Below are 71,701 nucleotides of genomic sequence, written 5' to 3' on the forward strand. Positions count from 1 at the left end.
TCCTCATCCTTATAGCTCACTATGTTAATTATTTACATAAAGTAAAATTAAAGGGAAAGTCACTCAGCCGTGTCCGACTCTTTGCAACCCCATGGACTGTAGCCCACCAGGCTCCTCTGTCCATGGGATTCTCCAGTCAAGAATACTGGAGTGGGTTGTCATTCCCTTCTCCAGGGGATCTTCCCGACCCAGTGATTGAACCTGGTCTCTGTCACTGCAGGCAAATTCTTTACCATCTGAGCCACCAGGGAAGCCCAATTATTTACACAGTGAGCTCTAAATTGTCATTAGGTGAATGGTAATACTCAACATTATGAATTTCTAGGCCAGCTGCTGAGGTTTCTGATGACCTTACCATTGAGAACTCAACTAGGACTCGGATTTGCATTCAAGTTAGATAAAAATGTATATTTTTCCTCCTACTCCTTTACCCATCCTTCATTCACTAATTCATTCGACACACTTTTATTAAGGGTCGATGCATCAACTGTATTCTAGGTGCTTGGATACACCAGTGCACACAACAGGCAAACCCACCTGCAAAACCTGTCTTATCTCTGTTTAGTGAGATGAAGGCTGACACCGAAGATGTCAGGCAGAGACACTTGACTCCTTTCAAGGACACCCGTTTCGTCTGGATTCTGGAAAACAAAACCTTTGACACCAAAGACATGAATGCCTCATGATAGATGGCTGTGGGTGGAGCTGATATTCTGGCATCAGAGAGCTCACTGCAAACATCCTTTGGTGTGACTGTATGGCAGGCTCGTGGACTTAGAAGGAAGCAGAACGCACCTTTCCTGATGGTAAGTCTAGGATCCAGACTCCTCTGGATTAGAGTACCAGTTGCCACCAAGAACTGAGTGCTGGTCAGCTTATGCAGGGGAGGCTTTGCTCTGTTTCGGCATGCCAACCAAAAAAGGGAGGCCAGAGTGGTGAGAGGGCTCTCGAAAGGTGTGTTGTGGGAAGTCAGTGGCACACGCCTTGCCTGAAAAACACTTGGCAGGAGGTGGCCAGACTTAACGGGAGAAATGTCCAATTACGTGAAAGATCTTCTCATTTGTGAGGAATGAGATATTGTTTCTGTTTCTTCAGAGGATCGGCAGAAGTTATCTCTAAATGCTTTCCTACTGCTGTCCAGAAAGGAAAAGTGATGACAAAAGATGGCACGTCTCTGCTCAAACTCTCAGGCAGAGACCAAGAATGACTTGACTTGTTACAGGACTGAAGGAAAGGAATTCTTTTCTAGATCAGGGACCCAGAGTGACCTCTGAAGGCCCAGAGTTTGGCTGTCAGTATTAAAAAGTCCAGATGCGGAGTCCGTGGTTCTAGAACCATTTGTCTGGCACTTGCCAGGGATGCTCAGCTGCCAACATGAAGCTTAAAAATGATCTGCTGGTGGCCTCAGAGTTTGTTTCCAGTGAGGGGTGCCTATGGCATGGGAGCACAATTTCATCTATTGCATCATTCACAGAGACCAAGCTGCCACACCATTAGGCTGCTTTCACGGATGGTCAGCAACAGAACCCAGAAATCCTGGTACCCAGGCAAATATTACATCCACTCAAGCAAGGCTCATAATATTATACTTAATGATGTGGACAGCTATTTGGAATAATCAGGTAGCGATGTGAAACCTAGCTACTGATTATTTACTAATTAAAGTGATAGATCCTAAACACAGCGACAGAGGCACACTCGGAAAGATCTCCTATCCTCCTCCCCTTCCACAGACCCGGACTAAATTAATGTACGCCCTGGATGGAATTCCTTCTCACGCAGCTGGTAGGCTGAGAAGGAAGGAGTCTGACTCAGAGGGTCACTTTGGTGATGCTGGTGGACATGACAACTAGTGCCCAATGACCAATGGGGGAATCCCACCTACTCCTGGTCAGGGAAGGGCTCCCCAAGTATAACATAAACTGATTTTGAGATGAAACAATACAGTTATTCAATAGAAAGCACAAAATTCAGTCCAAGAGCAGGATCCAAAACAAGCACAAACGAGAACATTAAGAAACCAAATGATTAAAATTAAAAACGGAGGCTCCTAAATTTCACACCGTGGTTGAAATGTCCAGCAATGGCACTGGCTGCCCCAGGGAGTTGGGGGCCCGACAAGGACTGTGGAACCAAGTTGGGGGTTTTGCGAAAGGGATTTCTCCAAATGCAGTGCTCCACCCTCTTCATCCGAACCACTCTGTGCTTGTTAAAGACGCAGGCTCCTGGGGTCCAGCCAGGATGATGGATTTGGAATGTCTAAAGCAGGGTCCGGGAATCTGCTGGTGATTCTTCACACACTGTTTGGGAACTGCTGGGTTAGTGCCTTGGGTCAGTAGCACGATTTCATGTCGGCTGATTTTCCATCCCGCCCTGACCATCTCTAACTCTTTTGAGATGATCCAGGATACAGCATTTCCGTCATCCTTTTTGACACGCTTATTTTTAAAAAGCCACATTTTTTGCATCCATGATTTCCCCAATTCAGCTTTCTCTGCATCTGACACCCACTGCAAAACCTGCACACAGATCGTATTTGATAAGCGTCTCTTTCAATAACACAGATCAGCAAAATGTGTTCCTTCTGACCCACATGTCCTGTCTCCGTCCTTGCTCATTAAGAAATAGGAGTGTGATGGGAGAGGAAGAGGGTCCTGGTCTCTGCACACACGTCTGTCTTCTGGTGTCAGAATGCGGATGGGGCACAAGAGGAGGGGGCAGAGGGTAGTGGGGTGGGGGGGCAGACTGTACCCCAGGAGGGCGGCAGCTTGGGTGGCTGCCTAGAGGTGCAGCTGATGCCACATGGCGATCTGCCGGCGCGGGTTCTTCAGCATCTCCTCCCAGTGGCTGCGCTCGGAGCCTGAGGCATGCAGGCCTAGGCTGCAGTGGCCGAGCACGCAGCTCTGCCCCTCAGCACCCAGGCCCAGCACGTCCAGCTCCACGCTGGAGGCCCGCAGCAGGTCATCCGGCAGCTCGAACATGATCATCTCATTCCACACAGGGTTGATCTTGTGCTTGGCTCGTTTCGTCTGCTTCTTCTTCAGCTTCCGAGCCTGGTGCTTTAAGGTCACCTTGACAGAGACATCTGGGGAGGGATGGAGGAAAGAGACAGAGAGAGGGGCCAGGAGTGAGCTTCTGGGGTCTGGGGCAGGGAGAGCTGGGGTGGTGCTGCCACTTGGGGATGGAGAGACAGGGTCTCTGCCTCTAGATGCTCACTGAGGCTTCTGCTCCACCATCCCTTTCCCCCTACCTCATGGGCCATGTATTTATTCAACAGTGATTCAATGCCCACCTTATGGCAGGCATCAGTCTGAACATAGGGATACAGCAAAAGCTCCTGCCTGGAGTATGGAAAGCAGATCAGAGCACAGTACCTACGGCTGGTCATTGGGTGGCCCATGATAGGGTCACGCTGAAGCACCACTAGGAAACTTTTCTCAAGAGCCCCTCTGAATGCCTTCATGTCCCATATCAAACCAGGCCCAGGATGATGGTTCAGACATCCTGCAGCTTGATTTTAAACTCAGACCAGGAACACTACGCTATCCCTACATCTTCATCCGCTTAGTTCTTCATCCAAGCATTTTCGTCTCTTCCTGAGATAGCAGGTCTCCTGCTGGTTGACTGAGCTTTTCTCTTCTGTTCTTTTGCAAGTTTTACTGGAGGATCCCACCCCACGTGGAGGGTGAGGGCAGCCTGCCTTGACCCCAATAGAGCTGCCTGGCTCTCAACCCCCACCCCAGAAATCAGGCAGCAGGTTACTAGACAAGCTTTCACATAGCATCTCGAGGCTCTGGACTGGGATCGTGTTTTCATCAGTCAGGATTTCCAAAGCTAATGTGAGAATAATTGTTACTCTATATTTATTGCTATAATTATCACCCCCAGGTGGTTACTTTGTTATTTCAACAGAGATATTTGAGTGATAAAGTGTTGAGCTGTAATTGTCCTGACAGGAGCTATAAAAATTAAAAAAAAAAAAAAAAAAGAGCAGGAGGCAAAGAATTGTCTAGAGGGGATGAGGCAAAGGCATTGAGTTCTGACCTCTGGCTCAGGGATCTGTCAGCCAGACCAACTCGGGTGATTTTTCATTCGTCAAAAATCTCTTGCCCAAAGGTCCTGACTGCAGAGGCAATTCTTTATTTGCTTCCTGCTATAAATATCGATGTATTTATATCCTGCTCTGAGCACTTGGCTCCCAGTCCGGGTGTCACACGGCTGACCAATGCTGCTTTCTTTCCTGCTCTGACCAGAGAGGCTGTTTGGTCCTTAAGCCTTGGGGCCTGTGCTGGAGGGAAAAGCCAAGGCTTCCGGGGCATTGAAGAGATGTTTATTTGGGTATATGGGGCAGAGACGCCTCCTCAGCCTGTGCGCCCACACGCCTTCTGCCGTCACTTACACCCAGCTGGTGTGGGAATGGCAGGTCGACAAAGGCTGGGAAGAGAGAGAAGTCTAGGGTGGGTGTGGGGAGCAGAGTGGTGACTAGCTGAGACTGGAGAAGGGAAATCCCACCACCTGCCCAGAAGATGTGCCCAGCCAGGTCTGGGTGACAAAGTGGGGCCAAGCTTCCTCTACAACCCAGATTCTCCACTCCCTCGCTACAGTCTGATCCTAGGCTTCCTGTGAACTGTGGATCAGGCTGTTCTTCTCACAATGGATCTGCAAGGTGGGAGCCCTAGGAAGCTGACACCTGGGCGCTAACGGGTAGGACTGGCCTGGGAGTTAATGGACATGACTTTAGGGAAGTGAGGGTGTCCTTTAGAACTGGTTTGTGAGCTTGGGGGTGGAGGACACAGCTGAGGCTGACTCTACAAAGGTACTCATGTTCCAGGGCCCTGCTCACCCGTCCCCATTGCCTCCCAGGCGCCACCTCCATCTGTGCACATCCCTAGAGGGGCCATGGCTCCCCTCTCACACCTCACTCACCCTTCCCCAGGAGCTCCTTGGACTGGTTAGAGTGGAGGTTCTTGGCCTTAATCAGCACGACTAGGAGGCGGTTGGCAGCCGGGAGGTAGCTGATGGAGAGAAGGACCTCTCCCGTCCCCGCAGACGGCTCCTGAAACAGAATCGGGGAGGCAGGAGGGCAGCCTCACTTAGGGATGCCCTCTGGCCCCGTCACTATCGCTGAGGCTGGGGTCACCCTGGAGTTGTATCCAGGAGGCATCCTGGAAATCACTTACCCATCAGGGCTGCAGAAGGGAGGAGGGCATAGAGAGATCCTATGCCAGCATGTGTTTCAATATGAGTTTGTTTCATTCGCCACAATTGTGATTTTCCAAACAGCTCGTATTCAAACCCAACGTACCAAACAGATCAAAGAGATGCCATTCAGGATGTGGGCAGGACAGAGGGCCAGGACTTCCTCTCAGTTTATCACCTGTGACCCCCTCAGGCATCTTTGCACAGAACCCTAGGGTTCTAGTTTGAAAACCACTGCATTGACTGATCAGGTTCCTGGAGCAGCGGGATGTTGCAAGGCATTACTCTGGAAAAGAATCCCTTCCAGCCCCTGCAGGGTTGAGAGATGTGATGAGATCACATCAATAATGTGATGCACTAATGCTGAGCAGGGCTTGGCTTGGTCTACAGAATGACCAACCATGTCAACAAAGGCCAGGCATACGGTGGGAGCTAACATACCACAGACACTCACAGGAACTGCGCTTTGCTGATGCCTCCAAGAAGCATCCAGCATGTCTAGCCGCCTGCCCCTCCCCCGCCCCCCACCGTCTGCAGCTTTACAGAGTCTCTCCATTGAGATTCCTGCAAGAGTTTGTTTGGAATTCCAACAAATCCACTGAGGGAAAAAAATGAGTGAGAGTCCCCACAGGAGGCAGGTCATAGTCTAAGGGTAGAGAGAAGCGTATGGACTCCAGAATCTGACCATCTGGGTCTCAAGTCGGATCTCACCATTTACTAGCCATGTGACCTTGGGCAAGTTATTTCACTTTCCCAAACCTTCATTTCCTCATTTGTAAGATGGGAACCATAATATCTCCACCCAATAGTGTGGTAAAAATTAAATGAGGAATTATTTAATGGCTTAGAACAGTGCCTGGTGCACACGACGGCATCTTTACCCTTGCTTTGATGATTATCATCAGTTATCAAGAAAGGATAGTCACCACTTCTTGAGAATATTAATTGGGAACAATGTTTCTGGGTGAAGGGGAGCCAGGGTCTGGGGAGTAAAACTGGATGGAGGAGCTGGCCAGCCCTCTGCTTGGGTCACACCTTCCATTCGGAAAACATGTCTTCAATATGACCGCAATAATTCAACTAGTCCTAAGTGGCTAGTCGTGTGATGGAATGTTTCTGGGAGTTGCCAGGAACTTCGGTAATGGCACTAAGGGTAGCAGCTAACACAACACACTCTGCTAGGTGAAGTTACAATACTTATCCATTGAGGCTGTCATCCGCACAAAGCTATTCCCAGCACCTGGTACACAGCTGACACATGATACGTATCGTGAGAAGGAAGGGTGAGGCATCCTGTTTAATCTTGACGACAAGAGTAAGAGGGATACTAACCTGGTTCCCATTTTAAGTCTGAGTCCCTGATGCTCAGAGAGTGAACTTCACCGCCTGAGCTCATGTAACCAGTGCGTGTGTGTGTGTGTGTGTGTGTTAGTCACTCAGTCGTGTCCGACTCTTTGTGACCCCATGGACTGTAGCCCGCCAGGTTCCTCTGTCCATGGAATTCTCCAGGCAAGAATACTGGAGTGGGTAGCCATTCCTTTCTCCAGGGGATCTTCCCGACCCACGGAATGAACCCAGGTCTCCTGCACTGCAGGCAGACTCTTAATGGTCTAAGCCACCAGGGAAGCCCCATGAAGCCAGTTAAGTAGTGAAACTAAGCCTCGAATTGGGGGTCTGGTCTGATGGCAAAGCCCAAGTCCTAAACCTGTGGTCCTCCAGCATCCTTGACGGACAGACCTCTCCTTTCACAGTGAAGGAGCTGAGCTCAGGCGCCTGTCCAGGCACCCGGCGGGGTGTTGCTGAGCTGGGATGAGCACCAGGCTTCTGTTTCAATGGCACTTCTTGGAGGTCCATCCACAGGTGTTGGCCTGGGCTTTGGCCACATGGTGCCCAAGTGAGAGGAGCCTGGACCCGGCAACCCGTGAAGGGCTCCGCAGCTCTGTGCAGGGTGCCCAAAGCCCCAGACGAGCCCAGGTGGCAACACCACAGCCGCCCGCCCCCTCGGCTCTGCTGTTAAAAGTACCTGCTGACAAAAAAGAACCCTCTTTCTTTTGCCATCCTCTCCCTGTCTTTTCCTGCTCCCCATCTTTCTCTAGGGCTCTCAGGGAATCACTCCAGCTGTCCTTGGGGTGGTCCACCCTGTGGTCCCCGGTGACGCACATGCCGCTTTTGGCTGACCATCTCCCGGTGAGAACTGGGGCACGGCCGGCACTTCCTTTAACCCATTCTGACCAAGAGAGGAAAAACACGTGGGCTATAGCAGCTGATGGCTCCACCCACTTTGTTCAAATCAGCCCGTAGGATCCGCTCTGGATGGTCAGGCAGAGGGGCTCCGTAGCCGGGCCTTGGGGCTCTCCCTTACCACTTACACCGAGAGCAGCGCCTCTGACCTCTGACTCCATGCTGCCCTCTGACATCATTCTTATCCGTGGCAAACAGGCCAGGGGTCCAAGCGGGTGCGGGAGTGTATTTGTGGAACAGTGACGGCTACAGTGAATGCGATGATCGGGATGAGTGAGTCACGAGGGCGGGTCTTTGTCCTCATCTCCTGAGCTCTCAGCCTCGGGCACACGGCCTGGCACGTGGTGGAAACCGGACGAGACCTTTGTGGAATGAATGGGTAAGTTTTCTTCTAGGGGAAAGGGGAGAGGCAGGCTAGGTGCCTGAGACTTCTACCTGTTGGACTGCCACCCTTTGCGGGCAGCACCAAGCACTCCAGAGGCCTGGAGGGGGAGGCCTCCGTCTCCCGAGGAAGCTGGGTTACCAGCTGAACAAACCCGCGTGTTGGGCGCCTCTTCCCAGGGGCCCCGGCTGTGATTCCACACAAGTCCCAAACCACACACTAATTAGAGAGTGTGCTGGGGAACAGCCTGGTTCTAGCTGAGAGTGGCTGTCAATGTTTATCAATTTTCTGAGCCTGGGAAAGAGGAAAATGAGGCAAAGAAGAGATCGCAGCAGATGGGGAGCAAAAGCGTACTCTCTCCCCCGGCGGTGTCCACCAGGAAAGGCGCCTGCTGGCCACGGCTCCTGTGCTACCGGGCACTTATATCCCACGGCGGCAGCAGGACAACGCGGGCTTTACCAGCAGACTGACCTGGCCTCAAGGTCAAGCATGCCAGGTCCCAGCTGGGCAACCCCACACCGGTTACTAAGCTTCTCTAAGCCACACTGCTCTTGCCTATCAACACATACTCCTGTAATCAGTCCTGCTTTGCTCATTAGGGGCAGAACTTAGGTAAAGTTCCAAGCATAGCAACTGATAGATGGTAAGTGCTCAAAAATTACTACTCTTCTTCCTATTTTTATTACTCATGGGAGTCGGCAAACTTTTTCTATAAAGGGCCAGATAGTAACTATTTTAGGCTTGGCAGGCTATATAGCCTCCAGAGAAGGCACTGACCAGCTGGTTGAGAGACTGGCCATCCAGAAGGGTCCCTCTAGGCACCATCATGGCGGGCCCTTGGATGAGGGTGTAAATAACCACACACTGCCCCGCAGCCCTGACCCTCCTTGACCTGCTCCCTGCCCTGGCCTGTGGGGATTGGTGGGTGGCTCTCCAAGGAACCTCTCTGGACAGCGCGACCTCTCAGCAGACGCTTGTTTTCCACTCACGGCTTCGGCAGCTGGGGAAGGGTGGGGAGACCCAACCTGGGTCCCTAGCCATGGTCACTCCTTCAAAGTTCAGCACAAATGCCACTGCACACCAGGCCTTCTAGAACTCTCTGTCCCAGAGCACTTCAGCTTGGCCCCTCTTAGATGTCCTATGTCAGATATCCTCAGTATCACAGCCACAGTCATCATCACCGTCTTCTGTGCCAGTTTCTCCCTCTGGCCTGTACTCTCTACGAATAGAGGTGCTCCTCTCCCCTGCAGTGCCTGGCATGCAGCGGATGCAACAGGGAGTGTGAATGGTTCTAGATGGGGATAAACATCGTCAGCACCAGAGTCAGGGCGCTCACAGTGAGATCTTTTCCATGATGGTGAAGCCAGGGGTAGGGGTGTCTGTGGCTGGCAAGCTAGAAGCAAGACTAGACCCCAGGAATCCCCAAATCCTGGGCTATCAGTTTCCTCTAACCACCCCCGCCCACCCTATTCAAGACTCCACCTCACTTTTACACCCCGCCTCCCTGCCCAGACTCCCATCCCCAGGCTGGGAAGGTCTCCAAGCTCGTTTCATGAGCACTTGGCCCAGTTCTGCCCTGCCACCCCAGGGAGAGGCGACCCTACCTTCACTGAAGTCTTCAGCTCGCCCCACTGGGCAGCTCCCAGGGGCACGGACACCCCATCCAGGCCGAGGCGCAGCTCCCCGACCACACTGTGGCGGGAGAAGCGGTCGCAGGTCCTCAGGGTCAGCGTCAAGGTCGCTGTGGGGAGCTCCTCCTCGGCCAGGGGGAGCACCAGGCCTTCCTCCCACGTGGTGCGCAGCTCCCGCTTCTTGAGGGCCGTCTGGGCCTCCACGGAGCCCATGCTGTTGGCCACGCTGCCCTGGACGTAGCAGTCACAGCCTCCATCGTGGTCGCTGGTCACAGCTGCAGCCAGGGAGAAACGGGCACAGACGCGGGAGGCTTGTCAGGGACAAGGGGAGGCGAGAAGCATTGCCCTGCTGTGAGCTGCAGGATCTGCCTTAGTGGCCATGACCTTGGGGGTCTGAAGGAGACCCCACTGGGGCTGGCTGACCGCACTGGCTTTGTGAGATAGCCTTTCGGGAAGCGTTCGGAAAGAGGAGATACTTCTCATTATTCCGAGACTTCCCCAAGGCGCCTGGGCCGACAAAATGCTGATGATTTTTATTAGGGTTGCCATGGATACCGTAACTCATTTGTTCTCGATTTTAAATATTTATCACATAACCACTTGTGATGTGAATTGCTGGGCCACAACCTCATGAGTGCTGTTTTATATTCTGAACCTTGGTGTTTTTAATGCTTTCCTAGTGGAGCTTTCCCGTTTGCACCTGGAGAGCTTTCATGACTGGTTCCTCAGTGACAATGTGTGAAGTGGTATCTACTGTTACCCAGAACGAGAAGATAAAGAACAGAGGCCAGTGTCCTAATAGAAAGAAACCTGAACTGAGCTTCAGGGAAACTGGTCTCGTCCTGACTCTGGCACCAAATAGCCAGAGTGATCTTAGACAAGTCACTTGATGTTGTTAGACTTTAGTTTTCAAAACTGTAAAATGGGACTATTGTTAAGACAAAACGTAGGAAAGTCTATGAAATGCAAAAAAAAAAAAAAATCATAAAAGAAAGCTAAAAGGAAAAATACTCCATCAAAAAAGCAAAATTAAATACAAAACTCCAGTTTTTCTTGTTCCCAGCTTCTAGTTTCCAGGCATCACAGAGTAGCCCATTTTTAGCCTCATGTCCTTTGCAAAGTCTTAGCTTTGTTTGCCGATGGTAAAATGAATTATCAGGGTAGGGAGACCAGGCACAATCTGATCCCATAGCAAAGACTGCTGGGTTCTAGGACTACAGAAGCTTTGCTGACCATTCAAAACACCCTCTGTGTCCAGCGCAAAGCCCTGTTCAATGTCAAAGGCATCTGTAACAGAGATGACTAGCTGTTTACCAAAATAAACAAACAAAAAAAAACCCATTCTTTTAAGTGGGAACCCAGTAAGCCACTTTTCCCAGCCTTCCTTACAGTCAGCCGTCCTGTGACTTGGTTTCAGCCAATGGGAAGTAAGCATACGTAGGATACAGTTTCTAAGGAACAGCTGCGCCCTCTCCCTGTTCTCCCCATCTTTCCACCTGCTGGGAATAGGCCACAAGGAGGCCTCAGAGAGAAAGAGTCTGGTCCCTGAATCACTGTTTGGAGGAAAGATGGCCGCCAACCGGGAATCCCCAGTTTGGACTGGTATACAAGAGAGAGGAAAAACCCCTGTATATCTGAGGATCGGAGGCCTCAGGGGCTTGTTTGTTGCAGAGTGCTCCTCTAGCCCCCAGTGCTCCCTCCAGCCACAGACGCTCAGGCAGACCACACAGAAGGCCGTGAAAGTTCGCTAAGAGCATACCTTCCAGACGAGTCACAAATAGTTCGGCCTTTTGCCTGTCATAGTCCAGGCAGTAGTGAAGTTTGGGAGCTTGGTTCCAACTGGCGGCCTTCTCTGGGTTCCAGGTCTCCATGACACAGACATCCTCCACCACACCTATCAAGAAGGTAAATCATTACTGATACCCACACTGGGATCCTGTTTTCCAGCCCATAATTTTCCATCTCTGCCAGCTAGGCCACAAACCCAAACCAAAAGTTCCTTAAGTGGGTGCAAAAGCATGGTGGCACCACCTGCGGTCCTGGGCATCAGCTTTCCAGGGACCATCACAGCCCAGTGGGCAAGACCTGGGCTTTGGTGTCAGACATGAGCTGCTACATAACAGTTATGCGATCCCGGACAAGTTACTTGACGTTGAACTTTGGTTTCCTCATCTTTAGAATGGGAGTGACAGCGGTTCCTTCTTCCTGGAATTACTGTGAGCATTAAATGAAATAAAGTGAGAAAAGCACTTAGCTCAGGGCCTGGCCCCTGGTGAGTTTTCAGCAGGGGAAACTGTCACAGCGTATGTGGCTCTAGTCAGCCCGTGTCAGGCAAACCCTTCCCCAGCCCATCTCCAGCTCCACCTCTCTGCAGAGTCCAGTCCATGCTCCCTAGGAGCTCATGGCTGGAAATAAATGTCAAACAATGAGTCAAGCTTAGGGAGAGTAGAGTGGACTTTAGTTCACTCTAAATCATGTTCAGTGATTACTTGCTGAATAAATGAATGACCTTATCTTTAATTCAGTTAGTAAAACTACAGCTATCGCTCACTCTTCCCCTAACTTGGACTGCAGCCAAACATCTGGAAGATTCTCATTAGTCAGGCATAATTCAAGCATAAAAGGATTCAGCAGTTGCAGCAGACTTCACTTGAAATAAATTGGAATTAATTTTTTTTTTAATTTTCAGAATTAATTTAAAGGGTAAAAACATAGAGGAGTATTTAATTTCCAAAATGGTTCATTATCGGGTTCCTGCAAGTAGTGAAGAATCTCCCTGGTGTGTCTAAGCAAGGAACGAATTGACCAGGATGTGAACAGCCATGTGGAAAGCCAGACATACAAGCACTCAGGACCCAGGTGGCTTGGACAACGGCAGCGGGGTCAGCGCCAGATGGAGCTTGCCTGGCACCCAGCGCTGTCAGCTCTCAGACTGCCTCAGCCTTCAAACTCCAAACCAAAGCAAGACCAAACCAAAGCCAGCACCCTGGGAAATGCGGGAGTGGATGCAGCTTCAAGAATCAGGACCCCGAGCCCAACAAAGGGCCAGTGAGGATCTTTGCTTGTAGGAGCGGGCTGAATTCGGCACATCATGGGGACATGATCCAGTTAACGCTAGACTGATCCAGCGTTCTCCTCCCTTGCACCCTCTAGCTTCTGGTCAGTACTTGCTGAGCCAATTGGCCCTTGCTAGATCGGAATCCCACTCCAGTACTCTTGCCTGGAAAATCCCATGGGCAGAGGAGCCTGGTAGGCTGCAGTCCATGGGGTCGCTAAGAGTCAGACATGACTGAGCAACTTCACTTTCACTTTTTACTTTCATGCATTGGAGAAGGAAATGGCAACCCACTCCAGTATTCTTGCCTGGAGAATCCCAGGGAGAGGAGCCTAGTGGGCTGCCGTCTATGGGGTCGCACAGAGTCAGACACGACTGAAGCGACTTAACAGCAGCAGCAGATTGGAATCAGTGGAATCAGAACTTGGTTGTTGCCTTCTGCAGTGGGGAAAAGAATAAGGAACCGGAAAGAGAAGACAAATGTGCTCTGAATCCTTCAGTTTCAGACTCTGAAGCGTTCTGCTGCTGTCCTTGGTGGACAGTGCCCATGCCTGGCTTCATCCCAGCTTTGAGAAATCTGGTGTGTGTGTGTTGGTCGCTCAGTCATGTCTGACTCTTTGCGAGCCCATGGACTGCAGCCCTCCAGGCCCTCTGTCCGTGGGATTCTCCAGGCAAGGACACTGGGTCTCCCAAGACAATGGAGCCGTCCTGTGAGTCTGATTCTGATAACCACTCCCAAGGGTCCTCCTGCAAATTGTTCCCCACCCACCTTGAGAGCTCAGCTTAGCTCTCAAGTCCTCAATGGGTCTATTTTAATTTAAAATGTGGGCTGGCAAACCCGGAGGCTAAAGGCCAACCAGGATTCCTTCCTGCCTCAGGTACTACCTGAATTTGTTCTTGTAGAAATGCCAGCGTAATCACCACGGTCCTGGGCCAGGTTGGAGGAGGGGCCACCCGTTCACTGGCCAGCGTGTGGGTGCTGGCCCCCGACCAAGAGATGCCTTAGGAGTCGGGTCAGCGTCAGAGCAGGTTTCCACCATCCCCCTCTCTAACCACACAGAACAAAACCCCAAACCACATAACAATCCATTCTCCTGGCTGAATTTTTTTTATCTCCTTATAAAAGTCTGTGTGCTCTGCTCCTTTGGATTAGGGACTGTCTCTATTTCCATATCTGCCCCAGGGCCCAGCAAAGTGCCTTACATGAAAAGGTGTTCCATTCTAGATGTTGATGAGAAGGAGAATAGAAATAATAACAATAACGATGCTTTGATTATATCCTTGTGCCAGGCTCTGATCTAAACACTTCATATGCATTGCTATATTTACATTTTACAACAGCCTTACTGGGCAGGTGATAGTGCCATCTTATTTTATACCCAGGGAAACTGAGGCCCAGAAAAATGATCGATATGACCAGGATCACACAGTGGGTACATAAAAGGGGAGAGAATTAAACCCATGACTCTGAATGAAGCCCATAGTTTAACCACAACTCTTTATCCCTTCTTTGTAGTTGTACACACAGCTTGGAAGGGACTCTCCATTTCCCAGTGGAAAGCTGGAGGCCTTGGGAAGACACATTGTGGGAACACGTGGGGAATAATGGAGTGTAATTCCAAAGCCTGGTGCCCTCTGCTTGCCCAGTGTCCAACGCTGCGGACACGGGCTGGCCACGCCCACCAGCTAGAGATGCTTTCCAACCCTGCTGGGTATCGTCCACAGAAGAGTGAGGGGCAGGAGAGCCCTACCATTCTGAGGAAGGACGAACAGCTCCTCTGTGACCTGCCTCTTGAGGCGGCTGTCATTCGGGGCCTGGGGGCTGGCCGGTGCAGCGGGCTCTGCCGTGGTCTTCAGCGTGTAGTCGGCATAGTTGATGACCTCCGGGGCCGTCACGGCTGGCCTGGGTCCATAGATGTCTGGGAACTTCAGGAGGGCTCGGGGCTGGACGGGCTCTGTGGACTTTTTGACGTTAAACTGCAAACACAAATCACTCTAGTTAGTCCACAAGAGGTCCTCCTGCCTGTTTCCACCCACAGAAGGGAGAGGAGATGACCTGAGCTTTCAGCGGAGGCAGAGGAAAGGCTGGGGTTCCTTTCTGCTCCGAGGAACATGACCTGGGGAAGCAAAATATCATCGTCAAGTGCAGCAGAATCTCCACCATCGTGAATCATGCTGGGGCCTGCCGAGATGTGAGCCCTGTCGGTCCAGCCCCTGGGCATCCGTGGCCCGGGCACCCTGCTGCTGTGTCCAAAGGAGTTCCCCAGGCCTGTCATGGTTACCCTCTCCCACTGCTCTCATCTGCCTTTGTTTTCTCTTCTCCTTGTCTTCCTCTCTTATTCCTTCTTCCCCTCCCCTTTGGCACTCAATGACTCAGAAATGAATGTGGTCCCACCACACTTAGAACCAGATCTAAACTCCCTGCAGTGACGCGTAAGTGCTTGCCCAGCCTGGCTGTGTTCACCTTTCTGACATCACCCCCAAACCCCTCTCCAGCCACTGAGCAACCTGCTTCTCAAACAGGCTGAACTCTTTCTGGGCCTGGCTTCTGGCTCCCAACTCCTCCCCCTAAACCACCCACCTCCACCTCCACAGGCTCTAAATTAAGTCCCTCCTTCAAGTCTGTCCCTTCCTACCACCTCATTCTGCACTTTGCTTTAGAGCATGGCTTTCACCCTGTACTGTCTCCATCATTGCCTGGCCTGTTGTGGTCAGTCTCTCCCACTAGTGTACAATCTCCATAAGCACAGGGATTATGTTTTGCCTTGCTCCTGCAGCGTCTGCTCGTGGGGAATATGCAATACATACTTATGGCTAGGGCTCCCATGTTCAGTTGTGTGGTTTGTGCACTGTGCAAAGATGCCCAGATAAGGACCAAAATGCGATTTGTGCTCCACTTGCCTGGCTATGTGCCCTGGGGTAGGGCTTAGTTCCACCTGGAGGAAAGGGCATCTTTTCTTGACACACCTGCTTGTCAAGCCTTAAGTAAGCAAAGCTCCCTCATACAGGAGTGGAATCTTCTATCTTTGCCTCCACTGGGGACTGAGATTTCTCTTATTTGACAGATTCAAAGTTACATAAAAGGCAGCAATACTGGGGACCTGCCCAGTCCCCAGGAAATAGGAAATGATAACCAGATCTAGAGCTTGAAATGCTGGCACACTGGGTGGGCCGCCCACAGAACAGCCCTCAGACCGAGGCAGGTACCAACCCCCAGCAGGGCCCCCAAGCAGCTGCCTGCTCCAGGCTCTCCTCCCGCCCCTCCGCTCTCTGTGGCTGGGGGAAGGGCTGGCCAGGGGTCAAGGTGGCTCTGCACAGTGGCAGGAGTGACTCGGAGATTGGGAAGTCCCTGCAGTCCTGGAGCGGGGCGGAGGTTACACAGTTTCAAAGCTCATGTTTAGTGCTTGCCCTCTGTACATTCCATTACCCCAGGACAACTCCTGGACACTCTGACCTGATTGAAACTTTGTCCCCAGATATTCCTGGAGAAGGCTGGAACTTGATGATAGGGGGCATTCCTAACTATCCTCATTGATTGAACAATGTACAGAGTCCATGAGAAGGTGCTAAAGAGATGAGACACAACACCCACTTCCTGCAGATACCTGAGGGCTGCTGTCCCCGCACTGCATTATGCATCCATCAGAGCTCCCTAAGGGGCTCAAAGGGGATAAAACACCTTATCCTCCCTTGGGAACACTGCCCAGTAGGCTGTAATACAGCCCAAACACATCTACCCTGATCTCTGCCGAGTGCATCAGGCACGCATGAGCTGGAAAAGCACTTGCTGGCTTCCACGGACGAAGGTTTCCTGGGGCCAGACAGGGAGGGCAGGGACAGGATTGAACCTAGACCAGTGGCTCCCCACCTTTTTCTCTGCCTTCAAGCCTTTACCAGGCAGCACCCACCCATCAGAGATGCTTGTCATGATCACACATTTGGACGAATCACCCTGGGAGGAGTTGTATGCTTTGCAAAGTCAGGTCCCCTTTGCACGTTCACCCCATTGAGAGTGCCACTGGGCATCCAGGGACCTGGCTTCTAGTACTGACCTAACTGTCTGAGTTGAGCTACTTTCGGCAGATCATTTCGCCTCTCAATTATATCACTCAAGGAAGAGGTGATTTCAAGGCTTGTTTCACTCCCACATGCTGAGCAACAAAGAGGTGGAAGACACAGTTCTTTATTCGCAGATGAGTTGGGGAGACCACCAGAAACAGAGAGTAAGTAACAGTGTGTTTGACAGGTAGGACAGAGGCGGGCAGCAGACAGCCTGTGTGAGTAACAGATGGGAGAGAGCAGATGACACCTGCAAGGAGGCAAGCAAAGCTGTCCTGGGAACCAGGGCGTGAGCTAGACCTGAAAGGAGAGGGTGTCTGGAAGGTGGAAGGAGGAATGGGGAGGAAGGCCAGGCCCCGGAAGGAGAAACGCAGAGAAATGACCGATGTCCCCATGTCTTTCTGTCCTCCACAAAGTCATGCCCACCTCTAATATTGCATCCAAGTCTGAGTTATGCTAACTGTTCTCTTTCACAATAAGGAAAGGGAGGATGGAGGAAATTCAAGGTCATACAACTGGAGAGGGATATACCATCAAGCCTCCGCATATTTTCACTTCAAGTTTGCGTCATTTCCACTGCCTCGCAGCTGCTTCTCAAAAAAAAAAAAAAAAAAAAAAAATCCCTGTTTGTTTTGGATGCTGGATTCTCAGTGGCGACTGCAGCATCCCACAGCTTCCCACAGCGACCGGACCACATCCTCTTCTCAGAGTCGTCCTTTTCTGTCACTTGCTGGGGCCAGAACTGAGGCTGTCGGGCTGGTCTGGGGAACACGTTCACATTTTATATTTTGTTTTACCTTAGTTCAATCATTTTAGAAAAGGGTTGTGTGTGTGCAAGCCAAGTTGCTTCAGTTGTGTCTGACTCTTTGAGACCCCATGGACTGTTAGCCCGCCAGGCTCCTCTGACCACGGGATTCTCCAGGCAAGAATACTGGAGTGGGTTGCCATGCCCTTCTCAGAAAAGGGTTATGTTGATTAATTCCCAGTTTGATCAAATCAGGCTGACTCTGCATTTTTAAGAGGGGAAATAATCACTGGGCTCAGTTCTGAGTGAGGGTCAGTCTGTCACTTCCAGCCCCTGCAGAGCCTGGGCTCGCATTCCTCCCTACTGAGTGGGTCTCACTTTGTGTGGCCCCTGAGAACCTCAGGAGCCTGTATCTGGCTGGGTTTTTCTTGGGTGCCTGTCAACATTGACCCCCTCTTTCCTCCCACTTCCCTCCAGGTCACCCGGCTCTTTGGGGTCCCACCCCAGTTCCAGGGCAAGGGTGGGGAGGGGGTACTGTTTGGTCTGATTCTATTTGTTCTCGGCATCACCTTGGGGACAGTCCTGGGGAAATCACCCAGATGGAATGGAAGGACTTGCTTTCCACGGCAATAGAAGAGATGCTCTCCCCCGCCGAATAGGAAGCACGTGGCCCTGACTGGCGACCGCAAGGTGAGCCAGTCTTAGGACAGAGCCGCCAAGGTGGACTGCAGGGTGAACAGAAGGAAGCTGTGTCTTTCATGACAGTGTCACTAAGCCACCAACTCAACCAAGCCTGGAAGCTGTCTTACCGCTGCACTTCCGGTTACATGAACAATATTGTTCTTATTGTTGAAGTCCCTTTGGATTGAGGTCTTTGTGAATCGTGGCCAAAAGCATCCTGAACAGATGCCATGCATTTTTATCGGGCAACACAGGAGATCATGACCTTGACGTAGAGAAACTGCCTAGACGCAAACCTCTCCCCAGGCCCCTGTGCGTCCAGCCAAAGGCATCCTCACTGACTGCTGCTTCTTGCCCGGCGTTGGTAAGATCCTGCACAGCCATGGCTGCCTTTGGTGAAGAATGATTTATTGCCCTAGACCCCACAGAGAGCAGGGCCTGCTGACCACTCCATGAGCCTCTCCAAGTGGTGAAAGCAGCCTCTGATGACCTATCTCCTTCCCTTGTACAATCTAATTTATTGCATTTTAAAACCCTGGTTCCACTGCATCTTACAAATGCATCTGTTTCCACTTAAATAGATAAACATCAATGCCCAGGAAGCAGAAAAGAGGTTTGGGCGCTGAGGGAGGGAGCCCGGAAAAGGAGTAGAGGTGGAGGGCAAGAATGCTTGGGAGGAAAGAGGTGGTCCGGGGAGCAGACGCCAAGGAAGGACCTGAGCTCAAGCCTTATGCTGTGGATGTTGGCGGGGCCGTCTTTCAAAGTGGGTTCCTCTTTCTAAACATCCCTTGGCCCAGAGAAGAGGGCTTGGAAATAGGGAGGCAGGGTGAATCAGGAAGGTTTCCAGTGGAGGCAGGCGTTCAACTAGGGAATGCCCAGCTGTGCTCAGCACAGCAGGTACAGAGATGGGAGAGACACCCCCACTGGAGCATCAGCCCCCTGTGATGTGTCTCCTTGGCTTCTCCCTCCTCACCTGTCTCTGGAGCTGTGGGCCGCTTACTCCTTCCCACATGGCCAGATCTTCATGGTCACTGACCAGCTCCATGTGGGCATAGCCCCAAAGTGCCTCATGTCACGTCCGTGCCACACCCCTCTTGCCGCCTGCCTTGGGGCTTCTCGTGGCTTCTGAGGTCTGAGACACCCAGGGACACAGTGGGTGCACCCAGAGGCAACCCCGATGTGTCAAGGATTAAAGCTCCATGGGGGAACTCGACCACCAAGAGCTCCCCCCTTCCTCCTCGCTACTCCTCCCACAGGTGTCCAGCGGCCTTTCGGAAGGTGACACCTGGAGATCCAGCAGTCGCCCTTGGAACTGGCTGGTGGCCGGCTCTGTAACACTCCCTGTGTGCGTGCCCCTCCCCACCTCCCTCCTACATCCCTGGACGGCACTTGCTAATTAACAGAGGCTCAGCAGGCTCAGCTTTCCCGTCATCCAGGCTAAGACAGATGGCAGGGAGAGGAGGGGCGAACCTTCATTTAATGAACAAATATTTATTGATCCCCTATGACAGGCCAGGTCCTCTGCTAAGTGGCAGGAACATAGAAGCGAACAAGACAGATGCTGTCCTTTCCTATGGGGCTCATGTTGGAAAAAAAAAAAAAGGAAATTAATTATGAAGTTAATGATCTGTAAACAAACATTTAACCTTACTAGAGATGTTAGGTGACCCCTTTTGTGACATGATTAATTTTTTCACCTAAAGACTGTTTTATTAATTCGGGTTTTTGCGCTGGGACATCTATCTTAAAGCATCACAGCACTCAGGAAGTTACTGGTGGGGGAAACAGACCCAGATGGAAATGGAAGCAGATGGCTTCACCCTTTATATTTGAACTTTTAAAAAAAGAGATGGCAGAGAGGAGAGAGTTGAACATAGAATACTCAGATGAGGTTAAACATGGGCCACTGTGGCTGTGGTCTGCAGCTTAGCACAGCAAAGCCCCCCTCAGGGGGGAGCTGGGTCAGAGGCCAGGGACCTGACAATTTCTGTCATTCTGGGCTCTAAAACTGGTAATTATGTATACTAACATGTGTAAAAGCGTTTGAAATATAGCCTGGTCATCCGAGTTGATGCTCTAAAACAAGATGGCTTGGTTGATCTTGGATCTGTTTAACCTCTCTGTGCCCCTGGTTTCTTATCTGTAAGAAGGGGGTATTAGCAATAGCATCTGTCTCCGAGGCTGTATTGAGGAGTAGAAAAGACATCCGGGTGTTGAGCTCTTAGCACACAAGCGGGCATGGCAAGTCCTTGGAAACACTGGAGATACTTATTTGACTCTGGCATCTCTGCAACGTGGATTCATGCATTGGGACCAGTCCATCAACATTTTTTAACTTCATCTGTGATGAGATATGTGTGTGTCAGTTGCTCAGTCGTATCCGACTCTTTGCAACCCCATGGACTGTAGCTCACCAGGCTCCTCTGTCCATGGAATTCTCCAGGCAAGGACACTGGAGTGGGTAGCTATTCCCTTTTCCAGGGATCTTCCTGACCCAATGATCTAACCCAGATCTCTGGCATTGCAGGCAGACGCTTTACCATCTGAGCCATCAAGGAAGCCCTTGTGATGAAATAAGCAGGTGTAAAAACAAAACAGGTCCCTCCCCAGATGGCCTGAGAAGCTCTGGTCTAGCTCTGGCCTACATGAAGCTTCTCACACCAGGCTGCTGGAGCAAAGCGCTACAGTGGCCCCCAGGGACCCTCACCTGCCAGGGGTCTCACCTTTGTGTCATTCTCCACCCCTGATTATTGGATGAACCTTGTGAATTGCTTCTGATGAATAAAATCTGCAAACAGGATGGAATATCTCTTCTGACACTGCTGCTGCTGCTGCTGCTAAGTCGCTTCAGTCGTGTCCGACTCTGTGCGACCCCATAGACGGCAGCCCACCAGGCTCCCCCGTCCCTGGGATTCTCCAGGCAACAACACTGGAGTGGGTTGCCATTTCCTTCTCCAATGCATGAAAGTGAAAAGTGAAAGTGAAGTCGCTCAGTTGTGTCCAACTCTTAGCGACCCCATGGACTGCACCCTGCCAGGCTCTTCCATCCATGGGATTTTCCAGGCAAGAGTACTGGAGTGGGTTGCCAGTGCCTTCTGACACTAGGTTACAAAAAATCCGATTTTACTAGTTGTTCAAAGTTGGTTTTTTTTAATTGAAGTATAGTTGGTTTATAAGATTGTGTTAGTTTCCTATACTATGAGGAGAACCTTGCTTATATTTAACTAATTAATTTAATTGGAGGATAACTACTTTACAATATTGTGATGGTTTTTGCCATACATCAACATGAATCAGGTATACATGTGTCCCCCCCATCCTGAAACTCCCTCCCACCTCCCTCCCCAACCCTACCCCTCTGGGTTGTCCCAGAGCACTGGCTTTGGTCGCCCTGCTTCATGCATCGAGCTTGCACTGGTCATCTATTTTACATCTGGTAATATGCATGTTTCAGTGCAATTCTCTCAAATCATCCCACCCTCACCTTCCTCCACAGAGTCCAAAAGTCTGTTCTTTACATCTGTGTCCCTTTTGCTGCCCTGCGTGTTTTATATACAGTAGCTTTTATCTGCTAACCCCAAACTCTCAATTCACCCCTCCCCCAACCCCTTTCCCCTTTGATAACCATAAATTTGTTTTCTATGTCTGTGAATCTGTTTCTGCTTTTCATTTCTATCATATTTTAGATTTTGCATATAAGTGATATCATATAGTATTTGTCTTTCTCTTTCTGACTTACTTCACTTAGTATGATATTCTCTAGGTCCATCCATGTTGCTGCAAATGGCATTATTTCATTCTTTTTATGGAGGAGTAGTACCACATCTTCTTTATCCATCCATCTGTCCCTGTACATTCAGGATGCTTCCACGTCTTGGCTACTATGAACAACAACTAGTAGTTTCTTAAAACTTAAACATACATGTACCCTCTGACCCAAGGAAGGTAAAAATATTTGTTGACAAAAAGACTCACTCATGAATACTGATAGCAACTTGAATCATACTAACCAAAAACAGAAATCAGGCTAGTGGCCATCAACAGGACAATGGCTAGATGCCTTATGGCATGTTCTTACAATGGAATATTCCTCAAAAGTAAAGAAATGAATTGTCAATACACTCAACAACAGGGAAATATCACAAAAACATGATGAACAAAGAAGTCATAATACACGTTCATCTATACTATGTGATTCATTTATATCCGTGGTTCGCGCAACTCAGGGAACATCTGCAATGTTTGGAGATATTTTTTGTTTGTCACAACTGGGGGTGGAGGTTGTTACCAGTTAAGAGGCCAGAAAGCTGCTAGCTATCATCCTACATTCCCCAGGACAGCTCCCCACAACACAGAATTATCTCACCGCAAAGTAAACAGTGCCAAGGTTGAGAAACACTGATGGAAATTAACCTCTAGAACAGGTGAAACTAATCAATGATGACAGACCTTAGAACAGTGGTTCTGATTGCTTCTAGGGAGAATTGAGTGGTAAGAGGCACGGCAGAAGTGTGGGTTACAGCCTAGAGGATATATATTTGTCAACACTGATCATCATAAACTAGCGACTTCAGATGCTTGCATTTCACTGTATGATGACTGCATCGCAATAAAATTTAGATAGAGATACACACACAGACACACACACACACACACCTCTAGCCCACCTGCTGAATTAGGCTTTCTGGTGTCTGGATCAGTGTTGCTCAAACTTCACTTCCAAAGCAGCACCAAAGGCAGACAAAGGTAACACATGCTCCAGGGAATGGGAAGTCTAGAACAATTGGATCTCTTTATTGAAATCTCTTGTTCTATCTTAAAGTTCGTGTGACTTTTTGTATTTGGCTCCCTATAAACGTCTCAGTATTAAAATATTTTGAATTACTGCAAGAAAGGACAGAAAAAATTTTCTTGTTTATTTTGTGATGTGGAATATTTTCCATAACACTGGCTAGTACCACATTCCCTCTGCTCCTCAAGACACACACACACACACGCACAGGCCCTAGAGGAGAAGCAGGACTCTTTCTCTCTCTCTATGTTGGACAACATGCAATAAATCAAGCTGAAAGCTAACTGCGGAGATTAAGTCATTTCGTCTCCAGGAAAGGAACAACTCGTAGAAGCGCAGTCTGTGTGAATGGCCCTCTATCCAAGTTTTCCTTCCAACCATAGAGATAACTCCCCTAGGGAGAATTTGGGGTACAGCTGTAGAAGCTCTTAACCAACCCAGGTTTGATCCATTTTGCCCATTCCCTCTGTAAAGCATCCTTACACACACCTACAACTCATTGTACCTTCTTGGGCCACTTGTTCATGACCTTGTATTAGTCAGGGAAGACCAACTGCTTTGTAACAAACAACACCCAACCTCACCTCAGTGGATGAACACAATGAAAACTGGTTTCTCTAGTCTTCAAGAATCTGTTCACTCTTCTACAAACTCAGAGTCCTCCAAGCCCCTTCCATCTTGTGGTTCTGCCCACCTGTGCCCTGTACCATTCAGATATGAACTCAACAAATCCTCATAATAACCCTATCAGGAAGCGCTGTTATGACCAATCCCATTTTACATAGAAGGACACACAGCCACCTGGTGAGCAGTAAAAGTGAGATTCAAACCCAGGCTGGCCCCCCACCAGAGCTCTCTGTTTAACTGTTCTGCTGTGCCTCCAGCCCTTTACCACCTCGTCACATTTGGAATCACCATTTGTTCACCCGCACTTTTGTGCCCCTTAGACTGATGCCTGGACCACTGCCTGGCCGCACCACCCTTTCCTCCACCCCTGCGTGCCTTTAGTCAGAGGCAGAGGGTTGAGCACTGTTCCACACTTCAACCCATAGAAATGGCACCTGGGGGAATGTAAAATTCAGATGCCCAGGTTCCTTCCCCACTCTGTCTCAGAAGTCCTAGGTAGATCCTAAAGAATCTGTGCATCTAAGAATCCCCCTAAGGTGACTATGATGCAGGTGGTCCCTGAAGCTCACATGGGAACCCTCTGGTTTGGGGGAGGTCCGAGAATTCCAGGCAAGGTCGAGAGATAAGGTGAGCTGCTCACAGGCATGACCTCCCTCTCAGTCAAGTCCTCTCGGCTTCCAACAAACAGTTATTTGTCTGGTAGATCTCTAGCTCCTAGGGAGCTGCTCATACCAGGATCTCCAGTTCTTGGCTACTTATGGGTGATGCCACAGGGTCAGATCCTGGCGGAAGGGTTTATTTCAACCTGCAAATTTGAAATTCTCTTTGAAGAAGCAGCTTGTCTTCTAGTCCAGGCGCCTTGCAGTGTTTCCATGGTAACCCAGCCACCACACATCTTTTGTTATCCCTTCCAACACCTCTTCTTCTGTTTATTATAGATCTGTGCCTTCTTAAATCCCCTTCCCTTGGGACTCACCCCCTGCTGGTCTCTTTCCCTTCCGTGATTATTTTAAATTCTAAAAAGGCCAGTCTGTGATTGACTTAGCATACTCCCTGCCCCATAGCTGGATCTAAGGCAACACACTAGGGGGTTTATTGTGGGGTAGACTTGCCAGCTAGGCTTATCTATCAGCCAGGTAAACGCACCTCGCCCAAACCAGCAGGAATGAACCACAACAGGGAATAACAGAAAACCCTTTCTCTGCTGCTAGTGATTCACCAGGGCCTCCTTGATAGCTCAGGTGGTAAAAAGTCTGCCTGCAATGCAGGAGACCTGGGTTCAATCCTTGGGTCGGGAAGATCCCCTGGAGAAGGGAATGGCTACTTACTCTAGTTCTTGCCTGGAGAATTCCATGGACAGAGGAGCCTGATGGGGTACAGTCCGTGCGGTAGCAAAAGAATCAGACACGACTGAGTGACCAACACTTTCACTTTTTACTTTCAGTCATTCATTCATTCGTTCGACATTTACTAAAACTCCAGATACTTATCAGCTTCAGGAATAACACTGTCCAATCATTCTCTTGTGGCTTTGGCATTTCCAGTGGAGTGGGAACAAGAAACCAGTTAGCACAAAAAAGCAATCCCTTTCAAGACAGGGACAGATGGTGATGAGGTTGTGTCTACTAGGAATCTGAAATCAAGAAAGGCTTCCTGAGCTAAAATTTGAGGGAAGGAGACCAGCTAAATATGCATAGGAGCCCATCAAACATTACCCGGGGGAAGAGTTACAGGGTGGAGCTGGGGGAGTGAAAACAGGATTTCACAATGATTCAGAGACTCTGACTTTTGGTTGCTGCACCCCCCAGCCCCAAATCCAAGGCAGCATTCTGACAAGTGGAGAAGTGGCAGAAGGGCTTTTTGGGTCAAGGCAGCAGCTTGAAAGTCTGCAGTGTGTTCAGAGAGCCATGGGTACCACCAAAGCTTAAAGCCCCATGAGAAGAGAAGGGACAATGAGTGTTGTCATTATCCCCATACTTCTGGAGGACACAGAATTCAAACTGATTTTTAAAATAATAATTCCACCGGGTTGCCATACAGTGGCAAGATCCCTCCCAGAGAACCTTGTAGGTGGTGTCTGCATTGATTCCATCAGTCACATCACAAAACCGGACAGGACAATATAGCTGCCACCTCTCCACCACTTCCTCTGCACCAGATGCTCTGCAAAACGCAACAGACTTTACTGTATTTGATCCTCACACAACCCTAGAGATGAGCATCTACTGTTTTCTTTTTCTATACGGGCTTCCCTGGTGGCTCAGTGGTAAAGCATCATACTAGATCAAATCAGAAAATGAAAGTGGTTTCTAAACAATCAAGCTGTGAGCAAACAGAGGGCTCAACATGTGGGCCCTGACCTTTGCCAATTTGTACACACTCTTCCTGACTGGCTGACTCCCCCTCTCTTATTATTTTTTAAGGTAGGTAACAGTAGCTAATGTTGATTGAGCACCTTATCCACAGGGTTGTGGCAGGAGCAGATGGCACATTCAAAGCAGGTAACTGAGGGGAATTTCATAAAGCAGATATTGACAAAGGTGTGGAAGGTTAAGGAAACTAACAAGTCATTGGAAATATCCTGGGGCCAGGAGCAACTGGGCAATGTTCACATGCCTAGAACTGGCCCCTGGGACGAGGGCACAGGGAATAGACAATGGGTTAGGTTTGGGTGGGATTGGGGGTGGGGGTGCAGGGAGAAGGATCTGGAAAGTGGTTCTGGATGCTTTCCGGCCCAGCACTAATGTTCTGGGCACTGTCCTATCCGAATTAGCTGACTGAATCCTCGTGCCAATCCAGTGTCAGTGACAGTTAACAGATGGCCACACGGAGGCACAGAAAGGTTAAGTCACCAACCCACCGTCACACAGGAAGTGAGGGGCAGATTGGAGCTGAGACCCGAAGCCCGAGTGCTTCATCCCCTCCATACATCTTGTATGTGAAGTTCAGTCATTTAAAAGAATCACTATAAGGACAACTTAGTTATTCACACTATTTATTAACGCCTTAACCACTTCACGCGCTGCCGCAATTAGCGCGTCCCCCCAAGGCCACCCGTGGGAGTCGCAGGAACCCCATTTCTTTCCAGCGATAGTGTCAGCCAGAGCCACCCCTTCTCTGCTCCTGAGGAGCCGAGGCCCTGGTGTGCCTCCTTGGGGCGGTCCCTGCAGTTGACATTGCCCAGAGCTCAGGCCACAGCCCAGAGTAAGGGAAGCACACCGGTGGTGTTGACTCTGCTTTCCAGACTCTAAGCCACTGGGACAGCCAGGCTCCCAGCTCAGGGGATCCAGGCCCCTGCCTGATCCTCCTGTGGGCTACAGAGGTTACAGGTTCAAGGCACTCCTCTTTTAGAGTCTCTTGTTTTCCTACAATAAAGAATTTCAGAAACACCGTATGACACTTGACTGCTAGAACGGACATGCAACGATGGACTGGTTCAAATTTGGGAAAGGAGTATGAAAGGCTGTATATTGTCACCCTGCTTATTCAACTTACATGCAGAGTACATCATGTGAAATTCTGGGCTGGATGAAGCACAAGCTGGAATCAAGATTGCCGGGAGAAATATCAACAACCTCAGATATGCAGATGACACCATCCTTATGGCAAAAGCAAAGAGGAACTAAAGAAAACCTTTCATCTCTTGATGAAAGTGAAAGAGGAGAGTGGAAAAGCTGGCTTAAAACTCAATATTCAAAAAACTAATATCATGGCATTCAGTCCCATCACTTCATGGCAAATAGATGGGAAAACAATAAGAAACAGTGAGAGACTTTATTTTCCTGGGCTCCAAAATCACTGCAGATGGTGACTGCAACCATGAAATTAAAAGATGCTTGCTCCTTGGAAGAAAAGCTATGGCCAACCTAGAGAGCATATTAAAAAGCAGAGACATGACTTTGCCAACAGTAGGCTCTGGGAGTTGGTGATGGACAGGGAAGCCTGACATGCTGGAGCCCATGGGGTCACAAAGAGTCGGACGACTGAGCGACTGAAATGAACTGACCTGATGCGACTGCTGACTTACCCAGCTGCTGACCCATCTGGCATTCTGAACATAGCCATCCCTTAGGATTTCTGGTGGATTTGTTCCAGGAACCCTTCAGACACCAAACCCACAGATAAGCAAGTCCCTCATATAAAATGCCATAGAAGAGTCAGCCTTTCAGATCTGTGGATGTGGAGAGCTAGCTGAAACAACTTTAAGTCCGTCAATTACTTACTGGAATTCTGTGCCCTGCCCCTGCCCCCTATAGGCCTTGTGAAGGAAGGAAGGGATGGTTCTGGAACCTTTGACCTTGGTGGGCATATTGCCTTCAGGGTGCCCATGGACAGCCGCGGGACCAGCCCTTCTCAGCTGTTCTTCCAAACCCAAGGAATCTTCAGATCTCGGAGGCCTCTACTCTTTCTCCTCTTTCTGCAGTTTGCAACTTTCCTGATTCAGTTACCCAGGCCATGATGTCAACAGCACCCTTTCAAAGTCTAAAGATCTCCCTCACCTCCTCATTCTTTCCCTGATCTCACAAGGTGAGTCATTGGATGATGCCTGCATCCAGTAGCTGGGCACCACAGAAGAGTCACTCGACAGGGCAGATGGTTCCATAATAAAGTCAAGGTCACCAACCTTAAACTCAGTACTTCCCAGAAATCTTACTGTTTCCTTAACTACTCCTTCAAGCTCACATTTTGGAATTTCTCTATCTCCTCTGACTGCCTTCATAGAGGAAAAAGGAAACCAAGAGAACTAAAGACCCTTCAGTTCAGTTCAGTTCAGTTCAGTCGCTCAGTAGTGTCCGACTCTTTGTGACCCCTCGGACTGCAACATATCAGGCTTCCCTGTCCATCACCAACTCTCGGAGCTTACTCAAACTCGTGTCTATCCAGTCGGTGATGCCCTCCAACCATCTCATCCTCTATCGTCCCCTTCTCCTCCTGCCTTCAATCCTCCCCAGCATAAGGGTCTTTTCCAATGAGTCAGTTCTTCCCATCAGGTGGCCAAAGTATTAGAGTTTCAGCTTCAGCATCAATCCTTCCAATGAATATTCAGGATTGATTTCCTTTAGGATGGACTAGTTGGACGCTTAGTGTCCTGTTAAGAGACCCATGGAAATGCCCCTCTTCTCTGGACTGATGCTGTGGCCCGTCCAGAGTCTTGTGACACTGTGGGAGGTGTTCCCCTCTCTCCCTCCCTCCAGGATCAGTCCTTCCATCCCAGCCTTGTGCCGCCTTCCCCACACATGAGAGCCTTACCCTAGCTATTTTCGGTCTGTTTCTCTCCCTCTCTCTTGAACATTCATCCTTCTCTTTCAACTGGCTCCTTCCCATCAGATTCCAACAGTGCTCCATAATTTTTTGACCTCTGTCTTTCGCTCAGCCAGGCCCTAGCCCTCTCTACCCCTTGGCAGCCATGCAACTCAGAAGAACTGCCTGTACTTGGTACTGTCCTCCTCCATCACTTTCTACCCCCCTACACCCCTTTCCCAGAGGCCCCATCAGCCCACTGAAGGTCACTGTTGATCTTCAAGGTCACTGAGGATCTTCACTGTTTCATTCTATGGGATTTTTCAGCCTTATCTTACTTGACTTTTCAGTGACTCCCTTCTTCTTCAAAAGTTTTTCTCTTGTCATTATTAGTATTTTGATATCACATTCTCCAGGTTTTCTCCTTCCTCTCTCTCAGGCCACCCCTCCTTGTTTCATGAAACACTGGCATCTCTCAGGACTTGTTCCCAGAGCCTTTTCCCCTCTCTTTGTGATTTCTAACCAGGTGGTCTCAGCCATGCTCATGGCTGGGCTTTCTACTCCGGAATATACATCCCCCGCAGAGGGTGAGCTCCAGACCTACAGAACCACGTCATGGAGATAGCACAAAGGTTCCTCACACTCCCCCTGCACAAAAGTGAACTCACGACTTAAACTCCACGGCCTCATCCTTGTTTCACCAGGTGGCACCACCACCCTAAGTGAAACCCTTAGCTCTCATCCCCAACTCCAACTCCTCCCTCTTCCCGAAGCCTACAGCCAACTCAGGGGCAAAGCCAGTGAATTTATCTCCTAAACACCTCTCCAAACTATTGCCACAATGACAGTGGTCCAAGCCATCATGGTCTCTCTCCAGAGTTTCCCTGGTCTCCTCACTTCTAGTCTTCTCCCATCCAAGATGATGCTGCGCCTTAAATCCAACTATGTCACATCTCACTTAAGACCTTTCAGTAGCTTCCATTGCTCTTGGGAAAATACCCCAACACTCCTGTTGGCCCAGAGGTCCTGTGTGGTGCTCTCTGGCCAGACCTGCCTTGCTCACTTGCGATTATTCTCTCCTGTACCCTTGGAGCTCTACCCACTTTAGCCTTCTTTCAGTCCCACCTTAGTGATATTTATTTTTGCCACAGGGCCTTTGCACATACCCTATGCCGAGAATACTTCAAGTCCTCAACTCCAGTACCTTTACTTAGTAAATGACACTAACTTTATGCCACAGGGGTGTGCAAGACAGTTCATTTGGGGTATGGGAAGAAAATAACAGAATTTCATTTTATAATTTATTTTTACATTACTGTTTTAAAAGGTCCATTTTGTGTATGTTTTATCATGTACATGATATAACAGTAGAGCAACACATACATATAACATATAAACATACATATGCTTTGCAAAGAATTGAGTATGTATGTATAAAGGGTATATATTTTAGGCTCAAAATTCTTTACTAAGTCTCCAAATATGTTAAGATCAGAGCACTAATGAGTTATCACTTCTTGAGAGAACTCTTACCTACCTTACCACACCTAATACCATTAGATTTATATCCATTTGTACAACCGTGTAATGAAGCTCTCTACCCCGAGAACATGGTCAAGGGTGTTGTCTGCCTGGTCACTTTGGTGTCCCTAGTTCGGACATGACTGAAGCGACTTAGCAGCAGCAGCAGTGTTAATTCAGGGTCTTGCATATAATAGGTGATCAAGAAGTCTTTGGTTTTGGTTTGTTTTGCTTGTTGTGCTTGGTTTTTATTGATATACTGGAGTACAGTTGATTAGGGCTTCCCTGTCGGCTCTGTGGTAAAGAATCCACCTGCCAAGGCAGGAGACACACGTTTGATCTCTGGGTTGTGAAGATTCCCTGGAGAAGGAAACGACAACCCATTTCAGTATTGTGGCCTGAGAAATCCCATCGACAGGGGAACCTGGCGGGCTGCAGTCCATGGGGTCACAAAAGAGTCAGACACGACTTAGCGACTAAACAACAGCTGACTAGCAATGTTGTGTTAGTTTCAAGCATACAGCAAAGCAATTCAGTTATACACATTTGTGTATCTATTCTTTTTCAAATTCCTTTCCCATTTACATTATTACAGAGTAAGGAAGTATTTTTTGAATGAATGAATATCCTAGGATTCAGTTATATCTAAAGGATTCAGATATACCTAAACAAATACCTTAAAGGCTTCAGAGATACCTAAAATATACTGAATAGAGAGACCAGGCACTGAATGTGTTGGGTGTGTTCAAAAGTATTGTCTCATTTAGTGTTTAATATTACCGTGGAGAATCTTATTGCTATCACCTCTGTTTGTTGGTGAAGAAAGCAGGATTCAGAATGGCCAAGGTCATTTAGCTGGAAAACACTGGAAGTTGAATTCAGGTTTAGGGGCTTTCCTGATGGTCCAGCGTTTAAGAGTCTGCCTTGCATGCAGGGACACCGGTTTGATCCGGGAAGATCCCATATGCCACAAAGCAGCAAAGCCTGTGCTCCACAGCTGCTGAGCCTGTGTGCCCAGAGCCCATGCAGTGCGCCCTGCAATAGGGGAAGCCATCACAAGGGGAAGCCCATGTACCACAAGAGAGTAACCCCTGCTCGCCACGACTAGAGAAAGCCCACGTGCAGCAATGAAGACTCAGTGCAGCCGTAAGATAAATGAAATTGTAAAAAGAAAATAAATTCAGGTTTAGAGTGTAAGTCTAATTTGCTTCCTATTACATCTCAGCGATTTGATCAAGAAGTGAGCATTTTCGTTCTAAGAGGCAATTTCCTCTCTTACGTGGTCTCAAAGACTAGATTGTTCTTACTTAAACTCATTCTGGTGAATATCCAAATACACACAAGTCTACCAAGTAGTGGTTACCAACGAGATACCTACGCTCTTCTTCACTCCTTTCCATCCTCTGATCCTTTGTCTCTCTGAGTTTGGTAATGAGGCTGTTACAGGAAGAGCAATAGTCATGTTGCTACTTAACAGATTCAGCCTACTCGAGAGGTAGGCAACTTATTAGATGATGCATCTGCAGGGAATATGCCCCAAAGCCCTGAGACCACGCTGATGTTTTCCCACACAGTTTCGTCTCTTCTCTTGCCATTGTTGCCTTCACCGTATGTCTCTCTGGGAGCCTCACCCTTTCTTTGTGAATTGACTGTGCTGGAAACAAAAACACAATCTAAGGTGCTTGGGGGGTGCACTGTGAGAAAGGATGGGGGTTCGGATATGAAACACAGGCGTTTAGAGCTCACTGAAGTTATTCTCAGCTTCATTCTGCAACTGTTTCCTAATAAGTCTAGTTGCCCAACCAAACCACTCTTCCCCAACCTTCTCATCTTCAAATGCAGTTCTCTTGAAAACATCGTTCTTTATTTCTTTTTTTTTTTTTTTTGGCCGCACCTCATGGGAAGGATCTCAGTTCCTCCACCAGGGACTGAATTCAGGCATAGCAGTAAAATAATCTAATCCTATCCACTAGACCACCAGGGAACTCATGTAAGTATCAATCTTAATTCTGTTTGAAAAGCAGTCTTCACTATCCTGCCTCCATAACTCACATCCCTTCCATCAGGCTACTTTTGGCAGCAAGTTCAAAACTGTGTGGTTTATAATGATTTTCCAAGTAAAATGTGCTCCCCCGGGATATTATCTCGTTGGTCTTTGCAACAGGAGATTTTTTAAACTGTTTCCAATGTCAGCTGTGTGAACCGATGCTTGAAGGGCAGGAAGACTCCATGCCCTCCAGGCTTGTCTTGATTCCCTGCCTTGTCACTGGGGGTGAGCACAGAGATTCTTCCACAAGCTCAGCACCTTCTCCTGCATTTATTTCTGTGCTTGTGATTTTTATGTTGGCTGCAAGCAGAGGCGGTGGCCCCAGGAGTCTTCTTCCCATTCATCTATCCGTCCATCCAATGACTCATGCAGTCATTCAGGGTTTCTCCTCACTTCTCTTGCTCTCTGCCATCCTGCTCAGTTTTTCTATGAAGGAAAAGTACGTCTTGGATTAACGAGAGGAGGGTGGGCGGAGTCAATGAAATATATCAAAGTACCCTAGGGTCTCCGCCAGATGGGTTAAGACTCAATTTCACAGATTTTCCATGGGACGCTTTTCCCCTTTCCTCTTATTTGTATATGCATGTATACACATTCACATCCACGTGTGCACATATTCCTATATGTAACCACCCCTCATTCTTTGACTCTAATCTGTTCATGGAAACAAGCCTGCCGGGCCAGTGAATTTCAGAGAGCAGTCACTGGCATTCCACTGTTTTAAATGGGAAAACATTAAAATGCATTCTGAGTCCACCCCAAACATCAGTCAGGTTCCCAAAATATCACTGTAAATCACTGCAACGCCCTTAAACACCATGTAAAACTCTCCTAGGAATGTTCTATAATATGAATCAATTAAAACACCCTTTTCTTAGTTAGCACTTGGGGAACTCCTCGGTGGAAAGGTTTATTTTTGTGCAGTGAATAGACATGGTAAGCGATCAAGGCTCCTCCTCCTGGCATCACATTGGCCCAGTGATGCCAATGTGAAGAAATGTCGCTGAGAAGTAGTAAATGCCACCTCAACTGGACCTGAGTTTCTAGAACCCCCAGGAACCTAGGTGAAGCAGATTGGGACCCTTGAGGGACTAAAGTTTGGGGGGAAAGGATAAGGAAGGTGACGATGATAACACGCACAGGGATCATCCACAAAGAGTCTGCTTTCTCCCTCTGACTCTGGGGTGGTTGGTCACTTTTCAGCTTGTCTCCTTTCTTTGTCTTCTGGGTCTGCAGCTTCCCCATCCTACCGCTCTCTCCCCTTCTTTCTGCCTCCCGCTTAAGCCCGTCTGATTTCTAGTTCGGGTGTTTCTCCCATTGTGCTCTGTTGGTCTCTCTCTTTTTATTCCTGTACTCCAGGCACAAGAGAGTAATCTGGGCCAGTATCTGAAAATCTAAAAATGTCAAAAGATGTAGCAGCATTTTCTGCTGGAGTGAACAAAAGGTGCTAGTGAGTCGTCAATCACATGAAGAGAGGAGCCATGAACCTGAATTATCTACATGCTGAACCAGAGGAGAAACTAGAGAGGGAATAAGATGGGACAGGTCTGGGACCTGTCACTGAGAAGGACTAATGGATACAGATCAAAGGTCCGCAGTATGTTTCAAAGAGCCTAGCGCTTCCAGTGGGCATATGCTCATCTCCCTGAAATAATCCATGCTGATTTCTTGATGCAAAATTCATACTGTCTTCCCTGTTACTAAGCAACCAGCCCAAACATGTTTACTGTGTAAATTTCTCTGGAGGGCCTGGGGCTGCACCCAGTGCTTGAAGCATGAAGGATGCAAGAGGCACAGAAGCCAGCCAAAGCTTTGGGAAAGGTTTTAAACTGACCTGCAAAGATCCATATATTGTAGACACTTTTAGGCCATACCTGGGGAAATGCAGTGGCTCAAGTAAAATTTTGACTATTTTTTTCCTGCTAATCTCCAGCCTAGTGGTCAAAGATGTGGACTCTGGAGCCCGACTTCCTAAATGTGATTCCCAGTTCTGCTACGGAATAAGTTGCTACAGAGTAAGTTCCATGTGTAAAATGGATGCAATAAGTATGCATATATCAGGGCTATTGTGGGGATAAAATTAATATGATTAAAGAGCTTAGAATAGTGCCTGGCACACAAGAACTCAATAAACCTTAGCTATACTATCACTATTCTCTATTACTCTATGGAAACGGATATACTTTTTGTTTGTTTTTAACAATAGGAGAGTTTATCAGCTGGGAGATCAGCTAAGAAATCAATTCTTTAAAAGGATTGAGAATCCAAGGTCAGGCCTTCCGGCAGTCCAGGGTCAAATCAGTTCCAGGAGTGGGGTTAGCAATTCATGTTGGCCTCCTGTGATCACTGAAGTACCGGGAGACCTTGTCAGGGCAGCCAACAAGAACTAGAGACAAGCCCTACTTTGGGGCAAAGTTGGAGGTGCCTATCCTAAGGGTCTCCCATGGCCCCCTGTACCTCACCTGTAATATGGTTAATGACAACTGCTGGCTTCATTGTCTGCTTCCTCACTTATAAGGAAGAGCATACACCTGTCTTTTTGCCGCTATGTCCCAGTGCCTAGAATATGTTCATTAACCTTTAATGAGTGAATTTATTAGCTGCTGAAATGTAGCACTGGGGCTCTGATGCATCCTCTCTGCCAAGTCTACATTCAGACAAGTACTCTGAGAAGATGTTGCTCCAGTGGTCTAAGGAAGAGGAAAACAGGCAGGAGCATTAATCAGGCTGTGCTGATGTTCCCCAGGCCCTGGTCTGAGGGAGGAGGCAGCTGCAGGAGTAGCAGCAGAAAGCAGACAGGGCCAGGGGATGGTGAATAACAGACCACAAAAAGGAGGGCGTGTCTTGATGACAGCCCCCAAATCCTCCTATTAAAAAACACTGGCTTGATACTAAAACAATATTCATAAACATTACATCACAACTTGACAGATAAGAACTTTACTGAATTATAACTACATTCAGAAAAGTACACAAATCATAAATGTAGAGTGGTATATGCTTTCTTTCATAAAGTGGACACAGCTGTGTGATCAGTACCATGTCAAGAGGCAGAGCTTATAAACAAAAGCTCTATAAACAGAAACTTCCCCACTCTGCCCCAGGCATTACCTGTCCCCAGTGGAAACCCCAGACATAAATGGGCTTGATTTCAAATCGAGTGGAAATGGAATCTTAACCATGTGCACTCCTGTGTACCTTTACTCTCTTCTTCAGATGTTCTGATATGATTTAAATCAAAATATACATTGACTATCACGTGCCTATTATCTACTGGATATCGTCAGAGGTACAAGGAAAATGAAACACACTTCTTAATCTCAGAGAGAGGGAAAGACACTACTATACATATGTTGCTTGATAAAAATACAGCACATATTTAAATTATTTCTTAAAAACATCGAATCTATTAGGTGTTTGCTCTGGTCAAAATGTTTATGCCCCCCGAAAAATTCATATGTTAAAACCTAACCTGAAAGGTGATGCTATTAAGAGGTGGGGCATTGGGGTGAGCAGCTGTGAGGGTGAAGCCTTCATAAAAGGGATTAGTGCCCCCATAAAAGTGACAGAAGAGAGCTTCCTGCCCCTTCTACCCCATGAAAAGTGAAAGTGAAAGTCGCTCAGTCGTGTTCGACTCATTGTGACCCCACGGACTATACGGTCCATGGAGTTCTCCAGGTCAGAATTCTGGAGTGGGTAGCAGTTCTCTTCTCCAGGGGATCTTCCCAACCCAAGGATCGAACCCAGGTCTTAAGCATTGCAGATGGATTCTTTACCAGCTGAGCCATCAGGGAAACGCAAGAATACTGGAGTGGGTAGACTACCCCTTCTCCAGCAGATCCTCCTGACCCAGGAATCGAAACAACCAGGGTCTCTTGCATTGTAGGTGGATTTTTTACCAGCTGAGCTACTGGGGAACCAGGTGAGGTTACAGCCAAAAGTCTAGGAAGCAGGTCTTCACCAGATACTGGGTTGGCCAGAGCTTTGATCTTGGACTTCCCAGCTTCTAGCTCCATGAGAAATAAAATTTTGTTTATAAGCTACCCACTCTGTGGTATTTTGTTATAATAACCTGAATGAACTAACACAGTGTTCCATCAAAAGTCACTTTGCTTCTCAACTCTGCTGGAAAGAAGGTAGGATTTTAGAGTTTGGTAGTAAGTAGCAGTGGGAGCTGGGAGATGTGGATAGAAGAGATGTGGGGACCACTGCCTTTGACCACATGTTAGCTTTAAGGGGACAGCAGCAGGGTTACTCTGGGAACCTCTGAGATGCATCTGAGAAGATTCACATAAGGGGACAACAAGATAAGCGCCAGATGGGAAGAAAAATCACACACTGAAACTAAAGCCTTCTGAGAACAGAACCCAAGTCACGCTGAGGCATCAGGGGCACTGAGCTGTGGGGAAGGACAGCTCCCCCGCTTGCTCAGTAGTCATGTAGGTTCACCAAAAGGAGGGCTTCGTCTGCAAGGACCCAGAAATGCAGTGAGTGGCAGCCTGTGCAGACAAGCATGAAAAGGAAATTCTGGGGGACGGAACCAATGGGTCTTGCTGTCTGTCACTAATAGGTTCAGCAGCAGCAGTGAATTAAATGATCACACACACACATCCCACATCTGACCCTCCGCTGTCTCGTGGCTCAAGCATTCGGCCATCACTGCATAATAACCAAGCTTTGAAAGCTGGGCTGATAACAGAGAACGAGGTCCCAGGTGATCCTAGGTCACAAGGATGGTGTAGTGAGACTGAATCCCTCTCCCCCTCCATAAAGGACGGCACACAAGGGGCGGAGGGGGTGAGGGATTGTGTAAGAAGGCAGGAAAAGGGTCCACGATGTACATTTCGGAAAAAGCAAGAAAAAGAATGAATTGAAGCCAGCTGGAGGCATGAACAGCAGTGAGAGTTTGCACCTTGGCCACCTCCCACTCGGCAGAGACATTGGATGAGTTTCTACAGTTGTTTAGAGAAGCCTATGGTACCTCCTCTGAGTGCCTGAAAAAGCAGCAAATAAAAGACACAGGACTACAACAGTCCACCTAATAAAATCAATCTTGGAAATAGCTACACATGTGCCTCTTTATTCTTTCATTAAATAAAAGGATCTCATGGGAGATTTAATAAGTGCATAATTTAGAATTAGGGATGAGCATAAACACTATCGAAAAGCTGTGAGGTACTCTGAAACTACCCGTGATTTCCCTTGAGGACCAAGTCACAGGTATTGTTCATATTCCTGTGACGTGTTGTTTATGCTCCTATTTACAGAAAATGCTAAGTTTCAGGTAGAGGCTCATGAAAATGGAGTTTTTTTCTCTCCAAGACCATGAACCCCTTCCATTTTAGCTACAGACTCCCTGTTGGGATCTGTGGATCTCAGGTGAAGAACACTCAAGGAAAACTTCAAGTTCTTTTCAAAAGCACTATAAACTTCAGCTGACCACTCATGGCCAGAAATTAGATTCCCCAGGCATAGCTAAGAAATCCAAGGAGTTTTTTCCAGCAACCACAACCGGCAACTTACAGAGACACCCCAGTTCTCCTGGTTACAGGAATCCAGAACCCTCTTCCCCAGCCCCAATGCCCTCTCTGTTTAAGAAGCATCTTCTGAGAAGCTTCCTTACCAGACTCTTCTCCTCTTTGTCGACATGTGCCAAGCCCCTCGCCCTGCTGCCATCTGCCCTACCACCACCTCCCTTTACTTTTTTTGAAATGTCAACATGCTGTCTTTTTTCTCTGTGTACTTTATCTGGGTCAGCGGCTGAATCAGTCTGAGCACAATGGCAGCCAAACCAACATTGTGAGATCTCAACTGCATCACGTTCACACCTACAGATTCACATCCAGGTGCCCAAATCCTTGTCACTGAGGGAACCAAGTGAGGGATGTGAATGGATGGGTCTCACGTATCAACAGGGGCTTCCCAGGTGGCTCAGCATCAAAGAATCTGCCTGCAAGGCAGAAGACACTGTTTCGATCCCTGGGTCGGGAAGATGCCCTGGAGAAAGAAATGGAAACCCGCTCTAGTATTCTTCCCTAAACCATCCCATGGACAGAATTAGCCTGCCAGGCTACAGTCCATGGGGGTCACAAAGAATCGGACATGACTGAGTGACTGAGCACGCACATATCAACAAGCATTTATTGTGACCCTGTGAGCCAGCTCTGGGTTGCAAAATATATCTACATTTGAAGAAATAACTCAGACAATAATCTCCAACGGCTGGGTGTGGGATGCCTTAATATTAGTCAATAATTTCTCATTGGGCACCTACTAGGTTTCGGACACTGAGTAGGTGCTGGGAATGAATATTGTAAGTAAGCAGATATGAAAAATCACATCCAACTGTCACAAACGCTACAAACAGAAATAAGAAGGCATAGTATGGAGGGTATAATGGGGGAGGGGGGCTTTGTTACATGTGGCCATGGGCAGAATCCTCCCCCTGAAGAGGTGAAATGCAAACAGAAGGAGACCCACAGGATGAGGAGGAGCCATCTCTGTGAAAAGTCAGAGGAAAATGGGAGGGGTTGGCGTCTTCAAGAAGGATAAAAACCCAGGGGAGCTGAGACCTCCCGTGATGGGGGGCACTCACATGAGCTTGGCTGGAGAGGCAAACACAGGCCACATCAGACAGGCAAGACCGTGGGGTGGAGTGGCTCACAGCACAGACTCCAGAACCAGACCAGCTTAGAATCAGGCTCGGAAACTTCTCGGGCTGTGTGGCCCTGGGCAAACTCACCCACCCTCTCTGAACCTACATCTGTCATTGAGTGGCTAATTGCATATGTGTAAAGCACTTAGAGCCCAGCCCCGGGCAAGTGCCAGGCTACAGTGTGCTGTGGTCTGTTCAAAAGCTCATTGAGAAGCTGGGGAGGATTTTAAGCCCAGGAGACGCAGGATCTGGTTTGTCTTTAACAGATCATTGGCCGCTGCTTGGGCTACTGGTCCTCAAGAAGACAAAGAGCTGGAAGTGATCCCGGAGGTCACTTGCACCAACATCGGCCCCAGTGATTCTTTCTGGGAAGGGGCGGGGGTGGGGGGCAGACAATGCCTGAAGAGCTGCCACGGAGAAAGGCAGAAGAATGAACGGCTGTCCCTCAAGTGTGCCGAGTGGGAGAGGAGGTTGAGGCCTCCATGTTTGGAGAAGAGCTTGTCCAGCAGCCCCCAACCGTGGACCCCTGCACAGGCCCCGTGGGGAGCCCGCTGCTCCCATTTCAGACGGCCCTGGATCCCACACCCCCCGGCCCAGCTGGCCCCGGATCCCAGCCGGCACCAATGTCACTTTGCTGGGATCCTAAGTCCCTCAAGGACAGCAGCCATTTCCTTCCCTTCTCACAGTGACTGACAGGGCCCCCGCAGCTGGGCCTGAGCTTTTGAATAATTGATTGGCAAAAGGAAGGCGGGGGCACGGCTCTGTAGTGCCGCTCCTGAAACTCTGAGCCCTGGAAGGAATCGAGCGGGCCCAGGGAAGTCGTTAAGTCACCTCCCTCTTCCCCAGGGGGGGCCTGCCTTCCTCCAGTCTCTCTGGCCAGACCCTCCCCCCCAGATCTGCAGAGGACTTAGCCTCTGCCACTTTGGGGATATGTACTGGACTTCACAGCCCACGTAGGGCAGTCCTTCCAAACCTTTCTCAGACCCCCTTCGGCTGCAGTGTACAATGGGGACCCCACCCATTTTCTGCCCAGAGAGGCCCTGGGGGACGAGCTCATGTGGAGATAAAAGCCCTCCCGTCTCCAGAGACATCTGCAGCCACATCGGTGGGGAGTGGAGCGTTGGAGGGGGGCTCAGAGCTACTCCCTCAGGCTGGCTGGAGCTGAGGGCTGCTAGCGGGGGTTGAGGGTCGCTCAGGCCCTCCATACTCACCTGTCTCTCCAGACCCCAGCACCCCCAGCCCAACCGGCCCTCCCCCGCTCCCACTGCAGCCCCCGGCTGCCACCCCCTCTCTCCCTTCTCAGCTCGGTCAGTGAGTTCCCCTGCGCCAGCGGCACAACGGGCCCACTCTGTTCTCTATCACCCTTTCTCTTCTCCCCAGTTCCTGGAGCTTCTCCTTCTCGGTCATTCCCCTCTTCGTCTCCCCTAAGCCTCGCAGCCCCCTGCCCCAAACCCTCACAGCGTCCCTGTCTTATTACTCACCCCTCCAACTCGCCTCCCAGCTCCGATTTCTATCTAAGCCCCCTTTCCCACTCACTCCCATGCTTGCGCCTTAGGCTTGCTGGCCCCTTTCCTCCCGTACCCTAGCCGCCACCACCCCACCCCCCAGGCCTTTGGGACCCCCCGCCCCCGCCCCAGGGCCTCTGAACACATCCGCTGTCCAAACACGTCCTCTGTCCCCACTCCCAGCCGGGCTCTGTTGCGCAAAGAAGAACGCCAACCATTCCTTCCCATCCACTCCCCCCGCCGCAGCCGCCAGGGAGACACCCCACCCAAGCCCCGGGGAAGCCGAGGCCCACGGCCGCTCACCTGTTGGGCGGCCCGCAGCACGCTGGGCTTCGCCTTCTCCGGGTCGGGCTCCAGGTCTCGCTGCAACACTCCCTTCTTGGGGTGCATGTGCCGGCACAGGCAGGTGACCCCGCACAGCGCGAGGATGCTGGTGGCCGTGCCCAGCGTGGCGCCCAGCGCGATCACCGGCACCGACAGCACCATGGTGCCCCGCTTCCCCGCACCGGGCTCGGTCCCGCCGCCGCGCGCCTCCCCGCCTGGGGTCCAGGCGCGCCAGCCGCTCTCCAGCCGCCGCCGCCGGAGGGGCGGAGGGGCGGAGGGGTGGGCAGGGAGGGCGGCCCGAGGACGTCAGAGCGGGAGGCTGGACCCGGAGCTGGCTGGTGCGGCAGCGCGTCAGCCCAGCACGTGACCCGACCCCCCACCCCGGCCCAAGGCGGATCCTCTCAGGTGGAAGGAACCTGAGCGCATCGTCCTCTCCTCTCGAGTCATCCTTCATGCTTTAGCTTTAGGTAGGACTCTTGGGTTCAAGAACAGGAGCTCGCCAAGGTCACACTGTGCGTTAGGTTAGCCGGCAAACCAGGACTCAAACCTTGGCCTGCAGCTCTGTCTGGATAGGGGGTTGTTTTACCAGACTACTAACTGGTGCAGAGAGCCCTCTCTGTGGAAAAGACCCTGATGCTGCGGGGAAAGATTGAAGGCAAAAGGAGAAGGCGGCAGCAGCTGATGACACGGTTAGATAGCATCATCAACTCAATGGACATGAATTTGAGCAAAGTCTGGGAGATAGGGAAGGACAGGGAAGCCTGGTATGCTGCAGTCCATGGGTTTGCAGAATCTGAAACGACTTAAGGGCTGAACAAAAAAGCTTTGTTCACCCTCTGGCCAAGGAGGCATTGGAAAATCGAGGCCTGCATGAGCTTTTTCAAACACAAAAAGCTGGAGATTTCCCATCTCCCAAACTTGCCATGTGTTTACTTCCAGGGAGAGGGAATGGCGACCAGGGACAGGGCATTGATGCTGTGTCTGGGGTTGAGACTATACCTCTCTTGTCCTGGAGAGGATGATTGCAGTGATTCTTTTCACATCTGTCTGCACTTCCTTAGCCATGAGATTGGCATGTATTCTTATCTCCATTTACAGATGAGGAAGCCTAGACTCAGAGGGGATGTAGGGCAGGTTGAAAAATCCAAACTCAAGTTTGCAGGTTTCAAGTCCACATGCCACCCTAAAGGAAAGGACTTACCATAGAAGGATAAAGAGTATCAAATGCAGCAGCTAGGATTCCATGCTTTGATCCAGAGAAAGAAATTTAGTGTGCTTAGAGTGAGGGAAAATTAGAATTCTAGGCATGAGGAGGGTTGTCTCAGATCACAAACAGGGCTTTCCAGTGATTTTCATTATGTGGAATGTTTCATTTAATTCAGCGAGCATTTGCTGTGTGTTGGTGGTGATTTCGTTCCAAACAGGGCTCTAAACTTCCCATGAGGCTGATGACTCCCAAATCTATGATCATTCTAGCCAGACCTTTTCTGTCGAGATGCAGACGTGACCAACATCTGATAGCTCCCAGTGTTTGTTATCCACTTCTGCATAATAGACCCGTAACTTAGTATATCAGAGGGCTTCCCAGGTGCCTCAGTGGGTAAAGAATCTGCCTGCAATGCAGGAGACGTGGGAGACATAAGTTCAATCTCTGAGTTGGGAAGATCCCCTGGAGAAGGAACCCAGTCTACTATTCTTGCTTGGAGAATCCCATGATTCTGGCCCCATGAGCTACAGTTCATGGGGTCGCAAAGAGTTGGACATGACTGAAGCAACTCAGCATGTAGCGGCTTAGAACAATTCTTTTGTGACTTCTCAGGTGGTTTGTGCATTGACTGGGCTCAGCTGGGCAGTTTTCCTGCTCAACATGGTATCCCCTGGGACAACGGTCAGCTGGGCTGGAACATCCACGATGGCATACCTCACGGCAAGTGGTTGGTACTGGCTATTGCTCAGGGCACAACTGGGCTGTGTATGGAGCACTTGGGTTCTTCCTTATGCGACTGGAGCTTCTCACAGCATCTCAGCCAGCTTCCAAGAGGAAAGAAGCAGAAATTGCCAGTTCTCTTAAGGCCTGGGTTTGTCAGTCCTAGAATATCATTTCTTTGGTTAAAGCAATCGTCTCCTTCTAATCCTTTCTCTCAGTTCAGTTCAGTCACTCAGTCATGTCTGACTCTTTTTGACCCCATGGACTGCAGCACACCAGGCTACCCTGTCCAACTCCCAGAGTTCACTCAAACTCATGTCCATTGAGTCGGTGATGCCATCCAACCAACTCATTTCTCTACAGGGCATCAAAAGGGATGTTTCTGAAATGCAGAGCTGATCTTGTCACTCACACACATAAAAGCTTCCACAGTTTCTTCAGTAATAAACTCGAGAGACTCCAGTTGAATCCAGAGCCCTTTCTGATGTCATCCCAGCCCTCTACAGACTTCCCAACCTTCCCTGGAGCCCCAGACACTCCTAGGGACAATTGGATTCAGTCAGCAAGTGAATATCTTTAGAGCTTCCATACTGTCACCCATGGGTATGTTCAGCAGGCCCTCAGTAACTGTTGAAAGGGTGAATGGTTCACCATCTCATGTAGGACTTCCAGTGGCTTGAAAGGAATCCCGTTTGCTAAATGAGCTCCATTTGATTAAATGGACTCTTCTGTAAGTATTTATTTTGTACCTGCTGTATGCCCAGGTATATTTTCCTACAGAGATTCATTTGCTGCCATCTGTGGAGCTGAAGTGCTTTATTCCCGGGTGATAGGCTTAGCATTCTCTCTCATAAGAGCTTCCCTGGGAGGCTTTCTTGGCTTTTGAGCCTGGCAATGCAAAATGTCCTGGGGAAATAAGAGGTTTAATTAATGCTGTCAGTCTGGATCTCCCATGCCTGAGCTGCTCGCCTGGGAGACCCTCAGTGCCACCTAACAAGATCTGGGGTGGGGGTGAGGAAAAGGATGAAGAACACTTACTACCAGACATTTTCTGATGGGGATCAGACATCTGTCATGTGGTCCCTTGTTACTATGGTTACTGAGATGTTAGCAGCCGCAGTGACCTTCATTTTTAACAGGAAGAGGGACTCCAGTCCAAGAAGAATAGACTGCCTTTTGCCTCTTTCACACGCAGTGAAGCCATGGCAGAGCTCAGCTGGACCTCTGGAGATTTGAAACCCAGTTAAGTCATTAGGGCCCTGGGTCACCTTGGCTACATCTCATCAAAGATGTGACTTTTGCTTCTTGGTTACTGATACCCAGGCAGCAGCCTTTAATGACAACTCTCTAAGAAAAGGCATTAGTGGGATCCTTTGAAAAATGAGATCATCACTATTGAGAAAAGCAGTTGACAGAGTGGAACACTAAGACAGTCTGAGGACGAGGTGTGCAAATAATTGGAATGCTGGGGCCACCAGAATGCCAAGGGCAGACAGAGCAGGATGTTCGGGTTGGGAAGTGGTGGTGGTGGGGAGGGACTTCTGGAGGGCTGAGGAGTAGATCTCTGAAGATTCCCCAGCCTCTTGATGAAATTCCATTGTTATTTTGATGCATATTTTACTTGTTGGATGTTGAATTTTGTTAAGTATTCTGAGTAATTGCTTTGAATTTTTAAGATATTAAAATGCTTTTAACTTGGGGGAAGGATTTCAAATATAGGAGGTACTCTTATTTAGCAAACATTTATGATGTCTGCCTATAGTGCTGGGCAGGAGGGAGGAAACTTAAAAACAGAACAACTGAATTTTAGCATCAGAAGGATTTCAGAGATCACTGTGTGGAATTCCTTCATTTTACTAAGAGGAAGCCTGGAGGCTGGAGAGATTGTGGCTGGTTGCAGGGTAGAAGGAGTTAATGGCAGACCTGGGAAGGTGTTTTCCATCAGGGTAGTTTAGGTTTTGCTGCAGTAACAAGTAAATTCAAACCTCTGAGATTAACTCAATAAAAGTATATCCTGCTTCTATCACAGTTCAAGGAAGGCCAGAGAACCTGGGTGGGCAGCTCATCTCTAATCAGGAATCTGGGCTTTTTCTGTCTTGAGACTCCTTTGCTTTCAGCCATGGAGACAGAGGAAAGAGAGGGGACTGAAGACCATCGGTGACATTTCCGAGGCCACGGATGAAAACAGCACCTACCTTTCACCCCGTTGATCAGTCAGAACTTGATAACAAGACATCTCATAATATGACAGAGGAGATTGGGAAGTACAGAGGAGAAGCATAAACAAAAGTAGTCTTGACCTAGAAGCCAGAGCTTAGGACTTCCTCTCTAGAGCTTTCAGTCTCTCGAGAAAGTTTTTGAGTTTCTACCACGTGCCAGGCACTGTGCTCAGTGAAGGAGCTATTTTCGCTGTTTAGTTGCTAAGCTGTGTCCAGCTCTTTGCGACCCCATGAACTGCAGCATGCCAGGCTTCCCTGACCTTCACTATCTCGCAGAGTTTGCTCAAACTCATGTCCATTGAGTTGGTGATGCAATTTAACCATCTCATTCTCTGCCACCCCATTCACCTTTTGCCTTCAATCTTTTCCAGCATCAGGGTTTTTTTTCCCCAATAAATTGGCTCTTCGCATCAAGTGGTCAAAGTATTGGAGCTTCAGTTTTAGCATCAGTCCTTTCAATGAATATTCAGAGTTGATTTCCTTAAGGATTGACTGGTTTGATTTCCTTTCAGCCCAAAGAACTCTCAAGAGTCTTAACCAGCACCATAATTCAAAAGTATTCAATTTTTTGGCACTTAGCCTTCTTTATGGACCAACTCTCACATCCTTACATAACTACTGGAAAAACCATAGCTTTGACTAGATGGACCTTTGTCGACAAAATGATGTCTCTGCTTTTTAACATGCTGTCTAGGTTTGTCATTGCTTTCCTTCCAAAGACCGAGTGTCTTTTTTTTAATTTCGTGGCTACAGTCACCGTCCACAGTGATTTTGGAGCCCAAGGAAATAAAACTCGTCACCGTTCATGCTTTTTCCCCTTCTATTTGCCATGAAGTGATGGGACCAGATGTCATGATGTTAGCTTTTTAAATGTTGGGTTTCGAGCCAGCTTGAAGATTCAGGGGATCTTCCTAGCTCAGGTATTAAACCTGTGTCTCTTGCATCTCCTGCATTGGCAGGCAGATTCTTTACCACGAGGACCGCCTGGGAAGCCCATGAAAGAGCAAAGTTAGGGGGCAAAAACCTAATTTTGGCATGGTCCCTCTCACCATGGAGTTTACATTCCCCCAGGGAAGACAGACAGTAATCATCCCTCACACAAGCACATGTGAAATGGCAGCTGTGATAGAAGCTAAGAAGGAAAGGTTCCAGGTCTAGATGTGACTTATTCTGAGATACCCATGACGGCTTCCCAGAGGAGACAGTGGGCTTCCCTGGTGGCTCAGACAGTAAAGAATCCGCCTGCAATGTGGGAGACCTGGGTTCGATCCCTGAGTTGGGAAGGTCCCTTAGAGGAGGGCATGGCAACCCACTCCAGTATTCTTGCCTGGAGAATCCCCATGGACAGAGGAGCCTGGTGGGCTACAGTCCATGGGATTGCAAAGAGTTGGACACAACTGAGCGACTAAGCACAGAGGAAGCAGTGATCTGAAAGACTCAAGCTAATGCACCAAAGAAGGAAGAAGAGTGTTCTGGGCAGAGAAAGAGTACAGGCAAGGCCCCTGTGACAGAGCTGCATGCGGGGCGAGAGTCAGCAGTGTGCTGGTCAACCAACTCTGGAGGAGGGGGGAATTGGTTTTTCACATTTGTTGATTTCTCTGGTGTAAATACTCCTATCATGGTCAGTTTCCAGCTGCCAACAAATTCCTGAGCATTCACCAGTAGGAGTGGTTCCAGCACACAACTGGCCCAAGCTCTGTGTGAGATGAGACTGAAAGGAGAGACGGGGGCTGGGGCACTGGGCTTATGGGCCACGACAGAGGGGTGCTCAGTGTTCTCAGGCAGGGGCTGCAGGATGTAGCCCGACCTATGCTTGAAGAAAGCTCCTCTGGTTGCCATATTGCAAACAGATTGGAGGGGGACAAAGTGGACGCTGGTGGATTGGAGAGGGGGCCACAGTGGGCATGCAGGAGAGGGCTGCCAAGCTTCCGTCATGACGTATAATCATGTGATGGGCTGGCACTGTCAGTCGCAAAAGGAGAGGAAGGGTATGGGGGCACTTTCATTTTCCCTCTCTGCCAGCCCCCAATTTTCAGTTCTGCACTGTTAGCACACTCATTGGGTGACCTTGTGGTTCTCCAAGCTGGACCACTGCTAACTGGAGGTTCCCTAAACCCTGGGCCCCACTGAAGGGAGGAGGTGCAGGAGGAAGCTGATGAGAGAGTGGGGATCCTGGGTCCCCAACTGAGTGATGCATACATATCCCAGAGACTAGACAGGGGCAGAGGGGCCAGGAGGTGAGGCCCATCCCCAGGAGGCCCACACCCAGGACTCATGTTGCTGGCTCCGAGCAATTCTAGGGCCAGGTCATAAAGCAGGAAGGAGAAAGGGGCTGGGTATGGGGGCCCCTGAAACAGAAATCCAAGTCAGCAAAAGGGGATGACAGAGGATGAGATAGTTGGATGGCATCACCGACTCAATGGACATGAGCTTGAGCAAGTTCTGGGAGTTGGTGATGGACAAGGAGGCCTGGTATTCTGCAGTCCACCGGGTTGCAAAGAGTTGGACACTACTGAGCAACTGAACTGAACTGAACTGATGCCACGTGCCCTGGCAGGTCACCTTCAACACCCCTGTGCTCTTTTAAACCTCTGATTCTATCTCAGCAGAAGATGAAGCAGTATAATTCCAATTCTCAGAGGCAGAGCTCCTCAACTCCATGCTATTTCTCATGAAGCTGGCCTAGCGGCTTCTTTTCTCCCTGGGCTTCTGGAATATATGAAGACTACATGGCTTTGTCTAGAGGGCTTTTCCTGCCTGGTTGGGAGGAAGATAAGCACTTACACAGATACGTGGTGCTTTGCCTTGTGTGGGGGACATAGATCCCGTTCAGAATTGAACAAAAGTTGTTTTGTTCTTCAGAAAAGTGCTTGAGTGCAATGCATACGAATTTTGTATGTGACGCCAAATTGTTCAAAGACCATGTGACACCTTCAGGAAGTTTATGGACCCCAGAACCCCATGACTGAAAAAATAGTGGACTTGAAATCAGAAAAAATAGGTTCTAATCCTTTGTCTTTATGGACACTAGACAGCAATGATCCAATGGCAGATAGTTTTTAAAACTTCAAGCTTTCTGAGCCTTGATTTCCATATCTGTAGAGTGGACACAATCATCTCCACTTCATGAAGATGTGAGGATCTAAAGCATCAGTTCAGTTCAGTCACTCAGTCGTGTCCAACTCTGCAACCCCATGAATTGCAGCATGCCAGGACTCCCTGTCCATCACCAATTCCTGGAGTTCACTCAGACTCACGTCCATCGAGTCAGTGATGCCATCCAGCCATCTCATCCTCTGTCATCCCCTTTTCCTCCTGCCCCCAATCCCTCCCAGCATCAGAGTCTTTTCCAAAGAGTCAACTCTTCGCATGAGGTGGCCAAAGTACTGGAGTTTCAGGTTTAGCATCATTCCTTCCAAAGAACACCCAGGGCTGATCTCCTTTAGAATGGACTGGTTGGATCTCCTTGCAGTCCAAGGGACTCTCAAGAGTCTTCTCCAACACCACACTTCAAAAGCATCAATTCTTCGGCACTCAGCCTTCTTCACAGTCCAACTCTCACATCCATACATGACCACTGGAAAAACCATAGCCTTGACTAGACAGACTTTTGTTGGCAAGGTAATGTCTCTGCTTTTGAATATGCTATCTAGGTTGGTCATAACTTTGCTTCCAAGGAGTAAGCGTCTTTTAATTTCATGGCTGCAGTCAGCATCTGCAGTGATTTTGGAGCCCCAAAAAATAAAGTCTGACACTGTTTCCCCATCTATTTCCCATGAAGTGATGGGACCGAATGCCATGATCTTCGTTTTCTGAATGTTGAGCTTTAAGCCATCTTTTTCACTCTCCACTTTCACTTTCATCAAGAGGCTTTTGAATTCCTCTTCACTTTCTGCCATAAGGGTAGTGTCATCTGCATATCTGAGGTTATTGAGATTTCTCCCGGCAATCTTGATTCCAGCTTGTGTTTCTTCCAGTCCAGTGTTTCTCATGATGTACTCTGCATAGAAGTTAAATAAACAGAGTGACAATATACAGCCTTGACGTACTCCTTTTCCTATTTGGAACTAGTCTGTTGTTCCATGTCCAGTTCTAACTGTTGCTTCCTGACCTGCATACAGATTTCTCAAGAGGCAGATCAGGTGGTCTGGTATTCCCATCTCTTGAAGAATTTTCCACAGTTTGTTGTGATCCACACAGTCAAAGGCTTTGGCATAGTCAATAAAGCAGAAATAGCTGTTTTTCTGGAACTCTCTTGCTTTTTCCATGATCCAGCGAACGTTGGCAATTTGATCTCCGGTTCCTCTGCCTTTTCTAAAACCAGCTTGAACATCAGGAAGTTCACAGTTCACATATTGCTGAAGACTGGCTTGGAGAATTTTGAGCATTACTTTACTAGCATGTGAGATGAGTGCAATTGTGTGGTAGTTTGAGCATTCTTTGGCATTGCCTTTCTTTGGGATTGGAATGAAAACTGACCTTTTCCAGTCCTGTGGCCACTGCTGAGTTTTCCAAATTTGCTGGCATATTGAGTGCAGCACTTTCACAGCATCATCTGTCAGGATTTGGAATAGCTCCACTGGAATTCCATCACCTCCACTAGCTTTGTTCGTAGTGATGCTTTCTAAAGCCCACTTGACTTCACATTCCAGGATGTCTGGCTCTAGGTCAGTGATCACACCATCATGATTATCTGGGTCGTGAAGATCTTTTTTGTACAGTTCTTCTGTGTATTCTTGCCATCTCTTCTTAATATCTTTTGCTTCTGTTAGGTCCATACCATTTCTGTCCTTTATCGAGCCCATCTTTGCATGAAATGTTCCTTTGGTATCTCTGATTTTCTTGAAGAGATCTCTAGTCTTTCCCATTCTGTTGTTTTCCTCTATTTCTTTGCATTGATTGCTGAAGAAGGCTTTCTTATCTCTTCTTGCTATTCTTTGGAACTCTGCATTCGGATGCTTATGCTATATAAATAATAGAGGATACTCTATGAATATTAAGAATTAAAATGATTCAATTTGCTCCAGACCCTTTAATTTCTCATTAAAGCAGCTTAGCTTAGTGAAAGGGTAGCTATTGAAGTCACATAGGTATGTATTATTCTATCTTGGTTGCTTATGAGCTGAGAGACCCTGGATGGATGAGTCAGCTTAGCTTGCTTGAGCTTTACTTTTTTTCATTTATATAATGAGTGTGGTATATCTGCAAAGGTGGCTGCAATTATTCCCTTTCCTGTGCTCACCATTCTTTGCAATATTATGGCTTTCCAAAAACTAGAGGTCTCTTGCTTCACTTCTTCATCTGGGCTGGCCTTGTGACTTAATTTGGCTGACAGACTGGTGGAAACGTGTGCCGATTCTGAGCCTAGGCCTAAGGAGACCTTGCATGCTTCTGCTCTTTGTCATGGGATCCTGACCAGCCAACATGTGAAGAAGCCCAGGCTGACCTGTTGGAGGATGAGAGACCAAGTGGCCCAGGTGTCTGCATGACCACAGCCCACCCAGAAGCTGAGCTGTGCAGCTGACGGAAGCTCACCGCAGACACATGATGGAGCCCAGCTAACACTAGAAGAACCACCCAACTGAGTCCAGTCAAAGTGCCAGCCCATAGAATTAAGAGCTGAAGGAAGATTTGGAGTCCTTTTAAGCCACTGACTTTTGGAGTATTTGCTACACATCCAGAGCTTCAAGTGTAAATGATATTCTATGCCTCATAGGGTTGCTAGGAGGGTGTGGAAAGCACCCAGCACAGAGCCTGGTGCACCGAAGTCATATGACTGGTTTCAATCATTACTCCTGCCTCCGTAAGACATCCTCACCGAGAACTTTCAGTAATGCCTGGTGAGTGCACTAGCCGTTAAAATCCTATAAGAGTCAATCCTGGGGACCTTAACACTTAAAATGGTGATAGCTTCCTGATCCAGCCTCCACAGAACCAACTTTTCAGATTAGTCCAGTGTCTCCTGTACAATTGCTGTGTTCATCTCCAGATCTTTTCATGCCAGTTGTTCTCCATATATATATATGTATATAATGTGTCAACTAACGAAATAGAGGGGCTTCCTGGGTGGTTCACTGGTAAAGAATCTACCTGCCAATGCAGGAGACACAGGAGATTTGGGTTCAATCCCTGGGTCTGGAAGATCCTCTGGAGAAGAAAATGGAAACCCACTGCAGTATTCTTGCCTGGAAAATTCCACAGACACAGGAGCCTGGCGGACAACAGTCCATGGGGTCACAAAGAGTTGGAAATGACTTAGCAACTAAACAACAATGAGATAGAAGCAGAGTTAGTTCTATAAAAATGAAGGTGAGTGCTTTGGAAAGACCCATAAAGATAAGTTGCTTTCAGGACTTCCATTAAAATAAGTACTAGCAAATTACCTGCAAAGGGCTGAGGGAAATTATAAAATTCTAGGATTCTGCCATCAAATTGTTAGGCAAGTGTATTTAAGCTCTTCCTCTGCCGTAAAGAAAGTGAGACTGGATGTCACAGGCGATGCATCGTGGTATATTCAAAAGGAAACAGTGTTAACGTTTTTGAACTACTTCCTGCACGTCAGGCAGGGCTCTGAGCATTTTATCTGTATTAACACATTTCAGAAACTTTAAGAAAGATTTCACAAAGCTCTGATCAGTAAGATATGGGAAAAATAATGAAAACTATGATTTACATTAAAACAGAATCCTTAAGGAGTGTGTGTCATTTTTAACTTTTTATTGAAGTATAATCTAAGGGCTTGGAATGAAAACTGACCTTTTCCAGTCCTGTGGCCACTGCTGAGTTTTCCAGATTTGCTGGCATATTGAGTGTAGCACTTTCACAGCATCATCTTTTAGGATTTGAAATAGCTTAACTGGAATTCCATCACCTCCACTAGCTATGTTCAGTTCAGTTCAATTCAGTCACTCAGTCGTGTCTGACTCTTTGCGACCCCATGAATTGCAGCACACCAGGCCTCCCTGTCCATCACCAACTCCCGGAGTTCACTCAAACTCACGTCCATCGAGTCGGTGATGCCATCCAGTCATCTCATCCTCTGTCATCCCCTTTTCCTCCTGCCCCCAATCCCTCCCAGCATCAGAGTCTTTTCCAAAGAGTCAACTCTTCGCATGAGGTGGCCAAAGTACTGGAGTTTCAGCTTTAGCTTCATTCCTTCCAAAGAACACCCAGGGCTGATCTCCTTTAGGATGGACTGGTTGGATCTCCTTGCAGTCCAAGGGACTCTCAAGAGTCTTCTCCAACACCACACTTCAAAAGCATCAATTCTTTGGCGCTCAGCTTTCTTCATAGTCCAACTCTCACATCCATACATGACCACAGGAAAAACCAGTCTTGACTAGACGGATCTTTGTTGGCAAGGTAATGTCTCTGCTTTTGAATATGCTATCTAGGTTGGTCATAACTTTCCTTCCAAGGAGTAAGCGTCTTTTAATTTCATGGCTGCAGTCAGCATCTGCAGTGATTTGGGAGCCCCAAAGAATAAAGTCTGACACTGTTTCCACTGTTTCCCCATCTGTTTCCCATGAAGTGGTGCTAGCTATGTTAGTAGTGATCAAATCAGTACAGATCCAAAATCACTGCAGATGGTGACTGCAGCCAGGAAATTAAAGGACGCTTACTCCTTGGAAGAAAAGCTATGACCAACCTAGACAGCATATTAAAAAGCAGAGACGTGACTTTACCAACAAAGGTCCGTCTAGTCAAGGCTATGGTTTTTCCAGTAGTGATGTATGGATGTGAGAGTTGAACTATAATGAAAGCTGAGCACTGAAGAATTGATGCTTTTGAGCTGTGGTGCTGGAGAAGACTCTTGAGAATCCATTGGACAGCAAGGAGATCCAACCAGTCAATCCTAGAGGAAATCAGTCCTGAATATTCATTGGAAAGACTGATGCTGACTCCAATACTTTGGCCGCCTGATGCGAAGAACCGACTCATTGGAAAAGACCCTGATGCTAGGAAAGATTGAAGGCAGAAGGAGAAGGGGACGGCAGAGGATGAGATGGTTGGATGGCATCATGACACGATGGACATGAGTTTGAGTAAGCTCTGGAAGTTGTTGATGGACAGGGAAGCCTGGCATGCTGCAGTCCATGGGGTCACAAAGAGTCAGATGTGACTGAGTGACTGAACTGAATTGAATCTATGGGCAAGAAGTGCACAGATTATAATTTAGCTCATTTTGCAAAAAGGACACATCCGTTCTATCTAGCACCCAGATCAAAAAACAGAACAATGTTCACCTCCCAGGAATTCTTTATGCATTGTTGTCTAAAATTTCCCATTTTTAACAAGCATTCTTAGATGGAGTAGTCCCGGTTTTCATAGTGTAAGAACAAGCTTCCAGGGGGAAGGAAGCTTCCAGACAAGAGGACGTGTCTGTGCTGTCCACCGATGGGAGGATGCTGCCACCTAGAGGAGACAGGAGGAAATGGACTCTCCTCCAGGTCTTCTCTGTCGGTGGGAGGAGCTGTGGCCAGACAGTCCTCTGTGGTGGTCTGGACCAGTGGTCAGGCTGGAAGGTAGTACTATGTAGTGGTCAAGTCAGAGGGTGGCACAAGCTACCCCAGAGTGATTCTGGTCCCACCAGGGAACCAGCTGAGGGGGCAGTGGCAAAGCACTTTTTATCCTGTGTGTGCTAAGTCGCTTCAGTCCTGTCCGACTCTTTGCAACCCTATCACCAGGCTCCTCTGTCCATGGGATTCTCCAGGCAAGAATACTGGAGTGGGTTACCATTTCCTCCTCCAGGGAGACCTTCCCGAACCAGGGACCGAACTTGTGTCTCTTGTGTCTCCTGCAATGGTAAGAGAGCGGGTACTTTACCCCTAGAGTCATATCTGGGTGACTCTCCGTTTTTGACATCTATACATGGAGAGAATTAAGTAATATAACGGGTAGGAAGTGCTTGGCCCCAAGCCTGGTTCATAGCGTAAGACTGTTGGAAATTATGACTCTCATGCTGAGAGGCTAGGGCCGAAAGGAAAACTAGAGGTCATATGGTGGAGGAGAAGCACTGCTTATTGTTGTTACTGAAAAACATTTCTTGGATTTACCCAGTGGTTACAAATCTACCTGCCAGTGCAGGGGACATGGGTTCGATCCCTACTCCAGGAAGATTCCACATGCCTCAGGGCACTGAGCCCCGCTCCACAACCACTCAACCTGCGCTCCAGAGCCCGCGTTCCTCAACAAGAGAAGCCACCACAGCGAGAAGCCTGCATACCACAGCTAGGGAGCAGCCCTTGCTTCCTGCCACTAGAGAAAGCCCGCATGCAGCCACAAAGACCCAGCACAGCCCCAGATGAATACATTTTTAAAAAGAAAAAAAAATATTTCCCCGCATGAAGTTTTATGTAGAAATTGAACTTGTAAACAAAACACAAGATGCTCTGGATGAAGAAGGAGCAGAGAGAAGAATCGTGTGGGTTCCCTCATCCCCACATCACACAGCAGCACCTCTGAGGAGCTTCCAAGTGGCTCAAAGGCACCCATGAAGCCACCGATGTTGGTTGACACCCTCATTTCACAGCTGGGGACACCAAGGGCCAGACAAAAGAAGGGACTCCTTCGAGTCACCAGACTTTGTAACTGAGGTGGGCTGAGCCTCCAGACCTTGTGATTCCACATCCAGTGTTCCCCTCAGGCTCTCTGCTGACCCCACAAACCATTCACAGATTTGTTTCTTGGCTGATGGGTGAAAGGCCTAAGGGGCCCTCTCAAAGAGTGGTCTATTCTCCCCTCATTCAAATCATGGTGGACTTCCAGGTGGAGGTAGAGTAGGAGGATGTGGGGAGGTGTTTTGGGGAAGACTTCATGCCATACTGGAGAAGAAATCTCAGAGGCAAAGTCAAGTCAAGTTGGTGAATTTGAGGAGCTCTGTAGGCAAAGCCAGGTGTCAAAGAGGTAAAACCCCAGAGGAGGTTTAGGGAATTATTGTGAAAGAAAATCGATTCATGAGTGAAAAGTACTTTGAAGGTGGCTAAGTGCTAAACTTTGGCCACCTCATGCAAAGAGTTGACTCATTGGAAAAGACTCTGATGCTGGGAGGGATTGGGGGCAGGAGGAGAAGGAGATGATAGGATGAGATGGCTGGATGGCATCGCTGACTTGACGGACGTGGGTCTGGGTGAACTCCGGGAGATGGTGATGGACAGGGAGGCCTGGCGTGCTGCGATTCATGGGGTCACAAAGAGTCGGACAGGACTGAGCGACTGAACTGAACTGAAGTGCTAAACAAACAAGATGTTTATTATCATCAATGTTATCATGACACCTTATATGAATCAATAGGCCTGGAAGGGATCCTAATTAGGTGAGGAATTGATGCTGTGAGTAAAACACCACCAATGAAAATAACAAAATGCGAATTTCTGGGCCCCATTTCTACCAGGGAGGCTGATCCAGGGTCACTGGTGTCTCCCTGTGTTAAAGATGAATGAGATCTCTACCTTCCATCACTGCTCATAGAGAAAATCCATCATCCTCTTCTGCTTACAGAATTGAGAGTTATTTATTGATTGCTGATAACACTAATTACATTCGATGCCTTGCCTTCAAAATTTGAAGTGCTCATAATTAGCAAATATATGTCAGGAATGAATGAAGGTGACATTCACCCTTTTCTGTAAGTACAATGAGAATGGCATCTCTTTCTTTTGTAAATAATCTCACTTGATACAATGTAAAATTAAGATCATTCTTGAAAATATCAGTCTTGGTTTCTGTGTACTATGGCAACTGGTGGATGTGACTGATAATCTCCAAAGATGACCATCAATTTCTTCCCTCCTTGTAACTCCTTGCTTCCTTGTATGGAGATGGAGAAGCTGCTTCCCTCACCTGTGATGTGGGCCGACCTTGGTGATTTTCTGGACAACAGAATCCACAGAAGTGATGCTCTGAGCCTTCTAAGACTAAGTCATAGGAAACCTCCCAGCTTCTGCCTGGGCCTCTTGGAATGCTCACTGGAGATGCTCCCTCTACAAGCCCTTTCCAAATTCTGGGAAGGCCAAGTACATGGAAAAGCCTTGTATAGAAGCTCCAGTCAACAGCCCACCCACAGCCCACACAGGCTGTGATGAGTGAGCCATATGGGATGTCCAGCTCAGTTGAGCCTTCAGATGGCAGCAGCCCCAGCCACGATCTGAATGAATGCAACTGTCTGAAAGACTCTAAGTGAGATCTGCTCATCTGAGTCCAATCAACCGCTGAGACATGAGAGATAATTACAAAGTACCGTTTCAGGCCACTAAGATCTGGGACTCTTTGTCACATCACAATAGATAATCCGAGCATGTCAATATTTGTGAACCTACTGCCAGTGTATTCTGTCTCCTGTTGACATAAATCTTTCTGCAGAAGTATAATTCAAACAGAAGGTTTAAAAAAAAAAACACTCCTGAGACTTCAGAGCTTTTTTTTCCATTTCCTGTGAAAATAATCTTCAAAGAGAAACCTGTAATTTGGTGCAACTATTCTCCTGATGATAATGCTGCAATGGACATCTCTGTATTCATAAAGAGCATAAATGCTTGTTAGATGCTCTGTCAAATCAGGACAGGACTGTTGGACTTTCTTCTCCCACTTATATAATGGGACAGAAATACAAGCCCGTGACTCTGCTAGATTTCTTACTTTAATAAATGAATAGTCTGTCATTTAAATTAACATGGGAAATGCATGTTTTCCAGTGAACTCCTCAGGGGGTACTGGCGTGGGTGGTCCAGGGACCATAGTTTGAGAAACATTGGAGTGCTTCTGTGCCTGGGGAGGCGAGCAGAGCAGGGCCCTGGTTTCTTCCTGGTTGTTCTGCATTCGCTCCACCAGCTTTCTAGCTCCATCAGTGTGCACCGCCTCTATCCCTGCCTGCGTCTGTCTCCCACCCATTTTCTACCTGCCCTGAAGGAAAGCCACTGGTTTTCAGGAATCAAGAACCAGATTCTTTCTGCTCTCCTGGGGGTTCCACCTCACACACTCTGGCCAGAAAGCTTCCCCCTTTCCCACTTCCCTGCCTGCTGCCGCTACTGCCCTTGGCTCTGTTCTGGGCATCTCACAGTGCCCTCCACCCACAGCCACCTGCCCCTCGGGAGCTCCATCTGCTAACCTCAGAGGCCGAGAGGTACCCAGCGTGGGCGAGCTGGTACCCTCTCTGTGGGTATCATAGCAGGAAATGGCAGCAAAGTCACTTCCCTCACCCAGCCCCTAATTGTCTTAATCAGACCCACAGGGCTTTATTTTTAAAAAAGAAAAGTGATATTTATAGTTAAATAAATAGGATTCCTCAGTAATGAGTGTGTATCTGTTCACAGTGCCCTCATTTTCTTTTTTTAAAATTGTTTTCTAGGATATAATTGATGTTTAAAAACCGCACATATTTAATGGGCCTTTGTAAAGTTAAATGAATTAACACAAGCAAAGGGCTTAGAACAGCAGTCATTGCATTTGAAGCATCTGGGGAATCTAGTTGTTATTTGTATTGTTGTCATTATTATTAATCAGAGCTTCTCTGAAGATAGCAGTAAATGTGGACTTTCTTGGAAGTCTCTATAGTTTTACCCTAAGAAAGTATGTGATTTTGCATTCTCATCCACCATGGATTTTTTATTGGCCTTGAAATAATGTGTTTTAAATGAGCCCAGGAGGTGAAACAAAAATTAGTCCCAGATTTCTTCTATGGCTTCTGTCATTGCTGGCCCAGCCCAGGAATGGGAAACACTCGCCTTTAAGTTGCTCATCTCTCCCTCATCTCTCCCTCTAGTTTGCCCTGCGCTTCCCCGTCATGATCTGGTCACAGCTCCTTGACAACCTGAGGGTGCGGGCTGGGCCAACGCACTGCTCTTTACAGAATGTATATGGTTAACAGGGCCACGTCTGGAGTCAGAGTCAGACGGCTGGGTTCACATCTCAGCTACTCTACTAATAGCTGTGGCCAGTTGCTCCACTTCTTTTAAGCCTCAATTTTCTCGTCTGTAATATGGGGTGAGGATGGTTAATATCGGAATTGTCATGTTGTAAGGAATGAGTCGGGTAACTCTGCACCACAGTGCCCAGCAACAAAATAGTGTTAGCTCTGGTTAGGGGGGTGTCCTGATGGCAAATCCTGGGATTTAGAAGCTGTTTAAGATCCTCTCTGTGGTGAACCTTGTGTTAGATGTATAGTTAGGGGGATGTGTGTGTGTGCGTGTGTGTGTGTGTGTGTGTGTGTGTTATGTGTGTGCCTCTCCAAATCAGTGATTCCCATTTGGGAGCAATTTTGCCTTCCAGGAGACACTTGGCAATGTCGGGAGACATTTTTGGTGGTCATTGTTGGAAAAAGGGGAGTGGCTACGTGTAAAGGATAAGAATGCTGCTAAACATCTCACAAGGCACAGGAATGTCCCCATTCCCCGACAAAAAAATCATCTGGTAAAATGTCAATTCACATATGTCCTGGCATGGACGGTAAAGAATCTGCCTGCAATGCAGGAGATCCGGGTTAGACCCCTGGGTCGGGAAGATTCCCTGGAGACTGGCGTGGCAACCCACTCCAGCATTCTTGCCTGGAGAATTCCATCGATAGAGGAGCCTGGCGGGCTACTGTCCATGGGGTTGTAAAGAGTCGGACACGACTGAGCGACTAACACCTTCAAATGTCATTAGTGCTGAGGTTAGAAATCCCTGTTCTGGTTAAAATATAAGCTTTGTAAGGACAGGGGCTGCCTCTCTGCCCACTGATGTATCCCCAGACTGCAGCAAAGCACTGGGTCCTCAATAAATCTCTGCTTAGTGGATGATTGGCACTAGTGAATGATGATCAAGGTTCTCAGTGGGTAGAAGTGTCTGTGGGGCTGGTGAGCACATGGTTTGGCTGCAGCCTGCTCCCCTGCCTGAGAAGTCATCAAACCCAGCAAAAAGGGTCCCAAGCCCAGAGGGTAGTAGAAGGGTGGGTTAGGGTGAGCCCTGGGATGCAGGTCTCTCTGGGAGCTGGCTGGTGGATCATGGGTTCATGCAGTCTACACCAAGCGTAGCATTCAGGAAAGTCATCAGAAAACTCTCACACAGCAGCCATCAGAGCAGAGATTCACCTCGGAGCCTCCTGGAGGCAGGGCCCACGGTTTGCAGGCCCCGCCTCCTGGAGGCAGGGCCCACGGTTTGCAGGCCCTGCCTCCTGGAGGCAGGGCCCACGGTTTGCAGGCCCCGCCTCCTGGAGGCAGGGCCCATGGTTTGCAGGCCCCTGCCTCCTGGGGGCAGGGCCTATGGTTTGCAGGCCCCGCCTCCTGGAGGCAGGGCCCATGGTTTGCAGGCCCCGCCTCCTGGAGGCAGGGCCCATGGTTTGCAGGCCCCGCCTCCTGGAGGCAGGGCCCATGGTTTGCAGGCCCCGGGACACCTCAGTCGGGTTATTTTGCCATCAGCAGTGTTGAGTGGTCCTGATGGGGGCTGGAGGTGGTGCTAGTATTGCCTGCAAAGCACTTAGGACAAATCCTCTAGGATCTGCTGATTCCAGCAATCTCCCTGTTTCTTTTTTTTCTTTAGTGATCACTTCCTACCCTGGAAAGTGCTACCTCCCAGCATTTCTGCAAGTTTGAGAAGGGAACCCACATCAGCGAATTCCAGCAACCCTCTCACTCTAGCTCCAGCATCCCTTGTGCAGAAACAAGCGGGCGGAGACCCCATCCTGTCCCGTTCACATCCCACGCTCCTTCCCACAGAGCAGTGAGCCCAGTGCATGGTGAGGGTGCAAGACAGAGACTAGGGGTGCCGTCCTTCGAAACTGTATCTTCTTGAGCCTCCTTTCAAGTCCACATGACAGTGGCTGACAGAGAGACCTTGGAAGTGAGTCCAGAGCATCGTCTGGCCAAGTAGTGACCGAAGGCTTTTCATTCTGGTAACAGGATCTCACTTGAACTTTTCCAGGAGTGCAGCTCTGAACTGGTAAATACTTCCAGGCTTCGGGAACTGCAAAGTAAGCTTTGTGATCAAGATGTGCATGTATTTAAAAAGATGTAGGTATTAAATTTGATTTTACTTAAATTTAACAGAAGAAACTGAGGTTATGTGAAATGAGTTTCTGATCAGATAACTGCTCTTCTCTACAAGGTATTAATTTAAGAGATTCCTTTAAGGTGAAAAAGCAGAGCATGGAAAAATTAGATTAGAGCTATTATAGTGTTTTTTTAAACTCCATGTTTTAATTTGAAGCAGAAAAGGTTGACACCCACAAGGCTCTGTTAGACGTTGTTCAGCAAATCCTTCACTCTTTCTCTCCTCGCAGCTGGATGACACTCCCCAGTGTCCTTTGTGATCAAGTTGAACCTGCTCTTTAGGTGACGCCCTACGGGCAGGAGTGCTGTGGGTCAGCGTCATGGCCCATGAAAACGGCAGTGGGCGGCCCTCCATGCTCCTCCCCGTCCCACTGACTGGATGCGTGCAAACCCAAGCCACCTGCCCATGCTGACTGCCAGGGCTCAGACACCTGGAGCCCTGAATCACCAATTAAGGCAGAGCTGCTGCCAATCAGGAAACAACTATTTGAAACTTCTATCACGTTTGAGCCTTTATATATTCTAGATGTGTTTGTTAAGGTAGTTAACATGATCTTAACCAGTCCTCTTGTTCTATAATTAAATTGGCACAACAATCACTGTAGTTTTTCCAATATGTGGTGTTTTTTTTTTATATTGACTGTTGGTTTTATTCACAAATTAGAGAAGGAAATGGCAACCCACTCCAGTGTTCTTGCTTGGAGAGCCCCATGAACAGAGGAGCCTGGCAGGCTGCAGGCCATGGGGTCTCAAAGAGTCAGACACGACTGAGCGACTAACACTTTATTCACAAATAAATCCTTTCAGGAAAACCCCTAATAATAATGGCTAAAATTTATTGGGCTCTTACTATGTGACAGACACTATGCTAAGTACTTACATGTACTAATCCATGTAATTTTTGCAACAGTCATACTATGTATGAATGCCATCCCCATTATATAGATGAGTAAACCGAGGCACAGCGAGGTTATGTAAAACAATACAGCTGAAAATTCCAGACCTGGATTTCACCAGTTTAGGCAGTTTGGCTCTGAGTTCATTTTCTTCCCCTCAGTATCAAACATTTTAGGGAGTTAGATTCCTTAAGTTCTTGTGTGGTTCATTGCCTTATTTATTTATCAAACTGCTTGTAATACCCTATTATGTGGTACCAAATTCCACGAATATATAAAGTCTCAACTCTGTGTTTTTCTAGGTATCTTCCTCTTAGAATCATCCAGCTCTTTTTCTGCTGCTGCTAAGTCGCTTCAGTCGTGTCTGACTGTGCAACCCCATAGACGGCAGCCCACCAGGCTCCCCCGTCCCTGGGATTCTCCAGGCAAGAACACTGGAGTGGGTTGCATTTCCTTCTCCAATGCATGAAAATGAAAAGTGAAAGTGAAGTTGCTCAGTCGTGTCTGACCCTCAGCGACCAGCAATTAATCTTGTTAGAAAAAGAGCTTGGAGAAAGCAATGGCACCCCACTCCAGTACTCTTGCCTGGAAAATCCCATGGACGGAGGAGCCTGGTGGGCTGCAGTCCATGGGGTCGCTAAGAGTCGGACACAACTGAGCGACTTCACTTTCACTTTTCACTTTCTTGCATTGGAGAAGGAAATGACAACCCACTCCAGTGTTATTGCCTGGAGAATCCCAGGGACGGGGGAGCCTGGTGGGCTGCCATCTCTGGGGTCGCGCAGTGTTGGACACGACAGAAGCAACTTAGCAGCAGTAGCAGCAGCTGGCCTGCTCTGTTAGCTAGAATTCTGGAACTTCTCTCTATCACACTCCTAGGTTGTATGCCACATTTTTCTCTTTCTTTGGTGCAAGAAAGAGGACTCCATTTGCTGGAGCACATCCTGAAGAACTTTCTCAGAAAGTGACTATGAGAGACAAATGTTCTTAGTATTGGTAAATCCGAAAATGTCTCTTTTCTGAACTTCAGACTGTAGTCAGTGCTGTGGCCGCTTGGGCATAGAGCTGTGGACCGGACGCTCTTTCGCCTCTTGTTTTCAGGAGTGAGCCCATACTGTTCCTGCTGCCCAGTTTCCGGGCCAATCCGAGTCTCGCTCCTTTAACAGCGATCTTTGTTCTTGTTGTTTCTCTTTAAAAAGTCCTACCATTTAGAAGAGCTGCTCTTTATGCTTGGGGTTTGTTTCACCACGGTGGATGTGGGCACCTTTCTATTCATTGTTCTGGGCATTCTGTGGACCCATTTGTCTAAATACCCAGTCCTGAGTGCTTAGTCATGTCTGACTCATGAAGACCCCATGGACTGCAGCCCACCGGGCTCCTCTGTCCATGGGATTCTTCAGGCAAGAACACTGGGGTGGGTTGCCATTCCCTTCTCAAGGGATCTTCCCTACCTCGGAATTGAACCCAGGTCTCACACATTGCAGGCAGATTCTTTACCATCTGAGCAATCAGGGAAGCCCACGTGGTCCTTAGCTCTGAGAAATACTTTTGTTCATTTTCCCAATTCTTTTTTTGGAATTCCAATTAGTTAGATGTTACACTTTCTAGATCAAAATCTTTCATGTTTTGTATTTTCCTCATATTTTCTATCCTTTTCTCTTTTTCTTTTACCATCTGGAGATTCCCTTGACTTTATAAATCAAACTTTTAATTCACTTTTAATTTTGGCAGTGAGCCTTTTGCTTTTCAAGAATCTGTTATCTTTACAGCAACTCTTGCTTTTCTTGGTTGCAACATCTTCACAAACTTTTCAGCAGAAATTCTGAAAACTATTGTCTATCACCTGTACTAGCTCTATTTCCTTTAGATTCAACTTTACCATTTATTTATCCTATGCTTTCAGTATGGCTGTTAGCATAACTGATGCCACCTCAGGCCCTTACAGTTTCTCCTGGCCTTTCACTGACTCTACCCATCACTTCTCTGTCATTAAGAGCTTTGGTTAATAATCATTAAGACCAGGTGGCCTCTATGCTCTGTTAGTCCCCAGACAATGATGAAAACCTTTCCTGATGTATTATTCCTAGCACCCAGGAGATTAGTTACCCATTTCTAAATCTTGACTTAGGAATACATGTCCTGTTTCCAAGCATCTAACCCCATGCTGCTGCTGCTGCTGCTAAGTCGCATCAGTCGTGTCTGACTCTGTGCGACCCCATAGACGGCAGCCCACCAGGCTCCCCTGTCCCTGGGATTCTCCTGGCAAGAACACTGGAGTGGGTTGCCATTTCCTTCTCCAATGCAGGAAAGTGAAATGTGAATGTGAAGCCATTCAGTCATGTCCGACCCTCAGCGACCCCATGGACTGCAGTCCTCCAGGCTCCTCCGTCCATAGGACTCTCCAGGCAAGAGTACTGGAGTGGGCTGCCACTGCCTTCTCCATACCCTAGGTTAACTATGAAATTGTCCCAGGGGCCGCTGGCAGTGTGGAGTGAGGCTGGAAGCGCTTCTGGATTGCTGGCTGCCCAAGCCAGAGTGCACCCTGTGAGCAGGTTCAGTTCAGTTCAGTTCAGTCGCTCAGTCGTGTCCAACCCTTTGCGACCCCATGAATCGCAGCACGCCAGGCCTCCCTGTCCATCACCAACTCCCGGAGTTCACCCAGACTCACGTCCATCGAGCCAGTGATGCCATCCAGCCATCTCATCCTCTGTCGTCCCCTTCTCCTCCCACCCCCAATCCCTCCCAGCATCAGGGTCTTTTCCAATGAGTCAACTCTTTGCATGAGGTGAGCAGGTTACCCTACAGTAAATCGATTCATTGACTCTGTGGAGCTGTCTGACTCATTTTTTCACCTTCTCAGTTTGATGAACACTTTTCCTTCCCTCCATCCTTTCTTCCCTCAGGGATTTCTACTGAGACCAAAAGAAAAAAGAAGCTCTTTCTGATGGGATCTGTGGCTGTAACAATAACGGAAATCAGTCGTTGCCAGGTGCCACCTTGTAGAGGTTTGAGACACAAGTCCACAAGGGAAAGTAGAATCCAGAGATGATGGGAAATACTAATTCCTGGATTCAGCTGTGCCTGAAGTCAGCCTAACCTTTGGTTTAATGAGTCACTGATTTTTTTTTTCCTTTGTCTTATCCAATTTGAAAAAAATTCTATTATTTGCAACTGACAGAGCTCCAAATAACATAACTAACCAGTTACGTACTGACCTTTAACAAGTCCTTTCAACTTTTAAAACTCAATGTCCTCATCTGTAAGATGAGGGTTGGGATCCTGGCCTCCCTTGAGGGTTGTGATGAGGATCAAGCGAGAGGCTGAGTTTGATCACCCTTTAAAAACCGTAGAATGCTCTGTGTGCTCAGTCACTTCAGTTGTGTCCGACTCTGCATTCCTGTGGATCATAGCCCCTCTGTCCATGGGAATTTCCTGGTAAGCATACTGGAGTGGGTTGCCATGCCCTCCTCCAGGGGATCTTCCTAATCCAGGGATCGAACCCAAGTCTCTTGCATTGCAGGCAGATTCTTTACCTGCTGAGCCATCGGGGCTCCATTGGGGAAACCCCATAAAATGGTATAAGTGCATATAATTATTATTGTGGGAATTCTGGTATTTGAGATATTCCCATTTCTGTCACTTGGGAACCACATAAATGACCAAGAACTGTCCCCGACCAAGCAGGGGCCTAGAGATGAGTGATTCTGTGCCACAGAGTGAGCTCTGGACAGGACACACAGATTGTGACCCCTGGCCTAGTGTGGGCATCGTCCCTAGACTGTGATGTAGTCTGCTAGGGACTGGTAGCTCAGCTGGTAAAGATCCCCTGGAGAAGGGTAGGCTACCCACTCCAGTATTCTTGGGCTTCCCTGGTGGCTCAGACGATAAAGAATCCACCTGCAATGCGGGAGCCCTGGGTTCGGTCCCTGGGTTGGAAAGATCCCCTGGAGGAGGGCATGGCAACCCACTCCAGTATTCTTGCCTGGAGAGTCCCCATGGACAGAGGAGCCTGGCAGGCTACAGTCCATGGGGTCACAAAGAGTCGGACACACTGAGTGACTAAGTCATTACAATATCCTTACAATTGATATTGTAATGATTCATGCTTTTATTTAGTCCCTTTGTTGGGGTCGGTTTTTCTTTATTTTTCCTCCAGCCAAAAGAATCACTAAATCTTTATTTCTTTGGAAAACTAAAACCAAACCAAATGAAGCAGACTTGGTCTTCTGGCTGGTTCCCACGTGAGGAAGGAGCCCTGGGCTGGCGTGTTTGGCAGGGGCGCTTCTCCAGGACAGAGCTGGCACGGATGGGTTTCTTACTTAATGTTTATTTAGTGCTCTGGGCCTGTGAAGGGCCCTGGGGTCTCTTACTGGGTTTTTTACTGATGTTTAGTGAGCCGTAAAACCCCGATTTCCTGCCTGCACTCCCAGCTGTAAAATAACCGTTTGCTACAGCCTGTAAACACCCCTTGGTCAGCAGGCCCCCCTACCAAGGTCTGAGGAGCTGGTTCACCAACATCCTGCAAGGGCCTGCTGACAGCGTTTCCCGCCTTTCTTCTCCGCCCTGCTGGCTCCTCTGACTTGCTCCCCAGATGCGGACTCACAGTCCTGGTTTTGCCAGCCTTGACCTTCAGGACAGGCGGGGCTCTGTGCTGGGACCAGAGGTCTCAAGGGACTGCTGTGTCTGACCCTGAACGTGTAGCCTCAGCCCTCTCTGCTCGCCACACAGAACTCAGGTGGGCTCATCTCAGGGCCAGGGCCAGCTGAAGCCACCGCCCCCGGGGAAGCCTCAGCCTCGATGAGGCCCTGCTCAGACTGCCCTGCGGGCTTCACATTAGGAAGGTCTACTGGCCTGAAAGGTCTCAGAAGCCTGGCCCACACCTTCACCTTCTGTCTCGGGGTCCCTGCCTCTAGCTGCAGGACCGGACCAAGGGTTGTATCCCCACCGTACATACACCTCGACTCTGCGGCTGCTATGGCCGCCATTGGCAGACTTTCCTGAGAGTGAGGGCATTTGGTCCAATTCCCTCCAGAGACTGGGAGAAGTGATGGGGGAGGCTGGGTCTGGCTCCTTCCAGCCTGAGGAGAAATTCCCACATCTGAGCACCATCCAAGAGGACAGTCGACCTTGTGAGCAGTGAGTCCCCTGTCATTTTGAGAGAAAAGGGACACAACACTCATCTTACTCTAGTTGAAGCCAAACAGGAAAACCATTAACTCACCCACCCAACTCAGGGAAAGGCAGAGCCTGGGTTATCTTGTCTGCGGATCCAGGGTCTCCACATTTTGTCCTGACCTCCCGTTCCTTCAAAATCCTCTGACGGGTCTGGAGGCCAATCCTGAAGCTGTGATTTAACAGGAAAGAATGGTCTTCTCTTTTCAACAGCCATGTGTAAAACCCTAGTGACAGTGCCTGGCTGGCCTAGGTTGGGTGGTGCGCCCACCCCTTGGGCCAGTCACAGAGTCTGAGGTGGGGAATGGGTGAGGGTCCCTCTCTTCAGGAGAAACATGCTGAGTGGCGCCAATCTGAGCTCAGAGGGAAGTGTGCACACCCGTACCAGACAAGGGGGGATCTCAAGCACTAGGCAAGTGCTCTAAGTGCCTCTGGAAGGAGCTGTGAGGGAATTTCTTCTGCAGGAAGAGTTGGCCTAGACATGCGGTAAGCCCCTCTCAGCTGCTCTCTGGACATCACGTCTCATGCTCTGTGGGAGGGTCATCCTCCCTGTCACTCCAGAGACTGCCAAGGCAGTACGGGGCACGGGGAGGGGGCCTGTGCATAAATGACTAGTGTGCTTTCCATCGTGTAAAACCTGGGAGCTTTCACAGCTGTGAATCTGGAGACGTTCTCAGAGGTCAGTCTGTCTGTGCTGCGGGCATACACCTGGTCCCAAGGAGCCGTGAGCTTGGACCGGGTCCCCGCTCTGCAGAAGCAGATCTGCCTATGGATACAGGACCGCCTCCCCGCGCAGCTCCGGGCATCCACCTGCATCGTGGAGCAAAGGTGTGAACTTGCCCTGAAGCTGTGGGTCTGCTACAGAGCTCCTGCCACTCTCTGCGTGGACCCTGCTCAGCAGAGCCCCAGCCTTTCAGTTTCATTCCCAAGGCCACTCAAGGTGATGCCTGTGGGGGTCCTGTAGGGCCTCCTTATGCTCTAAAGCCAATGCGACAGAAAGAACTCCTTCTCTGGCTCGCCACCCCTTGTGCTGGCCAGTGGGTGAGCTTTTCACGAGGCCGAGGTGGGCAGACGGGTAATTAAACAGATACAGACAGGGGCAGTGGTCGTCTCAGGGCACATCCCCCTCTCCTTGTGGAAAAGAACCATGTCGGGCACACAAACCTTTAAGCTGCATTTGTGAAGCCTGGAAATGGATTCATGACTGTCTGCTAGCTGGACGTGATGCCCGTGGAGGGAACCTTGTACCACCTCATCAAGAAGTTGGTATGGTTTTCTCCCAACAGGATAGCCAGCTGCCTGGGCAGGCTTTCTTCACATACACACTCCTTCCCCAAGCACGGGTGCCAGAGTGCTAGGACCATCCTAAATCTCTGTCTCTGCAGCACCAAGAGCTCCTGCAGGACTAGGAGCAGGCAGTGAGAAGGCTTGGGTGGCCGTAGGTCTCCTACGGGACCCTAACCTCAGCTCCGGCTGACCGCCCAGGCTTCTGGAACCTCCTTTGACTCTGACACCTGGCACTTTTTCCTCTCTTGCTCTCAAGTTCAGCTCTGCCTCCCACGGAGGTGGGCATCCAGCATTCTGTGTGTTGAGGGATAAGGGAGCAGGATCTCTCTAATCACTTCCCCGTGGGCAGGTGAGTGGGTTTTTCCCTCCTTTCCTTCCTTCCCTCCCTCCTTCTTTTCTTCTTATGGAAACATAATGTAGTAAAATCCCCATTTTTGGTGTGTAGCTCTATACGTTTTGATAAAGGCACACAATTGTGTGGACCTTCTCACAATCAAGATAGAGAACACTCCATCACCCCAAAATGTTCCTCGCCCTGTGCCCCTTTGTAATCAACAAGCTCACCCCCCTCAACCCCAATATGTGGCAACCGCTGGTCTAGTTTCCGTCCTTCTATAGTTCTGCCTTGCCCAGGATGTCATGAATGGAATCATGCAGAATGGAGCCCTCTGGGTCTGGCTTCTTTCTCTTCGCAAAATGCATTTGAGATGTACCCATGTTGTTGCGTACAGCAGCGGCTTGTCCCTTTGATTTTATTTATTGGACATGTGTACCACAGATTGTGTGATTGCTCATCTGCTCCCCTGTTAAAGGAAATCTGGGTTGTTTCCAGCACTAAGCTATGATGTCTAAAACATTCCTGCGCAGGTTTTTGTGTGAACACAAGCTTTCATGTCTCTCGGGTCATATGGCAAGTGCATGTTGAACTGTATGAGAAACTGCCAAACTGTTTTCCAGAGTGGCTGTACCAGTTTACATGCCCACCATCCGTGGAGGAAGGTTCTGGATGCTCAGTGTGTGGCTGGCACTTGGTATTGTCAACAGAGTGAACGTCTCAAGATGCAGATCTGATTATGTGAGAATGATTTGGTGTCTTTTTATTGCTTTTAGGCTGAAGATCTTTACATGTCCTAGGAGACCCTGGCCTGGCCTTGCTGTCTCCTCTCCAGCTTCCTCTGGCTCTATACCCTGCACTCCAGGCCCCCTTCTCTTTCCCTAGCATCTATCTCCAGGTGCTTCCTCCTGCCTGGAGCCCTCTTCCTTGAATCCTTTACCTTGATCTTTGTTGGGTGAATGCCTTCTCAGCCTTCACATCTCAACTCCCATGCCCCTCCTCAGCTAAATTTCCTGACCCCCAACCTATATGTGGGTGACCTGGCTGGCTTTCTCATTACACACTGTGATTTTTCCATCATAGCACTTATCACAATCTGGAAACACAGATTTATTTCTGTGACCATTAGATTAAGGCCCATCTCAGCCTCTAGCCTGTCACCCTGTCAGCAGGAACTGTGTCCATTTCACTTTCTATTGTTTCTCCCCTTTCTTGGTCACATAGTGAGTAGTCAATAAATACGCATCATAATTCAAATAGTGACTGGTGAGATTCCCTATAGCTGGGATGGGCCTGGAAAGGACTTCAAACAATTCGTGACTTCTGGCAGGTGTCTGAGCTTTGTGATGTGACACAAGTCTCTCCCACCATCCCAGGGCTCGTACCGGCCACTGTCCTATTAATCAAACACCGAAGTCAGACGAAGAGTGTGTGCTTCATTCTCCTTGCTGGATCCTCCATCCTGCCCAAGGTGGAACCAGCCATCCAGCAGCATGCTTTCCACGCCCTTCATGGTGGGCCCGATCTCTGGCATTTACAAGTTGCTTTGCTCATTTTCTCAGATTCTGTGTTTTATGTTCTTCATTTTTTTTTTATCATGAAATATTTTGACATAGCAAAAAATAGTACAGAGGAGCATATAACATACATCTATGTTCCCACCCGCCTGGATAAAAGAGAAACCATTCCTGATACAAATAAAGCCCTCTGCTCTCTCCAACCCTTATTTTGTCTCTAAAGGAAATCTGGAAAGTCTGGAATTTGATGATTATTATTTTCATGTGTGTTGTTGTATTTTTCCTACATATGTGAGTATACATAAACCATTTATAGTGTTTTTCAAATTTTAAGACTCTATATAAATATTATTGCGTTGTATGTATTTTTACGAACTCTGGCATCTTCCCAATTTTATGTTTGTGAGATTTACCCATGCTGTATTTATAGCCTTGGTTCATTTATTTTTATTGCTGTGAAATATGTTATTTTTTCCAGTATACCACAGTTCTTTGTTCTCGCACTGACAAGCAGTGAAGTTGTTTCCAGTTTTTGCTCTAATAAATAATGCTGACTTGAGCATTCTTGTCTGTCTTCTTTCTGCACAAGAGTTTCTCGAGAATGCACTTGGGTGGACAGTAACGTCGTAAGATTTGCACTCCTTGTTATTGGGAAACCCTGTCTGATAGATTGGACCTGTGGCCACAAATGGGATTTTCCACGATTCTTCACTTTTGGCATCACAGAGTGTTATCTGACTCTTCACTTTTATTAATAATGGAAGGAAAATGGAAACCCATAATGTGATTTAATTTGTATTTCCCTAATGACCAGGGAGATGATCATCTTTCTAGCAGGGCCTTTCATACTTCATCTGAGAAATGTCTCTTCATGGATTCCGCCCATCTGACTGTTGCATTGTTTGTCTTTTCGTTATAGCTTCACAAAAGCTGCTCATGCGTCACTGACCCTCTTTCTGCGTCTGTCATCTGTGTGACACTTTCCCTCTCCCAATGAGTGATCACCTTTTTACTTTGTTGGTGTTGACTTCTGGTAGGCAAATATTTTTAATGTTAAGACGGTCCAATTTTTTCTTTCATGGCTTGTACTTTTTGTGAATTTTTAAAGAAGGGCTTCCCTATCTGAAGTAATGAATATATCACTATATTTCTATGTATTTTAAAATATATGATCTATATACAGTTCAGTTCAGTTCAGTCGCTCAGTCATGTCCAAGTATTTGTGACCCCATGAATTGCAGCACACCAGGCCTCCCTGTCCATCACCAACTCCCGGAGTTCACCCAAATTCATGTCCATCGAGTTGGTGATTCCATCCAGCCATCTCATCCTCTGTTGTCCACTTTTCCTCCTGCCCCCAATCCCTCCCAGCATCAGAGTCTTTTCCAATGAGTCAACTCTTCACATGAAGTGGCCAAAGTATTGGAGTTCCAGCTTTAGCATCAGTCCTTCCAAAGAAATCCCAGGGCTGATCTCCTTCAGAATGGACTGGTTGGATCTCCTTGCAGTCCAAGGGATTCTTAAGAGTCTTCTCCAACACCACAATTCAAAAGCATCAATCCTTTGGCACTCAGCTTTCTTCACAGTCCAAATTTCACATCCATACATGACCACTGGAAAAACCATAGCCTTGACTAGACGGACCTTTGTTGGCAAAGTAATGTCTCTGCTTTTGAATATGCTATCTAGGTTGGTCATAACTTTCCTTCCAAGGAGTAATTTCATGGCTGCAATCACCATCTGCAGTGATTTGCAAAAAATAAAGTCTGACACTGTCTCCACTGTTTCCCCATCTATTTCCCATGAAGTGATGGGACCAGATGCCATGATCTTAGTTTTCTGAATGTTGAGCTTTAAGCCAACTTTTTCACTCTCCTCTTTCACTTTCATCAAGAGGCTTTTTAGTTCCTCTTCACTTTCTGCCATAAGGGTGGTGTCATCTGCATATCTGAGGTGATTGATATTTCTCCCGGCAATCTTGATTCCAGCTTGTGCTTCTTCCAGCCCAATGTTTCTCATGATGTACTCTGCATATAAGTTAAATAAACTGGGTGACAATATACAGCCTTGATGTACTCCTTTTCCTGGTCTTGACAGTCAGCTCCTGATTGACAAGCTAGTTAACAAAAACAAGACCGGGAGCTGACTGTGGCTCAGATCATGAACTCCTTATTGCCAAATTTAGACTTAAATTGAAGAAAGTAGGGAAAACCACTAGACCATTCAGGTATGACCTGAATCAAATCCCTTATGATTATACAGTGGAAGTGAGAAATAGATTTAAGGGACTAGATCTGATAAATAGAGTGCCTGATGAACTATGGATGGAGGTTCATGACATTGTAGAGGAGACAGGGATCAAGACCATCCCCATGGAAAAGAAATGCAAAAAAGCAAAATGGCTGTCTGGGGAGGCCTTACAAATAGCTGTGAAAAAGAAGAGAAGCGAAAAGCAAAGCAGAAAAGGAAAGATATAAACATCTGAATGCAGAGTTCCAAAGAATAGCAAGAAGAGATAAGAAAGCCTTCCTCAGCAATCAATGCAAAGAAATAGAGGAAAACAATAGAATGGGAAAGACTAGAGATCTCTTCAAGAAAATCAGAGATACCAAGGGAATATT

At 48.3% G+C, this 71,701-nt stretch overlaps 1 protein-coding gene across 1 annotated transcript; it reads right to left on the reverse strand.

The window, feature by feature from the left end:
• Window positions 1–2,780: 2,780 nt before the first annotated feature.
• Window positions 2,781–40,867, reverse strand: SYT13 (synaptotagmin 13). The gene is made up of 6 exons (XM_055547826.1): window positions 40,685–40,867; window positions 14,260–14,485; window positions 11,213–11,347; window positions 9,427–9,728; window positions 4,927–5,056; window positions 2,781–3,085 (listed from the first exon to the last, which is right to left on the reverse strand). Exons 1-6 carry the CDS (start codon window positions 40,865–40,867, stop codon window positions 2,781–2,783), a joined length of 1,281 nt encoding a protein of 426 aa, XP_055403801.1.
• Between the last annotated feature and the right edge of the window lie 30,834 nt (window positions 40,868–71,701).

This window comes from Bubalus kerabau, chromosome 15, assembly GCF_029407905.1.
Source record: "Bubalus kerabau isolate K-KA32 ecotype Philippines breed swamp buffalo chromosome 15, PCC_UOA_SB_1v2, whole genome shotgun sequence".
Lineage (NCBI taxonomy): Eukaryota > Metazoa > Chordata > Mammalia > Artiodactyla > Bovidae > Bubalus > Bubalus kerabau.

Excerpts from the sequence above, each read along its gene's own strand:
- SYT13 (XM_055547826.1), bottom strand. The coding sequence starts at position 40,867 with ATGGTGCTGTCGGTGCCGGTGATCGCGCTGGGCGCCACGCTGGGCACG. Across the intron at positions 14,486-40,684 it reads TGCTGCGGGCCGCCCAACAG|TTTAACGTCAAAAAGTCCAC; the intron begins GTGAGCGGCCGT and ends TTGTGTTTGCAG. Across the intron at positions 9,729-11,212 it reads ATTTGTGACTCGTCTGGAAG|CTGTGACCAGCGACCACGAT; the intron begins GTATGCTCTTAG and ends CCCTGGCTGCAG.